Source organism: Chiloscyllium punctatum, chromosome 21 (assembly GCF_047496795.1).
Source record: "Chiloscyllium punctatum isolate Juve2018m chromosome 21, sChiPun1.3, whole genome shotgun sequence".
Classification (NCBI taxonomy): domain Eukaryota; kingdom Metazoa; phylum Chordata; class Chondrichthyes; order Orectolobiformes; family Hemiscylliidae; genus Chiloscyllium; species Chiloscyllium punctatum.
The window spans coordinates 16,114,017-16,186,105 of record NC_092759.1 but is presented as its reverse complement, the minus strand read 5'-3'; the positions used below and the strand labels follow the sequence as shown (position 1 = coordinate 16,186,105).

The following is a 72,089-nucleotide window of genomic DNA, read 5'->3' as shown; positions in this document are numbered from 1 at the left end:
ATGCAATTTGCCTGTATTTGTCCCATATTCTTCGAAACACTTTCTGTTCCTGTACCTGTACGAATGGCTTTTAAATGTTGCTCCTGTACCTGCCTCTACCACTTCCTCTGGAGGTCATTACATATATGCACTGCCCTCTGTGTTAGAAGGTTGCCCTTCAGTTCCCTTTACAAACTTTCTGCTGTCTCCTTAAACATATGCCCTGCATAGAAGGAAAAGCAACATGAGTTCGACTGGGACCGCATTACTATTATAGGACAAGCCAAACAGAGAACAGCCAGGGAATTCCTAGAGGCATGGCACTCATCCACAGATTCTATCAATAAGCACATTGACCTGGACCCAATATACCGACCACTGCAGTGGACAGCTGGAACTGACAACCGGAAATGGCAGAGACAAACCACTATAAATGCCGGAGGAAAGATCACAGAAGCGCTTCACAGGAGGCTCCCAAGCACTGAGGATGTCACCTAGACAGGGGACACCAGAAATTCCCAGCTCGGCGAACAGAACCACAACAACATATGCCCTGCAGTTTCGAACTCACCTTCCCGAGATAAAAGACCTTTGCTGTTTACTTTATCTATGCCCCTCATGATTTAAAAACCCTCGAAGAGCTCATCCCTCAAACGTCTCTGCTCCAGGGAAAGAAATCACAGCCTTCCTGTTTTTTTCTCCTTATAACTCCAATTCTGCAGAACCGCAATAATGAGCTTGTAAATATTTTCCACACCCTCTCCATTTTAATAATATCCTTCCTGTGGCGGGGCGACCAGAACTGTACACAGTACTTCGAAAGTGGCCTCACTAATGTCTGTACAACTGCAACATGATGTCCCAATTCCCATATTCAGTGGTCTGAGCAAAGACAGCAAGTGTGTGAAACAGCTTCTTTACCACCCTGTCTATCTATAAAGCAACTTACAAAGAACTATGCTCCTGGACCCTTAGGTCTTGCTGTTGAACAGCATTCCCCAGGACCCAGCCATTAACTGTGTGAGTCCATAACTTTCCTTGGAGTTGAGAAGGCAGAGGGGTTCTCATTGGGATGTACAAAACAACGAGGGGCGTCTTGAGGCATGACATCGAGATTTCTCCCTAGTAAAGGGGTCAATGACCTGGAGGCACAGACTTAAGTTAACGAGCAGGAAATTTCAACTATTTGCGGAAAGGTGGTTTCACTAATAGGTTTGTGGGTAGCGGGAGATCATTGTCTTAAGAGTGACCCTGTAACAGATTTAAAAAGGACTCAGGTGAGCATTTGAAATGACATAACATGCATGGTTTCAGAGCAGGTGCTGCAAAGGGAGATTCGAGGAGATGTTTGATGACCAGTCCAGACTGGAGGGGATGAGGTGGTCTGGTGGCGTTGTTAGTGAACTCTTATTCCAGAGACTCTGGTAAATTCAGAGGGGGTGTTCTGAATTCAATCTTTAAGAAACGATCAGCGGTTATGCCTCCTGAACGAGCACAATCTGAAATGTCATGCCCTGGCATATCTCACATTCAATCATTATCATCAAATTAGGGGGATCAACTCTGGTTCAAAGGAGAGCACAGCACGGCATGCCAGACGTAGCACCGGCCACACCTGAAACTTAGGTGCCCACACGGTGAATCTACCAAACGAGACTACTTGCCAAACAGCAGCAGACAGGGCAAGGCTAATGAATCAGATCCAATCCTGCCACATTGGCGGAGGAGGCTCCACAAATATCCCCATCCTCAATGATGGAGGATAATAAGGAATGTCTTCACCCTGGGAGAGAGTTGATCACTTTCTCAGGCACAACTGAGGAGGACCAATAAACGCTGCCCAAGCACATCCCACAAATTATTTTTTTCAAAAAAGCCTACTCGGGAGTATTTGCGTGGAATTACTTTCTTCAGGGCTTGGTAAGACTATTCTCAGGAATTATATGCAGTTGTGTGAATCCAACTGAAGCGAGGAAATTACGCCAGAACTTATTTCCTCTTGTATTTAGTTTATGGGAAGAGTCCTGAGTAAAAAGTAAATTTCAAGAGTTTTGTAACTAGGTTACTGCTTGTAGAATTGCACTCTGTGGGCAGAGAGAGTGTCCAAATATTTTTGAAAACTGAGTGAATCTTTAATTCCAGATAATACAATTGGCTAGTCTTGATGGACTGCTCGAAGTTGTATGATCTATGAATGTTTCTTTTGTGGATCTGAGCTCTGGAAAGATAAGGAAAATTGGAACTTTGGAAAGGTAATTCAACTCTGCTAAGATCTGAGAAAAGGCTTTGAAGAGAAGTAAACTCACACAAAGGAAGTAGACTATTTCCTCACCTAGAAAGCAAATATAACACATGGCCCTTATCTCCTCACCAGGAGGAAGAGGGAGGTGCTGACATAATTATGTCCAAAAGACTCTTGCATCAGCTCAGAGCATTTAGATTTTATATGCAATACGTTTTATGAATCAGAGATACATGGACTAATTAACCCATTCTGCTTGAAATGGGATGGATGGATATATTTTCATTTTAAAATTTTGTTATTTTCCGAATTTCTGAATATGTCTGAATGCTTCCTGTATCACAACTGTTCCAAGTGGACGTTAATGTTGGGGCTGATGATGAGATGGACTTCTCCCTTGATTTAACGAATATCAAACAACACACGAGAGAGAAATCCGAGAGCAGCCATCAGCTGGGGCTGTTATCTTGCAAAACAAGGCAAGAGAGTTGTTAGTGTTTCCCCAACTGTTCCACCTCAGTGCAGAGAGGTAAAACCAGTGTGTAATGTCACTCAGGAACTAGAACGGGGGGACAAACAAGTACAATGCTTCAGAACAGCTGAGGAAGAGACCCACAAGTCCCTTTCCCCCAGTGAACTGAAAGAAGCCCTCTGTGAAAATTGCATCATACTCAAAGAGAGTTCTGATGCAGGTTACAATGACAGCACCCTCACCTTCAGCTGAAATCAGTACTAACAATCGCTGCAAAGCTGAAAAATAGTTTTTTTCTTATAAATACTGTAGAAAAGATGTGAACAAAAGAAGTTTAGCTTGTCCTTGGAACACCTTTAAACCTCTATTGCAAGACATCCAGTTTGAACTCAAATTGTCATGAGAAATGTTTTGTCAGTATACTTGTTTCAGTTTGAAAGTGGCGTTGAAAGAAAAATCTGGAACATTTTTTAAGGAAATTGAGATTCAAAATGCCAGTTTGAGATTGTTGAAAGATTTGTTTTGACAGTTTTTGAACAGAGTAGGTGGAAGTATGATATGAACTCACCTGATGACTTGGGTTCTGCTCCCCCCACTCCTCCCCTCAATAGTTAACTCTTCTGTTGACACTTTGAAACCATCTCTCCCAATTCGTACATGGCCAGATGTGTTGTGTGGGTATCCCTAACCCACTGGGTTTCTTTCTGAGCCACCATGGGTATGTTTTTATTTTGATTTTTGTTTGAACAGGTTTCCAGAACAGGATAAGCGAACTGAAAGTGTGGAAGATAAGTCTTTGAAATCAGGTGAACCCTGAGCTGATTACAATCAGTGGAATCTCCAATATAGAACACTGCTCAGAAGGTCTATAAACAGGTCCAGGCAGTGGGCTGTGGAGGGGTCGTAATGATCAATTGCCTCTCCCTTCTCTGTGGCTACGTTTGAGCCCAGTTGTCCCTGGAGAAGGAGCACGCAGTGTCTACCAATACCTTTGAGCTGTTCAGGGAGAGATAGGCACTGCAGGTAGTGGAGTGTTTTATTGCCCTCTCCAACTCTATTTTGATTTCATCCCTGCCCACCCCTTCACTTTTCTGATCACACAGCATTGCCTTTAGATGTGAAGGGCATTATTTGTCACTGGCCACTAAGGTGCTTCCTTTCTTCCTGGTGGTGGAAAGTGAATAAAGGAATATACACCAGCTGTCTTCAGCTGTGTCTCACACCTGCACGTGCACACACGCACACACGCACACACACACACACACACACATACACACACACACACACACGCACACACACACACTCTGCATGCTGGGTAAGATATAAGCACGACTAGTGTGGGGGGTGTGGGGGAAAGAAACAAAAATAAGAGCACTGCTTAAAACCACCAAGCCTGGATGTGTAACTCTTTCTGAAATTTGGATTAATAAAAATATTTGAAACAAGTTGCTTGTTCAATTTTCCAATAGGATATTTAACTGAAGTTTAAATAGCCTATCCAGTTGTATGGCTGGTTTTAAGATATTTACTTTCCTCTTTTTTCTGCCATTAATGTTCCTGGCAATTCATATTTTAAGTATTCCTGATGGTGTGAACTATGTTGCTTAATGTTTATTATTTACCACTGTATAGATTCAATAACAACCCATCCTAGAATTTAAACGTTGCTATTAGATCTTCTCCTTCACTCTTGTAGTGAACCAATTTTACCATTGATGATGACCTATAAGCCTTGTTTGCTTATTTTATTCACTTTTGCTATGGATTCCAAAATATGCTGTTGTAAACTGCGTTTCATACATATATTTGTAGGATAGCACTTAATTATTCAATTTACACCTGTCATGAAACAGTAAACCTGCAAATTGGGCCTATCTTCTATCACATTGTTCTTTGAAACTGGATTTGATCTGTAAATATTACCTTCTATTTCACGCCCTTCCCTCACAGTTAATTTGGTGGCAATTATGATCCCGTCCCGCCAAAAGTGCGTTCTCTCCAAGTGTGTAGCTCATTACTTGATTGGAATAGCAGTGGCTGATCCCTTTGTCGTTGTATTTGATGTCATATTGTGGAACACTGTTCCAATGTATCTACCACATTCGTTTGTGACAATTACTCCTGTGTGTAGTCTTTTTTCCATCCTGGGGTCAGCCGCCACAATGGTTTTGGTTTGGTTTGCAGTTACATTCATGGTAGTTTGGTGCACTAAACTCTACATCGCTGAAGCCAGGCGCCATCTCACGGAGACATCCTTCTACCGCTCCCTCGACCACTACATCACCTCTCATCACTAAAGCATCGTCTCCCAGACCATCCACAACATCATCACCTCAGGGGATTTCCTATCCACAGCCTCCGACCTAATAGTCCAGGAATCCCGCACCGTCTGGTTCTATCTCTAATGGCACGGTGGCACAGTGGTTAGCACTGCTGCCTCACAGCGCCAGAGGTCCCTTGCTCTCGGTGTGGTTTCCTCGACATTGCGGAGACGGGACGCCAACTCTCGGACTATTTCATAGAACATCTCTGGGGCACATGCACCAAACAACCCCACTGCGCTGTGGCTGACTGCTTCAACACCCCCTCCCACTCTGCCAAGCAAATGGAAGTCCTGGGCCTCCTCCACCCCAAATCCAAGCCACCAAACACTTGGAGGAAGAATACCTTGTCTTCTGCCTTGGGATCTTTCAACCACATGGCATCATTGTCAATTTCACCAATTTCCTCATCTCCCCTCCCTCCACCTCACCCCAGATCCAAACCTTCAACTCGGCACTGCCCTCTTGAAGTGTCCTACATGTCCACCTTCCTTCCCACCTATCTGCTCCACCATGCCCTCCAACCTATCACCATCACTCCCAATGTACGTCTACCTGTCACCTTTCCAGATTCCTCACCTACACTCTCACCTTCACCTCCAATTTATCTCTCAGCCCCCTTCATTCCTCTCCCTCCACACCCAACATTCCTGATAAAGGGCTTCTGCCCGAAACGTTGACTCTCCTTCTCCTCGGATGCTGCTATGCTTTTCGACTCTGATCTCCAGCATCTGCAGTCCTCACTTTCTCTCATACTCCTCTCAACCCTTCCCATTCACGTACCTGTCCAAATGTCTTTTAAATGTTGTGGTTGCACCTGCCTCTACCAATTCTACTGTCAGGTCATTTCCACTCATGCACCAGCCCCTGTACAGGTTAGGTGGATTGGCTATGGGATATGTAGCATTGCAGGAATACGGAGGAAGGGGGTGGATCTGCGTGAGATGCTCTTCAGAGTGTCAACATGTGCTCAATGGGCTGATTGGCCTGTTTCTACACCATGGGGTGCTATGATTCAATGATTTTAAAAGCGGAATGATAAACAAATGCAAAATGACATTTTTCCTTTAAAAACTGAAAGGATACCAATGGAAGATGACTTTGCTAACCTCTTCAGGAAGAAACAAGGACAAAGGTTGACAGATCTGAAACCGTAATAACTTGTTAACACCAATAACAGTGAATCTGAGGTAAATACATCTGAATTAACAATGCCATTAATGGCCTGCTAGTATTTTCTGTGCCTTTACGATATTTTCTCAATATTTTGTTCCACGCAGAGTACAGCATTGTGACGTCAACCTCCTCGCATTGGCAAAAACTAATCAAATCATAATGCACATTTGTCAAAGTGAATCTGTTAAATGGGTAGGATGTTGTTGTGGTGCTGTTCGCCGAGCTGGGAATTTGTGTTGCAGACTTTTCATCCCCTGTCTAGGTGACATCCTCAGTGCTTGGGAGCCTCCTGTGAAGCGCTTCTGTGATCTTTCCTCCGGTATTTATAGTGGTTTCAATCTGCCGCTTCCGGTTGTCAGTTCCAGCTGTCCGTTGCAGTGGTTGGTATATTGGGTCCAGGTCGATGTGCTTATTGATTGAATCTGTGGATGAGTGCCATGCCTCTAGGAATTCCCTGGCTGTTCACTGTTTGGCTTGTCCTATAATAGTAGTGTTGTCCCAGTCGAACTCATGTTGCTTGTCATCTGAGTGTGTGGCTACTAAGGATAGCTGGTCATGTCGTTTCGTGGCTAGTTGGTGTTCATGTATACGGATCGTTAGCTGTCTTCCTGTTTGTCCGATGTAGTGTTTTGTGCAGTCCTTGCATGGGATTTTGTACACTACATTGGTTTTGCTCATGCTGGGTATCGGGTCCTTCGTTCTGGTGAGTTGTTGTCTGAGAGTGGCTGTTGGTTTGTGTGCTGTTATGAGTCCTAGTGGTCGCAGGAGTCTGGCTGTCAGTTCGGAAATGCTCCTGATGTATGGTAGTGTGGTTAGTCCTTTGGGTTGCGGCATGTCCTCGTTCCGTTGTCTTTCCCTTAGGCATCTGTTGATGAAATTGCGCAGGTATCCGTTTTTGGTGAATACATTGTATACGTGTTCTTCTTCCTCTTTTTGCAGTTCTGGTGTGCTGCAGTGTGTTGTGGCCCTTTTGAATAGTGTCTTGATGCAACTTCTTTTGTGTGTGTTGGGGTGGTTGCTTTCGTAGGTCAGGACTTGGTCTGTGTGTGTGTCTTTCCTGTAAACCTTTGTGGTGAATTCTCCGTTAGGTGTCCTCTGTACCATCACATCTAGAAATGGGAGTTGGCTGTCCTTTTCTTCCTCTCTAGTGAATCGGATTCCTGTGAGTGTGGCGTTGATGATCCGGTGTGTGTTCTCTATCTCTGTGTTTTTAATGATTACAAAGGTGTCATCCACATATCTGACCCAGAACCTCACAGGAGGCTCCCAAGCACTGAGGATGTCACCTAGACAGGGGACGAAACGTCTGCAACACAAATTCCCAGCTTGGCGAACACAACCACAACAACGAGCACCCGAGCTACAAATCTTCTCACAAACTTTGGGTAGGATGTTTAAAAAGTAACTTATTTTGTGGTTTTGATTCTTTTCCTTCCTTTCCCAAAGCAATCCACAAATGCAAGAAAAATAATCTACATCTTTGTTGCTTAGAGGAAGAATAGCCAAGGTCTTTTCCTCAAGGTAGGGGAGTCCAAAGCTAGAGGGGCTAAGTTTAAGCTGAAAGGGGGGGAAAGATATAAAATGGACCTAAGGGGCGACTTTTTCACACAGAGGGTGGTGCGTGTCTGGAACGAGTTGCCAGAGGAAGTGGTGGAGGCCAGGATCATAACAACATTTAAAAGGCATCTGGATGGATACGCGAATAGAAAGGGTTTGGAGGGAAATGCGCCAAATGCTGATAAAGAGGACTAGATTATTTTATCAGACATGATCGACATGGATGAGTTAGATCAAAGGGTCTGTTTCTGTGGTTTATGATTCTGTAACTGCACTTTTCCACTTCCAGACTTTCTTCCCTGTCTTTTCCTGAATCCTCCTGGGTCCAGATCTTTTATAAACTGGCCTTTGTTCATTGTGGCTCACGGATTAGGAGAGTCAATTGTTTAAAGTAAATGGCTGAAAGACAGAGAGTGGCACACTTGTCATAGAGTCATAGAGTCATAGAGATGTACAGCATGGAAACAGACCCTTCGGTCCAACCCGTCCATGCCGACCAGATATCCCAACCCAATCTAGTCCCACCTGCCAGCACCCGGCCCATATCCCTCCAAACCCTTCCTATTCATATACCCATCCAAATGCCGCTTAAATGTTGCAATTGTACCAGCCTTCACCACATCCCCTGGCAGCTCATTCCAAACACGTATCACCCACTGCATGAAGTCGATTTTTATTTCAGGCTGAGAGATGGGAGAGATGTTCTACAGTAGTCCGTGTTAGATCCACTGGCATTTTTGAAACATATAAAGGACTTAAATATTGGAGAGCAGCATAACATTTGAAAATTTGCCGATGATGCCAAACATGGAGCAATGGTATGCAGTGAGGTTGATAATAATTGGCTGCATTAGGACACCATCAGCAAATATAATGGGACAGGCAAGTGGCAGATGGAATTTAATGTAGAGGAGTGTGCGATGATGCATTTTGGAAGAAGGGCTAAGGATAGGTAAGGTAGAAATAGAGGCACAATTCTAAAGCGTGGCAGATACAGAGGGACCTGGAGCTTCATGTGTGTAGAATGTTGAAGAGGGCAGAACAGAGAGAGAGAGAGAGAGTAGTAGTTAGCAAAGTATGTGAAGTCACAGACTTTTCTAAAAAGAGGTATGGAATGCAAAACATGGAATTTATGCGCTGGTATGACTTCAAATTGGGTTTTGAGGGTCTTTGAGATGGTGCAGAGGGAGCTTTATCAGAATGATTTCAGCAATGAGGGATTCAGCAACAAGGTTGGAGAAGCTGAGCTTGTTCTGCTCAGAGCAAAGGAAGTTGGGTACAAATGTGGTCGAGGTGTACAAGATCGTGACTGGTTGAGATCAGGCAGATACAGAAAAGAAGTTCCAATGAACTTATATGAAAGGATTAATAACTACACATCTAAGGTATGGGGAGGAGATTTTTAAAGCTTATTTTTTTAATTGGAAATTATCATTGTGAGTTGCTCCAGCATTTCTTGCTCATCCCTAATTGTTTTTGAAAAGGTGCTCGTAAGCTGCATCCTTTTTTCAAAATGTATTTCTATTTAAAAATGATTTTTTTTCTTTTCAATATTACAACAAACACAAAACTAATATTAGTTCACACTAACATTAAAAAACAAAGCTGCTAATTACATAAATAAATATCAACTAATAACTAAGCTAAAAAAGAAAAGTCTTAACAATAATAAAAATGATAATAACCACAACACAGCTCAACAAAACAAAACAATAGCCCTTGATCATCGAGTACATACGTTTATACATATTCATATGTTCATAGTTCCTCCCCTCTGGATACCAGATTCATTACATAGAATTGCCATGGCTATATAAAAACTCTTATTGGTATTGGCAGACTATTCTGTACCCCGGTAGTCCAAAAAGGTCTACCATGTCTTATAGAAATTCTCGGTTTGATGGTGCACCATACTCATCAGAGAGTCCAAGGGAATGTGCTCCATGACTAGCTTACACCTGACTGCCCCGGCCTGGAGGAAGTTTTGACACCCACCCTAACAGAATGTTCTTTCTGGCCCAAAACAGTGAGGCTACTGAAAAGCCTTTTGTTGTGTGTGCATCTAACGAATGTGAATTAACAAAGCCAAGCAGAAGAGATACCAGGTCCATCTCTAACTCTACCCTCAATGCCTTCTCTCTTTCGCCTACCACAGCGTTCCAGTATTTCCACAGTCTGTGGCAGGACCAAAGACATTGAGTAAGCGTCCCCATGCTCAGTTTACATTTTGGACACCTTGGAGATGCTCCCAATTTAAAATGAGCAAGGCAGTCTGGGACCAGGTGGACCCGGCGTAGATTCTTCAGTTGCAAGGTGTGGGTCCTGTTGCAAACTGAGATTCTTCTTGCATTTTCCAGATATCCTCCCATATTTCAGAAGAGATCTCAATGTCCAACTCCCTCTCCCATACCTTACGGAGTCCTTCAGTCTCGTCAAAGGAACCCTCTCCCAATAGATAATAAGCGCTGCTAACAGATAATGATTCCTCAGCACTCAACACTCTCTTCTCCATGTCAGACCTATAAGGATCAGTTAGAAGTGTCGTCCCTTTTTGTATGAAGTTTCTAATTTGAAAGAAAGGAAAGAGGTCTCTACTGGGCAATTCATATTCCCGACCAACTGGTCAAAAGACATCAATATGTCCCCTTTGGAATAAATCACTCAAACAACACATGCCCCTAGATGCCCCTAGTTTAAAGCCTGGCATACCATTTGTGGGTGTCAAAAATGATGTTTTGGCAATATTGCCCTCTCTCTGACCCATTGCCCTCCACGCCTTGACAGTAATAATAACTATTGGGCGATGGCAATATTCGTGAGCTGTTCTCATTTTGTCTAAGAACAGCAGGCTAATAAGGGGGCATCTCACCTGAGATGCTTCAATGTCCAGCCAAAGCGAGTGAGCAGCATTCCCCCCCACCTCTTCCCCAGCCCAGTCATTGAAGTAAGACAACAACAAGCTTAACTGATAGTTTTAATATCTGGGAGGCCCACTCCTCGTAGTCTGTAAGGTAGCTGCAATTTAGTCAATTTAATTAGGAACCACTTGCGATATCAAATAAAAGAATTAAACCAGCTGCTCAATCTTCTAAGTATTTTCTTAGTAAAAAGCAGAGGGTGCACTCAAATAGGATACAACAGGCGGGGCAGAATGTTCATCTTAATGAGGGCTAGCCGACCTAATGAAGAGATCGTAAATTGTTTTTAAATAGCGGATCAAAAATGGCAATAATAAATACACCTAAGTAGAGAAAGCCGTCCTGTCACCATCTAAAAAGGAATCAAGATCCGCCCTCAGGATCAGGCACTCTCGGGAGACCACCCATGGGCATGGCCTCTGACTTTCGCGAAATTGATCTTATAACCCAAGAAGCCACAAAATAGATTTATGCATTGTATCAGGTGTGGCACTGAGACTGCTGGGTTGGAGAAAAAGGCAAGAACATCATCCGCATACAGTGCGATCTTATGTGACTTCATCCCCACATCTTGGAATGGCTGTATTGGGATCCCTGCGTATTCCCTCCACCAGCGGTTCAATCACCAATGTGAAAATGGCGACAAGGGACAGCTCTGTCGACTGCGCCTACAAATATTACAATTGCTTCATCATACACCATTTGTGAGGACTGCAGCAAGAGGATCACTACACAAAACTTCCACCCACCTGATGAAGGCCCCTCCCAGGCCAAACCACTTCAAAGTATGAGAAAGATGTGGCCACTCAATCCTGTCAAATGCCTTTACCACCTCGAAGGAGATCACCAATCCCTGCAATGTTGACATACTTAGATCATGTTAAGTAATCTCCTGGCATTATCTGTCTATTTGTGACCTTTTATGAACCCCATCTGGTCCTCCTTAATGATAGAGGGCAGTAGAGTTTCTAGCCTTAATGCCCGAGTCTTGGATAGGATTTTGAAGTCGACATTCAGGAGTGAAATGGGTCCACAGGAAGCACAGTCCTCTGGGACATTCCCTTTTTTAAGAATAAAAGAGATGTTCATCTCTCTCTTAGAGATGGTGGTAGGAGGCCACGACTATATGAGTCATTAAACATACTAAGCATCGGCCCTGACAATATACTTACAAATTCGCTAAAGAACTCATTGGGAAGCCCGTGAAGATCCAGCGCCTTTCCATCCTGCAGCTGCCTCACGACCTCCTGCACCTCTTGCTCTGACAATGGGGCATTGAGGAGAGGCTTTTGTTCAGGGGTCATTCCCAGAAGGTCCAAATTCTTTTTAAAAATGCAGTCTATCTTAACCCACCCACAATCACACCTTTCAAATTGGTATAATTCAGAATAAAATTTCCGGAATGCTACATTAATCCTTTTAGAATCGTGGGTCAAATTTCCAGTGTCCTCTCTGATTGAGGTAATGGCCTGGGTGTGGGGGGCGGGTGGAGGGGTGGGAGGAACACTCTTTTTCCTAGCAAGGTATACTAGGTATTTGCCTGGCTTATCCCCGAGCTCCAACAGCCTTTGACTTGCAAATGTTAACTCCCTCTTGGATGTCCATGTGATCATGAATTTCAGCATCGTCCAAAGTGCTGTGATCCCCTGCGGTTTAACCAGTGAGGGCCTGTCAAAATATGCCTTTTCAGCTACATTCAGGCGCACCTTGAGCAAGTGTTGCTGTTCACGCACCCATCGCTTCTTACTAGCTGAATAGGAAATAACCAACCCCCTAGCACAGGCTTTATTTGTTTCTCAAAGGATCGATGGGCTACTGGCCGAGCCTGAATTAATATCTAAAAAAGCCCTGAACTCAGTTGAAAAGAATTCAATAGCTTGCTATCCTTGAGGAAGGAGGGGTTCAGTCGCCAGTGCCTCGGGCCTACTGAGCTGCATTCTTGAACCACTGCAGTCCACTTTGTAGCTACATCCATAGTGCTGTTAGGAAGAGTTACACACGATTTGGACTTTGTGATAGTGAATGAACTGCAAGATAGCTGCTCGTCTGAATAGGATGTGGGTTAGAAGAGCCTTTGTAAGCAATGGTGTTCCCATATATCAAGTGTCCTTGTCCTATGATCTCAACTAGTAACCATATTAGGCATGTCAGATCCGAGAATGGAAACTGGGTTGACACGTGATGTGTTAACTTTTGCAGTTGGTTAACGTGGTGGTTAGTCGCTGAAACATTTGTGTGAGGTTGCAGATATTATTTAGCAAGAGAACAAAAGTTTAGTATGAAAAGAAGAAAAATCAAACAAATCTACATGCATGTTGAAAACAGTTAGAAAGCTCTGAACACAGACATAAAAACAAAGGCTCATTTCCACATAAACATTATTCTTTTACTCTGACAATGAGGTATCTTCTGAAAAAAAAAGACACTTATGAGGGATCGTTCCCAACGACATCTTTTTGCCCTGTCCTTCACTTTGTTTTAACAAATTTGATGTCACTTTTCCTACGGTGACAGCTCAGATTAACACATGCTTTTCTCTCTTCTGTGTGGTACTGGTGCTGTGACAGCTTCACCAACGAGGAAGTGTTGCAGAGATTCAGCAGCGTGGACGTCAAGGCAGACCGATCATCTCCCAGATGTGGGCAAGTGGCAAATCAGTGGGCACTGCCACACGACCAAAGAAGAAGACTGGGCCAGATAAAGAAGATTCAGACAAATATATTTGGGGAGGACTGTCAGGAATGAGGTGCCGTCTGAGCTGGAGAGAGAGAGAGAGAGAAAGAGAGAGAGAGAGAGAGATTGTGTTGGACGTTAGCTGGCAGCAGAGCCTTCCTCCGGTTATAACCTGGAACAAAAGGATCTACATCTAATTTCTCTGTCTTTCATTGACTGATCTACTCATGCAAGTCTGTCATTTTATGTCTTTATTTCAGATCCCTGACATTTGTACATTTTTCTCTTTAGTGATGATCGATCAATCTCCAAAGACATTAGAGAGCTAAACACCAGGTGTCGATCTGCAGTTAAAGTAGCTTGAGAGGCACAAAGACAATTGTAAGTGCAATTCAGTTCCCATTTTGACTATACCCATACATTCATTGCAGTCAGAGGAGCCCCCACAGAGCCAAGGCTGTGTGGAGTTACAAATACCATTGTCATGCATTATAAAGATAAATGGGAACGTTGAAACAGGATTGACAGGCATTACATTTTTGAATACCACTTACCAAATAACATATTTAAAAATAAGAACCAATGGCTTGTTGATGTGTTAGACATTTGGCAGTCATTTTGCCATGTATTTGAATCTTACCTCCTTTGGAATGTTACTTTGACATTGTCAGTCCTGCAGATGAACTCTTGCCCATTATTCTGCTTCCAGTTAGCTGCTGTATTGCACCTTCAGGCTCAGCATGTAAAATGGCGTCATGGCCATCAGCGATATAAACATTCTAAAATATCAGATATGGAACTTTGAAATCTTGGAACTATTGATGTAACCTTGGAGAGTCGCAGCCTCACTGGCTGGATCTTCCTCTAATGTATCCCTACACTCGTCATATTACTGAGCTGTTCCTGTATGGATGCTCCTGTCCCACGTGGGATAGGAGAGTGCAGGAAATCCAGGTCCATCGCAAAGGAAACTTACCTTAGGACTAAAGCTGGGCCATCCGGGAGAGAAGTCTAAAATTATGTTTTCACTGGAAGGGTGTTCAATAGCTGGCGAAGGCTCCATCAAATAAAATGGTGATTACGACTTCAATGATTGAATGATGTGAAATCTGAGATTGGTGGATTTTTGCTAGACCAGGATATTTAAGGATACAGACCCAGAACCAAGGCAGCTGAACACTTACAGAGGAACAAACTACTCAGTCAAATCCCTCAAATTCAGCACCGCCTTCCTAACCTGCAATCTGCTTCCTGACCTCTCCGCCCCCATCCCACTCCGGCCTATCACCCTCACCTTGACCTCCTTCCACCTATCGCATTTCCAACGCCCCTCCCCCAAGTCCCTCCTCCCTCCCTTTTATCTTAGCCTGCTGGACACACTTTCCTTATTCCTGAAGAAGGGCTGATGCCCGAAACGTCGATGCTCCTGTTCCTTGGATGCTGCCTGACCTGCTGCGCTTTTCCAGCAACACATTTTCAGAGGAACAAATCAGCCAGGATATCATTGAATACTAGAATAGGATCAAGTTACTGAATAATCTACTCCTACTGCTATATTGTTGCTTTTCGGTTTCTTCCTCATATCGCTATTGACTTCCAAAATATGGAAACATTGGCATACAGCACCTTTGTCATGTTCTCTTGGAGACTGTTAAGTGGCAGCTGATCCTTAGTAGCGTAGTTATTTTTGTTTTGTATTTCTGCAAGCCAGAAATCACTAAACTGAGTCGATTTAAAGTGCAGTTCAACATCATGACTAGTATTGCAATTGGCCATGGTGAGAAATGTCTACGGTGTCGGCCAGTCAGGGAGCAACCCGTGAACTACACCATTGAAGTAGCAAGAACTACAAAACATCAGATATAGATCAGAAGGGATCATAAGGCTAGGGGAAGGCAATGGCCTAGTGGTATCATTGCTGGACTGTTAATCCCGCTACCTAACTAATGTTCTGTGAACCTGGGTTCAAATCCTGCCGGAGCATATAATGGATTATAAATTCAATAAATATCTGGAATTAGGAGTCTAAGGGTGATTATGAAATCATTGTCAGTTCTGGGAAAGTCCATAATGTTCTATCGTGAAGGAAACTTACCTGCTCAGACTACATGTGACTCCAGATCCATGGCAGTGCAGTTGACTCTTAACTGCGCTGTGGGCAATTAGGGATGGGAAATAAATGCTGACTCTGTCAGTGATGCCCTCACCCCATAAAGGGACTTATTTTTCGAAATAAAAAAGGCTTGTATCCCGTTCTGGTAACAATGGCACCGAAGCGATAAAGAAAATGAAAGCTGGAGATTGCATCAGAAATTATGGAGGAGTTGGAGCTGCAAGCTATGGTTCATGCAAATAGAGACACCCAGATCGCAACCTTCAAAGTTCAGTGGGACACAGACGAAGAGTGAGTGGAAGAGGCAAAGATCCAATATTCAGGAGAAGGTGGATGGTCAGGAGTTGTGAGGCCGAGACCCATTCTTAGACAGGCTGGTTTTCTTGATTAACTCGATTGACAATCTTCTCCAATCCCTGGTGGATTACTCACTCTACCCTTCCATGCCATTGCAGGTCAAATCCTCTTCATCACTCTCATCAGTGTCCAGGCTGGTCTTAACATCCTTCTATTCCTTTCTATTGATGTGGGTACTGAGGTTTCCCCTCGTTTTTTTTTGAATTTGCTACTCTCACTATCAGTGACTCTTTTATGTTTATATTTTGTACTTATATACCTTCATTTCATGAGAGGTGCCTCATGGGATACAAGCCAGGAAACTCCATCCAATGAAATTGTTTCATCTCCATGAGCTGAATTTTCTCATGAAAAGAACAGATGGTATGAAAATCCTGGTAGTGAAGATGAATCAGGTTTACTTTATTTCTTAATATGATAAAGGTGGCTTGGCCGCCCTTTATTGCTCGTCCCTAATTACCCCTGAGATCAACTGCCTTCTTGATTTGCTGAGGTCTGTGTAGTGGAGAGACAACCAAATAGGGAGGTAGTTCCACGATTTTCACCCAGTGATACTGATCCACCGGCGATTTCCACATCAGGATGGGGACTAAACGAGAAGAAAAGTTGCAGGCGACTGTTATCCAAGTCAATGAGGACTTGAGAGCTCAGAATCATATCAAAATTTCAATTCATGCATTGTAACATTTTAACAGAAGCGATTTTTCTCACGCATTTGCATTGCCCTCATTCTGATGGCTGTGTAAAATAAGCATTGAAGTATTTTTTTCAACAATTTTCTTTAAAGATTAAAATAAGCTATTTTCTGCTTGAGTTTAATTCTCAATTGCTTATACCTTGGCCAAGCTAACCAGCAAAGAATCAGAGATGCCAACTGATTACCTTCATTTTCCATCTTGATTTTTAGGAATCACATTGTTGGACAGAGGATGCTCAAAGATAAACTAGCTCCTCGGCTCAATTAGTGTATTTTAGTGATCATGGTCCAGCCAGTCTCCTCCCATCTCTCATCTAAATGTACCATGTGGTCCTCCATGCTGCGAGGCACCAGTGCTAACCACTGAGCCATCGCCCAAGTTGTCTGTCTACCGTGTCTGTCTCTCTCTCTAATCCCACACTTCATTTGCCACAATAACTCAGAAAATGTACTCAGTCCTGATGGGATGCATGAGCTTTGTTGAGGAAAGGAAACTTGGAAATCACATGGCATCAAATTTAACCTGGATATAGAAACCTCGTTGTGACCATTGCTGCCAACCATGATCTGCCGCCTTTAGATGGGCTTTGCCTCCCACAGCATATTTGTATCTAATGTGGCAATTGTTACAGTTACCATTCTTTAAAATGACAACGAGGCACAAGTGATGTTGTATTGGAATTTTCAGCAGGGATTTATTAATGAGCATGATAATATACAACTTTGCGTTTACGTGCCCATCAGTGTCTGGTCTAACAGCTATTCAGTTACAAAGAGTGGCACGTTCTCAGTAAGTGATTCCTGGATGCACAGATCAGTAATTTTTCTTCCCTCTCAGAAGATAATGACAGTTTGGAATTCCTTTTCTCAAAAGGCAGTGAATGCAGAACCCTTAAATATATTTAAAGCAGAAGTAGACAGATTCATGATTATCAAAGAGATGGCAGATTATTGGGGGTTTGCAGGCATGTTTCAATTTGATTGGGTTGATTGTGGTCACATGTCACCCGCTTGATTGGCACTCAATCCACAAACAGCCACTCCCTCCCCCCCCCCCCCCCCCCCCCCACCGATGCTCAGCAGCAGCAGTGTGTACCATCCTACAAGACACACTGCAGAAATTCACCAAGGGTCGTCAGAAAGCACCTTCCAAAGCCACGACCATTTCGATCTAGGACAAGAGCAGAAGACACATGGGAACAGCACTCCCTGCAAGATCCCCCCTCCCAGCCACTCCTCATCCTGATTTGGGAATATATCGTCGTTCCTTCACTGTAAAAAAATCTTTATGGACACGCTGAATTTCCTCAGCCTCCTACCTAGCAAAGTAGAAGCTTTGTTGTACTTTCTTGATCGTACCATGAACCAGGACAGATTGTAGGTGATCATCACTCCTGGTAACCCGACACTCCCGACCATCTCCAGGATTGAGGATCCAGTTGCAGAAGGTGGAGCAGAGCCCTGGGTCTTGGAGTTTGGAGGTGAGCTTGTTTGGAATTATGGCGTTGAAGGTGGAACTGTAGTCATGCAGGAACCTGATGTGGTATCGATGCTATCCAAATGTTCCAGGGATGAGTGTAAGGTCAGGGGAGGGCAGTTGCTGTGGCCCTGCTGCGACAGTAGGCAAATTGCAAGAGCTCAAGTCAGGATGGGGGCTCGAGTTGATGTAAGCCATGACTAACCTCACAAAGCACGTCTTCATTACGGAAGTCAGTGGTAGACATTAAAGAATGCTGCAAGAGTTTTCTTTGGCACCAGGATGATTATGATCTTCTTGAACAAGAGATGAGGTTAATATCAAACATGATCTTATGGAATAGCAAATCAGACTGGAAGTGCTGAGAGTTCTATTCTTGTTCCTAGTTCATGAGTTCATTTTAGTGGAATGAAGAGCTATTGGACTGGTCCAAAGCATGGACAGTTTAGCGATGACAGATGTTTGATTGAGGGTTTCCATGTCTGAGGACCTTAGTCATAGTGAGAAATGTTTGGATGCTCGAATGTCATGTGTTTGGGAGAGATAATGGGGACCTATGCTTTGGTCAGCGTTGGTCAGTGTCATGGTAATGGGTCACTAGCACAAACTACCATGGACTTTTACAGATATTTTAACTTTTCAAAAGAAGTCAAATGAAAAACAGAAAGTGAGAACAAACGTATATTCAGTCACTATCTGACAAAGTCACACTTATGGGGCCAGTAGAATGTCGCAACAGCAGAGTGCCAGGGAAAGGTGAAACAAAAGCAGAAATGTGACAGGAAGAGATAGCTCTCTCACCAAAAGCTATCTTTCGCGAACATTTGCATTTTAGTTTTCCTGAAATATTTTTTTTAAAACGTGCAGTTAAAGACAGGCAGTGACACTCATCTGTGCATATTACTGGCCTGAGATCCTGGTGTGTAGACTAATGTGTACTGTGAAGGTCACAGTTTTGAAAACTGTGATTTAAGCACCCCTGCGCTGCAGGTTATAAAACGGGAAAAAGGCTTTTGCTCACTCTGAGTGTTGCCGGCCTGCCATTTGTGAAAGGGAACAGGGCGAAAGAATTGGAATCAACTTACGAACCAAGAATCTCAAATTCGGCAGGACTTACTAAAGTCATGTCGACTGGTAACCTCCATTACAAGGCTCATGAACTTTAACTATCTGTCCTTCAAGAAAATTCAGACCACACCCATTTTATTCTAAATTATAAATTTTGTCATGCATTGTCATCCTACTTTTTGTTTCTAATCTGCTCATATGTGAAATGTCACATTATGCTCTAGTTTAGTAATGAATAACCACAATATTTTTGTTGATTCAAGAATACCAGTAAAATTAGGGCCCTTCAAATCCTCAGGTCATTTTGGGTCTGGGAGAAAGGGATAATTTTAAATGAAACTTTTTGCAACCGTTGACATGAGTAGGATTATAATCAAAAGGAGCTAGTTCACTTCATCCCGCACAGGAGTTTAACGGCTTGAAATCTCCCATCCAGAATTATAACAAATGGGGAATCTGGCCTGAAGACTGGTCGTAACTTTTAGAAACGCAGTACCAAAAGTCAGGCAACATCAATGTCATGACCAGACACCAGCTTGAAAAAAGGGATGGAATTACATTTCACCCACCACCAACAGTTACCCCTGACCCCCATTGACAGATATTTCAGTGTGTGGAAGACCAACTATTGCAGTGTGATCAAATATACCCAGTGATGGGTGAGCGAGATATATCAGGGAGAGGGGGAGTCTGTGGGAGCTGACACCTATTCTGTAGATTGGGCAGAAAAGGGGGTCAGGAATCAAAGCGATTACTCTTGGTGTCGAAGTAGAGGTGGGGTGGGGCTCTGGGGAGGCTGGGAGTGAGGGCTGTTGGGAGACTGAGGGTGAGAGTCTGCATGACTGAGAGTCAGAGTACAGGGGAGATTGGAAGTGAGGTTTGTGGGCAGGCTGAGGGTGAGGGGTCTGGGGAAGGTCCGAGTACCAACTCCCGGCAGGCTAAGGGTGAGGGGTCTGGGGAGGTGGGCATGGGTAAGGCAGGAAGTAAGGGCTCTGGGGAGACTGGGAATGAGGGCTGTATGCAGGCTGAGGGGGAGGGGTCTAGGGAGACTGGGAGTAAGAGGTCTGTGGAGGCTGTGGGTGAGGGATCTGGGGATGCTGGGAGTGTCGGTATGGGGGAAACTGGGAGTGAGGGCACTCAGGAGACTGTGATTAAGGGTTTTGTGTTGACTATGGGTGAGGCATCTGAGGTGAGGGAGCTGTGAAGGCTGGGGGTTACATTTTTATGATTTCAGAAATACAGCCTACGAATGTGGGCGGCATGGTGGCACAGTGGCACAGTGGTTAGCACTGCTGCCTCACAGTGCCAGAGACCCGGGTTCAATTCCCGCCTCAGACGACTCTCTGTGTGGAGTTTGCACATTCTCCCCGTGTCTGTGTGGGTTTCCTCCGGGTGCTCCGGTTTCCTCCCACAGTCCAAAGATGTGCAGGTTAGGTGAATTGGCCATGCTAAATTCCCTGTAGTGTTAGGTATAGGGGTAGATGTAGGGGTATGGGTGGGTTGCGCTTCAGCGGGGCGGTGTGGACTTGTTGGGCCAAAGGGCCTGTTTCCACACTGTAAGTAATCTAATCTAATCTAATGGCAGAAAATGTGCTTATTCATCGAGATTTGTGAATGTCAAGTGCCTCAGTGAGAATCTCCCCAAATCTCTCCCAATCTCTCACTGGCAGTGTGAACGTCTGTGCTTGTGTGTGTTATTAAGTGTGTTCTTTAGTGTATTTATGTGTACGTCTCGATCCAGATGCAATTATTTGTCTATTTGTGTGTAGGCTTTTAGGTTTGTGAGTGCAAATGTGTTGTGAGGGAGATAGAGGACGTAAATGGTGAATGTCCATTCACCCATCAGAGAACTTGGAACTTAAAATAGCAAAAGCCTTGGAGTAGTTTAGACTATGTAAGGGAGATCTTAAATTAGAACAGCTGAGGAAAGCATGCACACAGGTAAAAATAAAGGAGAATCCCAATTGTGTTATGGGTACATTAAGCGTAAAATGATAACAAGTGAAGGAACAAGGCCAGTTATAGACCACGGTAGTCATTTGTGCCTGGAGTCAGAGGATATAGGTATTGTTCAAAATGAATATTTTGTGTCAACGTTCACAAGTGAGAGGGATGATATGGATATAATTATTAATGAGAAAATCTGTGATATTCCCCAGAGCCCTCACTCCTAGCTTCCCTGGACTCCTCACCCACAGCCTGCCCAAACTTTTTACTCTCAGTCTCCCTAGACCCCCCTCCCCCTCAGCCTGCACACAGCCCTCATTCCCAGTCTCCCTCAGAGCCCTCACTCCCTGCCTCACCCATACCCACCTCCCCAGACCCCTTACTCCTAGCCTGCCTAGAGCCAGCACTCAGACCCTCCCCAGGCCCCTCACCCTCAGCCTGCCCACAAACGTCCCTTTCAGTCTCCCCTAAATCCTGACTCTCAGTCATGCAGACTCTCATCCTCAGTCTCCCAACAGCCCTCACTCCCAGCCTCCCCAGAGGCACACCCTCTTTCTATTTTGGCGCCAAGAGTAATCACATAAAGAAATCAGTATAAGCAGAGTGGAGTTTGCAACAAGTCCAATCGCGCTCTCCAAAGAGTATCCCCACCCAGACTCAACCTCCTACCATATAACCCTGCATTGCCCATGGCTCATTCACCCCATCTAGGCATCCTTGGATACCAAGGGACAATTTAGCATGGCCAATCCACCCAAACCTGCGCATCTTTGGTCTGTGGGTGGGAATGCACATAGAAACAAGAAGAACGTGAAAACTCCACAGAGCCAGTCGTGCGAGGATGGAATTGATCCCATGTCCCTGGTGCTGTGAAGCAGGAGTGCTAATGACTGAGGTATCATGCCAATGTGCAGGTTCTGAGTGATCTGGCAGGCTTAAAAGTAGATAGATTTCCAGGGCCAGATGAAATGTGCTCCACTCTGCTGAAAGAGGTGAGGGGCGGAATAACATGGGCACTTGCAAAAATTTTCAATTCCTCTCTGGCCATAGAAACGGTGCTGGAGGACTGGAGAACAGCCAATGCGCTGCTGTCGTTCAATAAGGGAGCAAGCGATAAACTAGGAAATGACAGACCAGTCAGTCTAACGTTTGTGGTGGGGAAACTATTGGAAGTAATTCGAAGGGGCAGAATTAATATGCATTTGAAGAGGCAGGGATTAGTCCAAGACAGTGAGTTGAGTTTTGTTAAAGGGAGGTCATGTCTGACCAACTTGATTTAATGTTTCAAAGTACTGACTGGATGGATTGACGATGGCAATACTTTTGATGTAGGTTACTTGGAATCAACAAGGCCTTTGTTAAAATCCCATGTGGGAGGCTGATAGGAAATGTAAGAGCTCAAGGGTTTCAAGGAAGTTTACCAAACTGGACACAGACTTGGCAGAACACAGGGAGTGATGGTGGTCTGGTGTTGCTTTGCCTGGCAATCTGTGTCCAATGGGGTCAGTGCCTGGGCCATTTCTGCTTGTGCTTTCTGTAAAGGATTCAGACTTGAATATGAAACCGACATTGGCAAGCTGCTAAATACAGAGGAGGATTGCCTGAGACGACAACACAGGCTGTTCAAATGAGCCGTTCAACGACAAATGGAATTTATTCAAGGTAAACGTGAGGTGATGCTCTTGGCAAGGCAAGAAAGTACATGACGAACAGTAGGACCCTGGGAAACAACAAGAAACAAAGGGACCTTGGTGTGTATGTCCACCGGTCCCTGAAGGTATCAGATTCCTTGGATCAGCGCATATTGAGAGGTGACAGGATTGAGATGTTTCCAATTATGAGGGAATTAGACAGGATGGACAGGAAGAAACTTTTCTGCTTGATGGAGGGGTCAATGATCGGGGGTGTGTGCATTGATATAATGTAAGGGGGAAGCCGATTCAGTGGAGATGTGGGAATAAAAACGCTTTCGCCCAGAGGGTGCTGGGAATCTGGAACTCATTGCCTGTAGGGATGGTGTAGGCAGAAATCCTCATGTCGTTGAAGAAACATTTCGATGGACACTTGTGACACCAATGCAAGCAAGTCTATGGGCCAATTGCTGGGAAATGGGATGAGAAAGCTGAGGTGGTTGTTTCTATGGACGCGCTGTGATACACCAAGGGCCTTTCTCTGTGCTCTAGCTCTCAATAGCTCTGACTCTAAAGCAGATTGAAAAATATATATGGGAGAGAAAGGGGCCGACTGGGAGAGAGAGGGAATGGGTGGCACAGACAGAGACTGGGTGGGAGAGACAGGGCCTGAGTGAGAGACAGGAGGTACGTGGGAGCAACAGAGTGAGTTGGAGTGACAGGGGTTAAGTGGAAGAGACAGGGAGAATCGGAATGAGAGACCGAATGGAAGAGATGGGAGCTGAGTTGGAGAGAGAGAGAGAGAGAATGAATCTCTGAGCCAGAAAGTGAGTGAGAGGGAGAGAGAGAGAACGAGGTTAATTGACAGAAAATGAGTGGAAAGGACAAGGGCTGATTGGGAGACGCATGGGCTGAGTGGGAGGGACAGGGCTGAGTAGAACTGACAGAGAGTGAGTGGGATAGAGAGGTGGATACTGTAAGGGAGAGTGTGGAAGGGAAAGGAGGTGTAAGTAAAGGGGACAAGAACTGCAATTAGAACATAGAACATAGAACAATACAGCGCAGTACAGGCCCTTCGGCCCTCGATGTTGCGCTGATCAAAGCCCACCTAACCTACACTAACCCACTATCCTCCATATACCTATCCAATGCCCGCTTAAATACCCATAAAGAGGGAGAGTCCACTACTGCTACTGGCAGGGCATTCCATGATCTTACGACTCATAAATTGTCCCTCCTGAATTGATCTTGAAAAGACTGTGGTGAGCTGCCTTATTTACATTCATCTCATTGTTAGATATGCATGTGAGGGGGTATGGGTGGTGCTAATTTTGGATGTTCGCTCAGCGACAGTAAAGGAACAGCAGCATAGTTCCAAGTCAGGATGGTGTGTGCCTTGGAGGGGAACTTGCAAGGGGTATTGTTCCCATGTGTCTGCCACTGTTGATCTTCTAAGTTGCACAGGTTGTGATTTTGGAGCCTGGGACAATTGCTGCAAAGTATGATGTAGATGGCTCCCACTCCTCTCCACAACCCACCCACCAAAACCTAACATACACACACACACACACACACACACACACACACACAACAATCCTGCATCTTCATCTCCACCAACTGTGAATCCAACTCGTATTTCAAATACCCCATTTAATCTAATACTTGCGACCCTATCAGGCTGGTGTGAGATGTCAATGCAACAACAGATTGATAAATTCTTAATCTCAGAAGGAATTAAGAGATTCGGGAGAGTGCGGTAAGGGGTGTTGAAATGCCTATCACCAATGATTGAATGGAGGAGTGGACTTGGTGAACCAAATGGTCTTACTTCCACTTCTGTGACTCCTGGTCTTATGGGCTTATAAGAGTGAGGGATGGGACTGTTGGTGACAGAAAGAACAAGCTCAAGTCATTATTACATTAATATGATTCACACCTCTCCAGCCCTTGGAGGGTCCCAATCACTGATTCTCATAAATGCATCTGTTCAACAACAACATTGACTTCACACGAGGTCACAATCTGTTTGCTCAAGTAAAAAGAAAATTCAATCAGACCAATGTTGCAACCTCAGCATTCCCGTGATATTTCCACAGGGTTTAAATTGAATGAATGGGAGTCTATCGTCTCAGATGTAAGACTGTGAGATTACCAGCAGCAAAACAGGCACTTATCCTCACATTGAAAATGCGTGAAACATTTTCCGGAGTTGCTGAAATATATTACCTGATCCTTGCTGTTATTGGAGTTCCCGGTGAGTGACTGTACCTGTGGAGATTGTTTAAACCGGGCTGTGAACTGTTCTTTGGTATTACTCTGACTGATGCTGATGTGCGCTTATTTAATGCTTGCCACTCTATAGGTGCTCAATCATTCCATGAGGTTCAAAGTCATTACTTTTCCCTTCCCATTGTTAAAATTAATTGTCTCAACAAAAAAATATATCTCTATTTTGCAACTTTTCAATTCCAAGTTATCAGACATTTATGAGGGTGAGGGAAGCTAGTTGTCTAATATGTGAGTGTTCCACACCAAACATCGACGTACACTGTATCAGTGTGTCTGACAGTCAATGGGAAGAGTTGGAACGGCTAGGAATGGGGAGATTTTCCTCGAGTACAAACGATACTCTGAAGTAGCTTATCTTCTCTGGGGACCTCTCTTCATCTCCGTCCAGCCAACATTTTACAAAGGTGTGGAAAACTCAGCAGCCCACTGTGAAAAATGTAAGAAAGGTTAAATCAGAGACATGCAACCTGATTAAGATATTTAAATTGAAAACCTGCCTCAGTGCGAGATGTTTCCAATTACCCTGTGCCCTGAATCTATTAATCCTAATTGTCAGTGAAGCTGGGACTGTGATCAGGTTTGCACATTTTCATTTTTGGTACGTGCGCTGTACTTTGTAAATAATGACTGTTTTTGGAGTTGAACCCCTCTCTGGCTAAGCAGAATGCTAGATTAATTAATTTACAGCCTCTTTTCTCTACTCTTCCTTGCAGTTAATTTGATGGCAATTGTGATCCTATCGAGAAGAACATGTGGCCTCTCAATCTGCACTACTCACTATCTGGTGGCCATGGCAATGGCAGATCTCCTGGTCATTATCACTGAGGTAATACTGCGGAGAATCAAACACTATTATTTCCCGGGCACATTCCTGGACCTAACCGCTGTGTGTAGTGTCACTTATGCCATGCGTCGAGCAGCAATGGACTATTCTGTCTGGTTCACCATCGCTTTCTCCTTTGATCGATTTGTGGCCATTTGTTGCCAGAAGCTGAAAAGAAAATATTGCACTCGAAAAACTGCAACGGTAGTTCTAGCAACAATCTGCATTCTACTCTGTTTAAAAAATGTCCCATTCTACTTTATCCTTCAACCTGGGTGGATAATCAATAATGTGTCCTGGAACTGCTACCCAAAGTCAAGTTATTATACAGACCCTGGGTGGCTGGGTTTTGACTGGTTTGGTACAATTTTAACCCCATTTCTCACATTCGCTTTGATTTTGTTATTCAACTGTTTGACCATCAGATACATATTAGTGACCAGTCGGATCCGTAAGGGACTGAGGGGTCAAAACAAGGCAGAGAAGCAAAGAGACCCAGAGATGGAGAGTAGAAGGAAGTCTATCATTTTACTGTTCACCATATCCGGCAGCTTTATTGTTCTTTGGTTAGTAAATGTCATAGATTTCTTATACTATATTATAACAGGAACTTATCCCGGAGATTACAATGATTCTGAATATATATTTCAACAAGTTGGGTTTATGCTGCGGAATATGAGTTGCTGCACCAACACATTCTTTATACAGTCACACAGTCTAGGTTCAGGGAGCAGCTCGAAAGCACAATGAAATATCCGGTTACTTGGATCATTCAGTTACTAAAGAAGCAAAATAGCTGAGAGGCACATAGCGGTGGGGGCTATTTTAATTTTTTTTCCAGTCCTTCAATGTAATAGCTACACCAGACTCCCAACAGACACAAGTGAAACAGTAGTGTGCCATCAGACAAGAGCTGTTGGCTGGAGGACTAGATGGAAATGGGAGCATGATGTCCCCTGCTGGGGAGGAGAAGGAACAGCAGTCACAATCTCAACCTCGCCTGCACTGTTTCAATTCCCAGATCTGCCCAATAAAGAAGTAAGCTTTCCCATCAGAAATCAAAATCATGCAGAGACTGGAATTGTTCTTGTGCATTTTGATGTTTATCAAAAATGTCTTTGACTCATTTTGAATCGGTCTGCTTTCTACATTTCCCCTGAGGGAGTTGGTGGAGGGGGCAGTGTCAAGAGTCTAAGGCAGGATAATGGGACCCTGAGCGAGAGATAAAGCCTGGCCTCAGCACAGGACACACACAGATTTAGAGCTAAAGCAGACCATCGAGTCCCTATAGTATGGAAACAGACCATTCCACTCAGACTGATCCTCTAACCCAATAAATCCCATGACCTCTGCACCCAAGCTATAGATCCCTGGACACCAAGGGCAATTCGCCAAACCACTCATCATTGGACTGGGGGAGGAAACGCACACTGACACGGGGAGAATGTGCAAACTGCACAGGAATAGTCACCCCCAGGCTGGGATTGAACCTTGGTCTCTGGCCCTCTGAAAGAGCAGTGTTAGTTATTGAATCATTGCGCCACACGCAGTTGCTTGGTGCTCTCGCAAATGGATGCAAACAAATCTCTTCATGATTCCCATCTTTGCAGATTTTGTAAATAAATTTTCCTTGTTGCCTTTCACCACTCTCTCTTGAAATTCTATTAAAATGATTTATTGCCTTTTTTGCCATTCCAAGTGATGACCACATTCCTCAGCATCCCTCAGATTATTTGAAGGCATTTGCCGATTCCCAAACCTTGGCTGGCACGTGTGTTGAAATGCCCCGGGCCTTCAGGTCCGCATCCCACTCATATTAACACAAAAGCTCTTGCGAAAGCTGCAAGTGATATGCAATGTGACTGAGGCAAAGGTAAGTTATCCCGCCATCTTGACTTGTCCCCTTTTCATTCACCAGACTTGCTCATGGGATGGTGAGGATGTCCTACGAAGAGATTTTGTGTAAACCAAGCCTGTGTCGTCTAGAGTTTCATGACTGTGAGATCATTTCAATGCAAGTTCCAAAGTAGTTAAGAAATACATTAGGGGGAGGCTGTTGGGTGAGTGCAGGGAGAAGATGCTTCCCCTGCTTCAGGAGTCTAGAGCCGGGTGAACCTTCTAAAAATAAGGAGGATGCCATTTAGGATTGAGATTATAGAAAATAGATTACAGTAGCCATTAAAAAGCCCTTCAGCCCATCGAGTCTGCACTGGCAAAAATACGTTAGTACCTCCCTGAGCCCCTTGTACTGAATGATGCCCGTAGTCTTGAATGTTATGATATTTCATCAGGTGCTCCCCCCTCTGAGCTCAAAAGCTTAACCTGAATCACGCTGGGACCAGAGCGAATCACATCACTTTGGTTGTGAATAGGTCTTGAAGCTAAATAGTGGTAGGAAGGGGGTTTCTGTTGCATGGAAGATTATGGGAAATTTCAGAGGGTGGAGTGCTCAACAGTGTATAGGAGCATTTACAGAACATGCATTAGGACAGAGAGTAAACTTCAGGGGCAGCAGACATGGGGACAGCTATGAGAAGGGATAGTAGTCAACACAGGAATGAGGCTGTGGTACTGAAATGCATACAGTATACAAAACAAGGTAAATGAGATGGTAGAACAGATTGGAATTATTAAGTGAAATGTGGCTAAAACAGAAATGCGGCTGCAAGTGAATCAAGGCTGGGAATGAAATCTTTCAAGAATATGCATATTATTGATAGGACAGCCTAATAAGTAGAGCGGTCACGATTGCCTTGATAATAAAGGTGATGTTAAATCAGTAACAAGAAGTGATATGGACGTAGGTGGGTTAAAATCTCGGTGGATCGAATTGAGGAAATACAACGGAGAAATAACTCTGATGGGAGTGGGATACCGGTCTCCCAGGAGCAGCCAGGGTGTGGGGAAGAAAATAAATAAGAAGTTAGAAAGGCAGGGAAGAAAGGGAGTAGCACAGTGCTCATGGGGACTTCAGTACACAGGGGGACAGGGAAAATCAGGTTGACAGTGTATCTGAAAAAAAATGAATTTATGGAATGTCTATGACATTTTGTTTGGCGAAGCTTGTGGTAGAGCCAAGAGGTAACAGGGAACTCTGGATTTAGCAGCATGTCATAGCAGACTTGATCAAGGCGTTGAAGGTGAAGGAACACAACTACCCACGCCCACCCACCCTCTGGGGGAGGACGTGGCCAAAATATGACAGAATTCAGTGCAGACTGAGAGGGGCAGTCTTGGAATCAGATGTAATGGTGTTGAAATTGTGTAAAGCTACAGAGAAAGACATGAGGGAGGAGCTGCCAGAGTTAATTGGATGGGGAGCCGAGTAGTGAAGGATGGAGACAGCTCTCCATTCTTTAGTGCAGCCATTTATTATTACCCTTGGTACCCTGTAACTGGGCCAACTTTGGGTCCAAATTGTCCCAATTGAGCTTTGACATTTGTCGCCAGTCTGCCATGTGGGGCCTCTTCAAAATTCTTACTAAAAACATGTGTACATCATCCAGGGCACGACTGTCACCAGTCTCCTTGTCACTGCCTCAATGTTCGCGATCAAAGTTGTAAGGCTTGATCTTCCCTTAACAAGATCAAACTGATGATCCCTGACCATGACCGGGAAAAGCTGGCAAATAATCTGGTGACGGTACAAACCACCATTAGTTGAGGTTTTAAAAAGAAAAGAATAGGATAAGCAGCATCTCCGATCTGAGATGCTCCAATACAACACCGACTTCCACCTGGCAAACTAGAAACTTGCCCAGGTATAAACCATACCCGAAAAAGCAGGGAAATCTGGCCCAACCCATTACTGACACATCAGTTCAATTATAAATAAAGTGTCGGAAGGTGTCATGGCTGTAATATCAATCGGCACCAACTCAGTCATAACCTGCCCAGTTTGGGTTTCACCAGGACCCATCAGCTCCTGAACTCATTACAACCTTGGCTCACAAATGTACAAACATGCAGAACGGATCACTGCAGAAGGAGCTGAGGGTGACTGTTCTTGTTCTCAAGGTCATATTGGAGAGAGTACGGAAACAAGAGCCCGAGGAAAACTAGAATCAATGGGCATCAGGGGGAACACTCTCCACTGGGTGGAATCATATCTGACACTCAGGAAGATGGATTGAGGTTGTGGGAGGGCTGTCATTTCAGCTCCAGAATATCTCTGCAGGAGTTCCTCAGGGGAATGTCCGAGGCTCAACAGTCTTTAGCTGCTTCATCAATGAGTTACCATCGATCATAAGTTCAAAGTAGGGATGCTTGATGATGATAGCAAAATGCTCATCATCATTCACGATTCCTCAGATACTCATGCAGTCGATGTGCAATGCATCAAATTCTGGACAATATCCAGACTTAGGCTAAGAGGTGGAAACTAACCTCTATGCCACAGGCTGGACAATTACCATCTCCAATAGCAGTCAATCTAACCACTGCCCCTTGACATTCGATGGTGCTTCCACACAAAAAGTCATTCCTTCTGTGTTACTGGGTTGAAGTCCGACACATTCTCCCTTAAGACATTATGGGTCTATTTGCAGCACATTGACTGAAGCAGTTCATGAAACCAGCTCACCAGAACCTTCTCAAGTTACATTTAGGGATCATGGTGAATTATTGAGCACCCGTTCAGCGGTGCCCAAGTCCCAAGAGTGAATTCAACAAAATCAAAGTGGCAAAAAACTTGCCTCCCAGGCTACACTGAATCTTAATTTCAATTTGCTAATGAAGGTGCAGAGAAGGAACATGTACGCTCCATGTCTTTGTTAATTGTACAAATCAGACATCAGTGTGAAGTTAGGTTAGGTTAAGGGTTGGGGTTGTATCGGGTATAGGTTCGAGTAGTACCGCAGTAATTGAATAATTGCACACAAATATCATGTGTGGGCACTGAATTTGGGCATCAACAATTTTTCACCTCGCGAATAAATCCTAAATGAGCAAAGACTGATTTCTAAACGTTTCCTTCACCAACTGTCACACATTAAATTCTATAGATCCCACCAAATTGTGGGGTATATTCGTCTACGTAACGAAGCATCTGCAGCTCAGTTCAGTGGGTATTATCCTCAAACAGAGGGACAAGTGTCAATGCTCTCAGAGAATTAGGTTCCGGTTCTAACGGGAATCTTCAGGAAGAGAATTAATCTGTGTCTCTGTATTCAGTTTACCTTGTAGAGTGGCATTGATATTCTGCTGGAGCACTGTTTTAACATTTAATGGCGGGACGGAATTTTGTTTCCTCTGGTGGTTGCGCACACTTGGATCCGATCAGGAGGCAATTGCGCTGTTGAGGGTTAGTCATTGAATATTTTTCGCAAACGTTAGATAGATTTCTTCACAGCAAAGGAAATGAAAGGCAAATTGGGCAGTCAGAAGTTGAAACACAGACCGATAAGCTATGACGTTCCCAAATAGAGACGAATAAACTTCAGGAGCTGGAATCCAAAATCTACAGGCAAGAGGCTGGAAGGCCACAGCAAGCCAGTCAACGTCAGGAGGCGCAGAAGTCGACGTTTGGAGTGTAACCCTTCTTCAGAGTCCTGAAGAATGATCCTACCCAATGGTAGAAAAGGCTTTTGGGGGTGTGGGGGATACTCTTGCTCCAATTTCATGGATGTATATGTTCATCAATGATTATAAGCCTCACAACACTCCAGAGTGGTCACGCACATCTTGGTAAATGTACGCATGCATTTATAGCAAGAAGATCATTAATTGTCCTTCCCGAATTATCATTTAGAGGATACTGAGCCATTTTGTTAAAGGTTTACAGTCCATATTATAGGGATGCCACATTTTCCGTATCATGAGAGACATGGAAAACAATATCAATTATGACTCAGTCGTATGTTGCCCGTTCCAAGCCCCACACCACCCCCAGTAACCCCAGAGGAACCAAGTGAGGGCTGGAATCTGTAGTCTGTGCTGGTTTGCTGTTTGTGATCCTTATGCTGCTCATCCTTACCTTAAAGAACGCAGGAGCAGGAGGAGGACATTCGTCACTTTTTCAACCTGCTGTACCATTCGACGTGGTCTTGGCTGATCATCCATCTTAGTCCCCTGCTTCCACTTCTCCCAATGCCCTTTGACACTTTGGTCTGAAGAAATATATCTCACTTTACTTATCTTGAATACTGTGTGCAGGTCTCCTTTTCTGATGAATGATGATCTTGCTCTCGAGGGAGTGCAGCGCGGGCTGTTTCTGGGGCTGGCAGGACTAACGGATGAGGAGAGATGGAGATTAGGATTCTTTTCGCTAGATTACAGATGAGTCTTGGGATCGCATAGATACTTATAAAAATCGAACAGAACTAGAAAGGGTCCTGCAGGGAGGAGGTTCCCGATGGTGGGTGCGTCCAGAACTTGGGGTCACAGCATGAGGATTCAGGGTGGACCACTTAGGATGGAGAGGAGGAGATATTTCTTCACGCAAAGAGTGGGGAGCCTGTGGAATTCATTACCACAGGAAGGAGTTGGTGCCAAAACATCGAATGTGTTCAAAAGGCAACTAGATATAGCACTTGGGGCAATGGGATCAATGGTGATGCGGAGAAAGCAGGAATAGACTATCGATTTGGACAATTAGCCTCGATCGTGATGAATGTTGAAGGGCCAAATTACCTCCTCCTACTCCTGTCATCGATATTGCAATGTTTCATGAAAAATATTCAACGTTGAGCCCTCATCCACCTTCTGGGGCAGAGACTTCCACGGGCTCCCCATCTCTGGGTGAAATCGTTCCTCCTCAGCCCAGCCCTAAATGGTCTATCCGGTATCTACGAGACAGTGACCCCCCCTCATTTCCGGAATCCTCCATCACCAAGAACATCCTTCCTGCGTTTGTCCTCTCTGGTCCTGGTCGAATTTCCTGGGTTTTTTTTTTGTGAAATCTGTACCAACTCATTCTTTAAAACTCCAGTGGACACAATCCAAACCAATCCAGTCCTTCTTCAGACACCAGTCCTGTCATCCCATGGATGAGTCAGGCAACCATTCATTGCAGTCCCTCTCTCACCAGAACATCCTTCCGATGATAAGGAGACTGAAACTGCAGACAGTATTCCGGGAGCCATCTCACCAAGGCTCTGCCGAATTGCAGCAAGACCAAGACCAAGATCGGAAGAGCAAGTTCCATTTGCCTTCATCAATACCTGCTGCACCTGTATGCTCAGTGTCACCGACTTCTGAACGAGAGACGCTCAGGTCTCGTTCCAGCAGTATGTTCCATCAGCCATTAATAATGGGACCGGGTGAGACAGATTCAACGTTTTGAAGAAAAATGATGTCGTGTGTGACAATGCATGGGGCTTCTTGTCTCCATGGATGGTGAAAGCAGGAATCGTGAAACATTTCTTAAGGGTGTTGCATCGGGACCTGCAGGAAATAACCTGGCCACTCTATGTGTATGGAGTGGGTCATTAACATTGACTGGATTGCTTTCCAGAGAGCCAGTGTGGACTCAATGTGTGGAGTTTCTTCCCTTTATACTGTAATAACTCTGTGGCCTCATTCCAACACCTTGAATAAAAAATTCTCTCAGTTATTCAGGATGGCAAAGAAACCTAACACCTCCAGTCCAGATGACCCAAATGTGGGCATCACTGACTTGAGCCAACATTTATTACCCAGCCTGAGTTGCCTTGTGCATGAGACAATGAGAGGCTCACACGGGCAATTTGAGAAGGCAGTTCAGATTCGACAACACATCACTGGGTGTGGAGTCACGTGGAGCCCAGGCTGGGAAACGGCGGCATATTTCATTTCCTGAAGTGCATTGTGTTTTTATTCCAATGGTGATATGGGCAACATGAAGCTGAAAGTTTGATTCTGGATTTTGCTGAGTTCAAACCTGCATTCATCGAGATTTGAATCTATTTCTGCAAATGGTTACTCTGTTCTTTACATAGTTAAAGGAAGCGCTGTAGATGTCATATATTTGGACTTTAGAATGGCATTTGATAAGGTTCTCCATGGTGAACTAATGGAGAAAGTGATGTCACATGGTGTGTAGGGTATTCTAGCTAGGTGGATAAAGAACTGGTTGAGCAACAGGAGACAGAGAGTAGTTGTTGAAGGGAGTTTCTCGAAATGGAGAAAGGTGACCAGTGGTGTTCCACAGGGATCGGTGCTGAGGCCACTGTTGGTTGTGATATACATAAATGATCTGGAAGAGGGCACTGTTGGTATGATCAGCAAGTTTACAGATGACACAAAGACTGGTGGAGTTGCATAAAGCATAGGGGACTGTCAAAGAATACAAGAGAATATGGATAGACTGGAGGGTTGGGCGGCGAAGTTGCAGATGGAGTTCAATCCAGGCAAATGTGAGGTGATGCATTTTGGGAAGACTAATTCTAGAGCAAACTATACTGTAAACGGAACAGCCTTTGGAAAAGTTGATGAGCAGAGAGATCAGGGAGTTCAGGTCCATTGCACTCCTGAAGGTGGCTGCACAGGTGGAGAGAGAGTGGTCAAGGTGTGCTTGCCTTCATCGGATGGGGTAGTCAGTATAAGAACTGATTAGATTACGTACAGTGTGGAAACAGGCCCTTCGGCCCAACAAGTCCACAACGACCTGCCAAAGCACCACCCACCCATACGCCTACATTTACCCCTTGACCTAACACTACAGGCAATTTAGCAGGGCCAATTCACCTGACCTGCACATCTTTGGATTGTGGGAGGAAACTAGAGCACCCGGAGGAAACCCACGCAGACACGGGGAGAACGTGCAAGCTCCACACAGTCAGTCGCCTGAGGCGGGAATTGAACCTGGGTCTCTGGTGCTGTGAGGCAGCAGTGCTAACCACTGTGCCGCCGTGCCACCCAAAACTCTTAGGTCATGTTAAAATTTTACAAGACTTTGGTTTGTCCGCATTTAGAATATTGCGTGGAGGTCTGGTACCACATTACCAAAATGATGTGGACGCTTTGGAGACGGTACAGAGGGAGTTTATGAGGATGTTGCCTGAAATGGAAGGTGCAAGCTATGAAGCGTGGTTGCGTAGGTTAGGATTGTTTTCATTAGAAAGAAGCAGGTTGAGAGGGTCCTGATCGAGGTCTATAAAATCACAAAGCATATAGACATGGTGGATTGAGCTAAGCTTTTTCTTTTTTTTTATTTCAAAAATATACTTTATTCATAAAATGATTTGATGGTCTGTACATTTGGTCATGCCATACATATGTCCACATTTACAAACACAGATTCGAATTTATCCTTGTCATATACAGATCTGTGCATTTTTCAATCTTATACATATATTTGGCTGAGGCATCAGCAGAGCCCAAAAAACGTCCGCATGGGCCCCCTGTTCTTCTTTAGGCAGGCCGATGTTACACGGTGGTCTTTCCCCACTGCGCCTTGGCGGCAGCTGCCCCAAGCTTCAGCGCATCCCTCAACACGTAGTCTTCGACCTTGGAATGTGCCAGTCTGCAACACTCGGTCGGGGTCAACTCCTTCAGCTGGAAGATCAACAGGTTTCGGACCGCCCAGAGAGCGTCCTTCACCGAGTTGATGATCCTCCAGGCACAGTTAATGTTCGTCTCGGTGTGAGTCCCGGGGAACAGGCCGTAGAGCACGGAGTCCCGCGTCACGGCGCTGCTCGGGACGAACCTCGACAAGCACCACTGCGTTCCTCTCCAGACTTCCTCTGCATAGGCACATTCCAGAAGGAGGTGTGTGACAGTCTCATCCCCCCCGCAGCCACTTCGAGGGCAGCGTGCAGTGCGGCTGAGAGTCCGGGCGTGCATGAAGGATATCACAGGCAGAGCCCTTCTCACCACCAGCCAAGCCATGTCTTGGTGCTTGTTGGAAAGTTCTGGCGATGAGCTAAGCTTTTTCCCAAGGTGAGGGATTTAATAATGAGAGGTTACGTGTTTAAGATTATAGGAAAAACATTTAAGGGGGTTACTCGCAGAAAGTACTTCACACAGAGGGTGATAGGTGCCTGGAATTTGTTACTAACAAAGGTAGGAGAGGCAGGCAGAGTAGATTCATTTAAGGTGTGCCTGGACAGATGCATGAGTCAAAGGGGAACAGAGGAATACAGATGTTTAAGAATTGTGCGATAGGTTCAGACAGTAGATTTGGATTGGCTCAGGCTTGGAGAGCCAAAGGCCTGTTCCTGGGCTGTTAATTTTCTTCGTTCTTCTTTGTTCTTTGTTCTGCATTCCGAACCCAATGACATTATTACTGAGCCACCAGTCGGAACGTGCCAACGCAACGTTAAGGATTGGATATTCCTGAGTGTATTTGTTTTAAATAAGAAACAGTAAAATAAACTTACAAATCATTTGTGGCGATGTTAAGTACTCTGCCACATCAACAGTGTCATTTGACTGGGCGGAACCATGGCACCTTAAAGTCAGGAGTTTAGATCCCACGGTGGCAGTCAGTGAACATGAGATTGGAATTCGGAAGTTACCTTTGTGGTGGAGGTTTCTGAGTTTTTGTCACTGATTTTGATTGTGACTTGAACTGAACTTTACCGTATGTGGGACAGCCAAGACACTGACCTTTGTGAATGGGACAAACACGTACCAGCCTCATTAACATAGCCAGTTGTCAAAGAGAGTGTAGCAGGAAGTGTGCATTAACATCGAGATTATATTGTTAAATAAGGTCCCGAGAACGAGGTATTGAGAGAAAACACCGATTGAAAATGAAATTTTTTAAAGATCCAAGGCATGAAATATTCGAAATCTATGGAGGAACTGCCATTGCACTCCCCAGGTCAATGTACTGGATCCAAACCGAGATACAACTGTGTTTATTGTGTTAAAAGTAGTTGTCAGAAATTTTACTCAGTATTTCTTAGCTTTGCAGCAATGTTAGATTCTGGGGTATGCTAGGCCACGTGGTTACTGAGTAATAGAGTCACAACACGGAAACAGACCCTTCAGTCCAACTCCTCAACGCTGACCATATTTCTAAAAACAAATGAGTCTGATTTAACTGTCATTGGCCCATATCTCGCTAGACCTTTCCATTTCAAGTGCTTCTCGAAATGTCTTTTAAATGTTGCAACTGTTCCTGCCTCTCAACTTTATATTGGCAATTCATTTCACACGTGCACCACACTCTGTGTGCAGACGTTTTTCTCTCATTCCCTTTTAAAATCCCTCCCCTCTAAATCTAAACCTTTTCGCTTAGTTCTGAACGCACGTCTTCTTAGTAAAAGGCCACTGCTCTGCACCTTATCAATGCCCCTCATGACTTTATAGACCTCTGAGTGGTCAACCCTCACTGTTCTTCTCTCCAGGGAGAAAGGTCCTATTCAGCATTCCCTTGTAGCTCAAACCCTGCAGCTCCTGTAATGTCCTTGTAAATATTTTCTGCATCCAGTCCAATTTAATAATGTCCTTCCTATAGCAGGGAAACCAGAACAGGACACAGCATTTCAAAAGTGGCTCACAAACATCCTGTTCAACTATAATATGTCATTCCAAATCCTGTACTTGATGCTCTGAGTCATGGAGGCAAGTTTGCCAAATGCCCTCTTTACCACTCTGCCTATCTGTGATGTAACTTTCAAAGAACTATGTACCTGAACCCTGAGGCCTTTTTGTTTGACAACATCCCCAGGACCCGGCCATTAATTGTGTAAGTCTAAAAATTTTGTTAGAATACAGTGGGCCGAGAGGTCTGATTTGGAGCGACAATGTAATCTACATTATAAACTTTAGCTACGGTTCATAGGGTGAAATATTCCCCTTCAATAGAGTGGTCAATGACCTGAAGGCACAAATTGAAGTTAAAGAGCAGGAGGTTTTGATGATTTGAGGAAAATTGTTTGCACTGAGAACGTTGCGGGTATCTGGAATTCATTGTCTAAAAGAACGAGAGAGGAGGGACACCTCCATCTATTCAAATAAGACTTAGATGAGGATTTGAAGCGACAAGGCATTCAGACTTACAGGACCATGTTAGAGAGTTGAATGAGAATAGATGTTTGATGACCAGTCCAGTCTGGAGGGGAGGTGGTTGTCTTCTGGTGCTGTCACTGGATTATCATTCCAGACAATCAAGTAATATTCTGGGGACTGAACCTTGAATCTTACCATGGCAGGGAGTGAAATTTGAACCAACTCTTTCTAAAAACTTGCTGTTAAGATTCTGATAACCACAAAACTATTGCTGGTTGTTCAAAGAACTTATCCTTTTCCTCCAATGTTAGCAGTGAAGGGGACGACTGTCCTTACCTAGTCTTATTTACATGTGAGTCCAGACGGATATTAATGCAATTGGCTCCCAGCGGTCCCCGGGAAATTAGGGATGGACAATGAACGCTGGCCTCTCCCAGCAACGTCTACAACCTCTGAATGAAGAAACGAAAGGATATGATGGGCTATGCTGTCAAAACTCTATCAGCTCATGCAATCTGGAGTCAATGTTGTGAACTCCCTCCTGTGTAACACACTGCCATGTTCAGCAGTGGTGGGTTTATCAGGCTGGTGTTAAAGGATTTGCCAGGATGCATTATGAAGGAGCCTGTCACATTGTCTCTAAGGCGGGATTCGGACAGTCTGAGTACATCGGGTTGTTGCATGAAGAGTCCAATGGGACAACTCTGCCAGTAATTGTAAAAGGGAGGAGGGCAGTGCAAGGTAAGTGTTCACCATTTCCAGTCTTTGGACTGACACCTGGTGAGGATTTGCTTTTATTCCTGTTTGATGTTTCCATTGCAGATCGAAGGGGGCAGTAAGAAAACGAGTCGATTACTTTGTGGATGGTCTGGAGTCACACACGGTACAAACTGGGAGAGGTGATAGGACATCAGAGAACCAGATTTGATTTTCATGTTAATCCAGCAGTTTCATGCTCTCCCTTCCTATTACTTTTCACTCACCCCAACCAATGACACGCAGCAGCATTACTGTACATTATCCACAAAACGCACTGCAGAACTTCACCAAGGATTCTTGGAAAGCACATTCCAAAGCCACGACTACTACTATCTAGAATGACAAGTGCAGCAGATACATGGGAACACCACTCCCTGCAAGTTCCCCTCTGAGCCACTCACCGTTCTGACTTGGAAATATATGTCTATTACTTCACTGTCGCTGGGTCAAAATCCTGGAATTCCTTCCCTAACAGCATTGTGGGTTTACCAGCAGCAAATGGACTGCAGCGGTTCAAGAAGACAGCTCACCCCCACCTTCTCAAGGGGCAGCTAGTGACGGGTAATAAATGCTGGGCCCAGTCAGTGACACCCACAATCCACAAAATGAATAAATTACGAACATGTACCTGGGCACAGTGAAAAGTTTTGCTTTAGAACATAGAACATTACAGCATAGTACAGGCCATTCGGCCCTTGATGTTGCATTCATCTGTGGAACCAATCTGAAGCCCATCTATCCTACACTACTCCATTAACATCCATATGTTTATCCAATGACCATTTAAATGCCCTTAAAGCTGGTGAGTCAATTACTGTTGCAGGCAGTGCGTTCCACGCCCTACTACTCTCTGAGTAAAGAAGCTACATCTGACATCTGTCCTATATCTATCACCCTCAATTTAAATTTATGTCCCCCACGTGCTAGCCATCACTGTCCAACCTATCTAACGCCCTGATTATCTGGTATGTCTCAATTAACATACCTCTCAAACTTCTTCATTCGAAAGAAAATTTGATTAGATTACTTACAGTGTGGAAACAGGCCCTTCGGCCCAACAAGTCCACACCGACCCTCCGAAGCGCAACCCACCCATACCCCTAACCTAACACTACGGGCAATTTAGCATGGCCAATTCACCTGACCTGCACATCTTTGGACTGTGGGAGGAAACCGGAGCACCCGGAGGGAACCCACGCAGATACGAGGAGAACGTGCAAACTCCACACAGTCAGTCGCCTGAGGTGGGGATTGAACCTGGGTCTCTGGCGCTGTGAGGCAGCAGTGCTAACCACTGTGCCACCGTGCCACCCACAAAACAGCCTCAAGTCCTCAGCTTTTCCTCGTAAGACATTCCCTGCATACCAGGCGACGTCCAAGCAAATCTCCTCTGAACCCTTTCCAAAGCTTCCCCATCATTCCTGTAATGCGGTGAGCAAAACTGTATGCAATACTCCAAGTGCGGCCACACCAGAGTTTTGTACAGCTGCAGCATGACCTCGTGGCTCCTGAAATCAATCCCTCTCCAAATACAAGCTAACATACCGTCTGTGTTCTTAACAATCTTTGCAACATGGGCGGCAACTTTCAGGGATCTCTGCACATGGACATCGAGATCTCTCTGCTCATCTACACTGCCAAGAGTCTTACAATTAATCCAATGCTCTTTATTCCTTTTGCTCCTTCCAAAGTAAATCACTTCACACTCTTCCACATCAAATTCCATTTTCCACCTCTCAGCCCAGCTCCACAGCTTATATATGTCCCTCTGTAACCTCCAACATCCTTCAGCACTATCCACAACACTGTTGACCCTAATGTCATCCACAAACTTACTAACCCATCCTTCTACGCCGTCATCTATGTCATTTATAAAAATGACAAACAGCAGAGGTCCCAAAACAGATCCTTGCGGTGCACCACTAGTAACTGAACTCCAGGATGAATGTGTGGAATAGGCAGACGATATCAGACAAAGTACTTTAGGGTAATAGAATAGAGTGAAGAAAACAATGGCATGACTGCAGAGGAGATGCACAAAGAAGAAGATTAATATTTATATTTAAAATTTGAGAAGTCCATTCAGACATCGGACAACAGCCCTGAAGAAGCTGCCCTTGAATCTGTTGGTGCGTGTGTTTCAGTTGTCGTATGTTCTGTCCGATGGAAGAGTTGGAAAAGAATTATGTTGGTTGCCTTCTTGAGGCAACGATAATCAAAGATGGGGCCAAGCCTGGAAGGCTGGTTTCCATGATAGACTAGTGGTTAGCACTGCTGCCTCACAGTGCCAGAGACCTGGGTTCAATTCCCGACTCAGGCGACTGACTGTGTGGAGTTTGCACGTTCTCCCCGTGTCTGCGTGGGTTTCCTCCGGGTGCTCCGGTTTCCTCCCACACTCCAAAGATGTGCAGGTCAGGTGAATTGGCCATGCTAAATTGCCCGTAGTGCTAGGTAAAGGGATAAATGTAGGGGAATGAGTGGGTTGCGCTTCGGCGGATCGGTGTGGACTTGTTGGGCCGAAGGGAATGTTTCCACACTGTAAGTAATCTAATCTAAATCTAACTAGGCTGTCTTCACAACTCTCTGTAGTTTCCTATGGTCCTGGCCAGAGCAGTTGCCATATGAAACCGTGATGCATCCAGATTGAAGGCTTTCAATGGTGCATCGACAAAGGTTAGTGAGACAGAAAAAACATCAAAGTCATTTCTGACCATTGCAAGGCTCATGTGATTGAGACATCTGTCATTCATGTACATGCAGACCACATCCATATTAGCCTTTGTTATACCTATAATCTCACTTTGACCTACTTTTTATTTCTCATCTGTGCATATGTGCAATGTTGCATTATAGATTCTCGTAATTAGGAATGAATAAACTCAAATCTTTTTGTTGATTCAAGAAATCCTGGTCAAATTAGCGCCTTATAAATCCTAAGGTCAACCTGGGTCTGGGAGGAAGAGGTCATTTTAAATTAAACATTTTGCAACCGTTGAAGTGAGGCTTCTCATCAAAAGGGGCCAGTTCACTCCATCTCACCCCGGAGTTTAAAGCTTGAGATCTTCCATCTGGAATCGTAACAAATGGGGAATCTAGCCTGAAGACAATCAAAACTAATAGTAACAAATACAGTATCAAAAGTCAGGCAACATCAAAGTCATGACCAGGCAGCAGCTTGAAAAACAAGATGGAATTACACTTCACCCACCACCAACCCTTACTCTCGGCACTGATTGGTAGATGGTGCAAACTGTGAGCAAGAACCATAGCAGTGTTATCAAACAGAACCAGTGATGCGTTAGAGAGAGAGAGAGAGAGAGAGAGAGAGAGAGAGAGAGAGAGAGAGAGAGAGAGAGCTGGAACCTCACTATGTAGCATCGGGGATGTGCATGAGCTGACACTTAACCTGTGGATGGAGCAGATAAGGAGACAGGACTCAGAGTGATTACTCATGATGCCAAACTCGACGGGGGGGGCTCTGGGAACGCTGGGAGTGAGGGCTATGAGGTGGCTGAGGGTGAGGTAAATGGGGAGCCCGCAAGTGCAGGCTGTGGTTAGGTTGAGGGTGAGGGTTTTAGGAGACGTAGGGAGGGCATGGAGGAGGCTGGGAGTTGGGTCTCTGAGGAGGTTGGGAGTGAGGGTGTAGGAAGACTGGGAGTGAGGGCTGTAGGCAGGCTGAGGGTAGGTGAGGTGAGGTGTCAGGGCAAGCTGGCAATGAGGACTCTGGGGATGCTGGGAGTGAGGGATTTGAGGAGGCTGTGGGAAGGGGTCTGTGGAGAATCAGGGTGGGAGTATGGGGGTGACTGGGAGTGAGGGCTCTCAGGAGGCTGGATTAGATTAGATTAGATTACTTACAGTGTGGAAACAGGCCCTTCGGCCCAACAAGTCCACACCGCCCCGCCGAAGCGTAATCCACCCATACCCCTACATCTACATTTACCCCTTACCTAACACTACGGGCAATTTAGCATGGCCAATTCACCTGACCTGCACATCTTTGGACTGTGGGAGGAAACCGGAGCACCCGGAGGAAACCCACGCAGACACGGGGAGAACGTGCAAACTCCACACAGTCAGTCGCCTGAGGCGGGAATTGAACCCGGGTCTCTGGCGCTGTGAGGCAGCAGTGCTAACCACTGTGCCACCGTGCCGCCCACGGGTGAGGGATCTGAGGTGAGGGAGCTGTGAAGACTGGGAGTTACATTTTCATACTTATAAAGACACAACCTATAAATTGCATAAAATACGTTTATCCACTGAGATTTGAGAGTGTGGGGTGCCTGAGTATGCCTCAGAATACTAAGGGACAATTTATCACCACCGCTCCACCGTAACCTGAACTCTTTTGGGCTACCGATGGAAACCCACATAAAAACAGACTGATTGTGAAAACTCCACATGGACATTTGCCCAAGGGCGGTTTTGAACTGACGTCCCTGGCGTCCTGAGGCAACAGTGATAACCAGCGTTCCCCCACTCAGGCTCTGAGTGGCCTTGCAGGTGTAAGAGTGATCAATTTCCAGGGTCAGATGAAAGGTATCACACGCTGATGAATGAGGTATGGGAGGAAATAACATGGGCACTTACAAAAATTTTCAGTACCTCTCCGGCTTTATAAATGGCGCTGGCGGACTGGGGAGCAGTGAATGTGTTGCTGTTAATCAAGATGGAAGCAAGGGATAAATCAAAGGTCAATCAGTCTAATCTTACTAGTGGGATAATTATTGGAAGGAATTCTAAGGGACAGAATTAATGTGCATTTGGAGAGGCAGGAATTAGTCAAGAACAGTCAACATGGGTTTGTAAACCATATCTGACCAACTTGATTTAAATTTTCAAAGTGCTGATCAGATGTGTAGATGAGGACAATGCTTTTTATGTAGGTCAATTGGAACCAGGGAATGTAAGACTCCATTGGATACAAATAAATTTTGCAAATTGGAAACAGAATTGTCAGAACACTGAGTGATGGTGTTCTGGTGTTTTTCTGACTGGAAATCTGTATCCAATAGGGTCAATGTTTGGGTCATATCTGTTAATGGTTTCTATAAACGATTCAGACTTGAATATCATACAGACGTTGGCAAGCTGCTAAATAGTGAGGAGGATTGTCTGAGACTACAAGACAGGCTGGTCAAATGAGCTCATCATTGACAAATGGAATTCAGTTAAGGCAAATATGAGGTGATGCACTTGGACAGGGCAAACAAGGCAAGGAAATACATGATGAACAGTAGGTTCCCGGGAAGCCACAAGCATCAAATGGACCTTGCTATGTATGCCCACCGGTCCCTAAAGGTATCAGATTAGGTTTCCTTGGAGCAGAGCGTATTGAGAGGTGACAGGATTGAGATGTTTCAAATTATGAGGGGATTAGACAAAAGGAAATTTTCTGCTTGATGGAGGGATCAATGATCATGTGGGGGGGGGGAGGTGGATGGTATTCATTTAAGGTAATGGGCAGGTTGTTCAGAGGAGATGGGGGAAAAAAAACGTTTTCAGCCAGAAGGTGCTGGGAATCTGCAACTCATTACCTGCAAGGACAGTATAGGCAGAAACTCTCATGTCATTGTAGAAATATTTCGATGTGCACTTGCGATGGAAAGGCAAGCAAGGCTATGGGTCAAGAGCTGGCAAATGGGATAGAAAGCTGAAGTGGTTGTTTCTAATGGGCCTGATGTGATACACCAAGGACCTTCCTCTGTGCTCTAGGTTTCAATAACTCTGACTCTGAAACAGATAGAAAAATACACATGGGAGAGAAAGGGGCTGACTGGGACAGAGAGTGAATGGGTGGCACAGACAGAGAAGGGGTGGGAGAGACAGGGTCTGAATAAGAGACAGGACGTAAGTGGGAATGACAGAGTGAGTTGGAGTGACAGGGGCTGAGTGGAGGAGATGTGGAGAATTGGAGTGAGAGAGTGAATGATAGAGATTGGAGCTAAGTAGGAGAGAGAGAGAGAGAGAGAGAGAGAATGGATCTATGATCCAGACAGTGAGTGGGGAGGGATCCAGAGAGATCGAGGGTAATTGTCAGAAAGTGAGTGGAAAGGACAAGGGCTGATTGGAAGACATCTGGGCTGAGTGGGAATGACAGGGTTGAGTAGAAATGACAGAGAGTGAATGGGAAAGAGGGGAGCTACTGCAAGGGTTAGTGTGGAAGAGAAAGGAGATGTAAGTAATGTTGACAAGAATAGCAACAATCCATCCTGAATTCACCTTGAGAAGATTGTGGTCAGCGTGTGAGGGGCAGGGGTGGTGCAAATCCTGGATGTTCACTCAGCAGCTTATTTCCAAGTCAGGGCTGTGTATGGCTTGGAGGGAAACTTCTGGGGGTGTTGTTCACATGTGTCTGCTGCTGTTGATCTTCAAAATTTGCAGAGGCTGTGAGTTTGGAAGGTGCTGTGTAAGGTGCCTGGGACAGTTACTACAATACATGTACATGACACACACATTGTGAATGCAACCCATATTTCAAGAACCCCACTAAATCTCATTAAAAATCACACACCAGTTTATAGTCCAACAGTTTTATTTGGAACCACTTGCTTTCGGAGTGCTGCTTCTTCATCAGGTAGTTGTGGAGTATAAGATCGTAAGGCACAGAATTTATAGCAACAGTTTACAGTGTGATGTAAGTGAAATTATATGTTGTAAAAGACCTGGTTTGTTCATTAAGTCTCTTGTCTTTTAGAATGAACATGTTGGTTTCGGTTCTTTCATATTTAAATCACAGAAATTTATTAAAAGTTACATTCTCAAGTAAACTTTAACAGTTGGTTCCATGTTGTCCCTGAATGCACTTAAGGTGTGAGCTGGCCTGTGTGAGACTCTGTGTGACAATGGGCAGACTGATTCTAATCCAAAACACGAATTTACAGAATCTTACATGGATTCATGCAGTTTTTGAGCAAAATAAATTGTAATTCTGTGAGTACAAATTCACCCCACAAACTTATATGTGTATGTGTGCATGTGGGTGTGTGGGGGTCGGGGGCTTATGAGTGTCTGTGAGAGTGTGTGTGTATGAGTGTGAGTGGTACAAATCCATGAGAGGTGAGCGTGAGTGTGCGGTTGTGTGTGTGAGCGTATGAGACTGTAGGTGTGTGTGTGTGTGTGTGTCTGTCTGCCTGTGTGTGTGTGTCTGTCTGTCTGTGTGTGTGTTTGCATGTCTGTCTGTGTATATTGTGCAATGGGGGTCACCTGTAGTGTGATATGAACCCAAGGTCCCAGTGGTGGCCATCCCCTTGGGTACCAAACTTGGCTATCATCCACTGAATCTAATACTTGTGATCCTATCAGGTAGGTGTGGGATGTCAGTGTAACAACATAATAGTGAGGGTTAGGACTGTTGGTGACAGGAAGAACTAGCTCAATTCATTATTGCATTAATATGATTCACAACTCTTCAGCCCTCGGAGAGTTCCAATTGCAGATTCTCATAAACGCATCTGTTCAATTACAGCATTGACTTCACTTGTCATAATCTGTTTGCTCAAGTAAAAAGAAAATTGAATTAGACCAAAGCTACAACCTCAGCATTCCCGTGATATTTCCACAGGGTATAAATTGAATGAATGGGAGTCTATCGTCTCAGATGTAAGACTGTGAGATTACCAGCAGCAAAACAGACACTTATCCTCACATTGAAAATGCGTGAAACATTTTCCAGAGTTGCTGAAATATATTACCTGATCCTTGCTGTTATTGGAGTTCCCGGTGAGTGACTGTATCTGTGGAGGTTGTTTAAAGTGGGCTGTGAACTGTTCTTTGGTCTTACTCTGACTGATGCTGATGTGCGCTTATTTAATGCTTGCCACTCTATCGGTGCCCAATTAGCCCATCATTTTTCCCTTCCCATTGTTAAAATCAATTGTCTCAAGGAAAAATATATCTCTATTTTGCAACGTTCCGATTCTACGTTATCTGACTTTTACTTGGGTGAGGGAGGATAGTTGTCTAATTTGTAGGGGTCCCATACCCTACATTGATGTACTCCATATCAGTGTATCTGACAGTCCATGGGAATAGATGGATGGGGGACGAGGTGAAGAGATTTTCCAAGGTTGCAAGCTTTACCCTGGAGTGGCTTATCTTCTCTCTTCATCTCTGTCCAGTGATCTTTTTACAAAGGTCTTGGAAAGCCAGCAGCCCCTGTGTTCAATGGAACAAAGCTTAAATCAGAGACAATCAAACCAATTCAGATATTCAAATTCATAACCGGCCTCAGTGGGGGATGTTGCCAATTACTCTGTGCCCTGACTCTATTGAACCTAACTGTCAGTGAGATGGAGCTGGGAATGTGATCAGGTTTGCACATTTTTACTTTTGGTATATACACTGAACTTGGCACATGCTGATTTCTTTTGTGCTGGACCCCTGTCTGGCTCAGCAGAATGTTGAATCGATTAATTTGCAGTCTCTTTTCCCTACTTTTCCTTGCAGTTAATTTGATTGCAATTGTGATCCTATCCAGGAGAACATGTGGCCTCTCGATCTGCACCACTCGCTATCTGCTGGCCATGGCAATGGCAGATCTCCTAGTCATTATTGCCGAGGTCATACTGTGGCGGATCAATTACTATTACTTCCCAGGAACCTTCCTGGACATCACCCCCGTGTGTAGTGTTAATTATGTCCTGCTTCGAGCAGCAATGGACTGTTCTGTCTGGTTCACCATCGCTTTCTCCTTTGATCGATTTGTGGCCATTTGTTGCCAGAAGCTGAAAAGAAAATATTGCACTCGAAAAACTGCATCGGTAGTTCTAGCAACAATCTGCATTCTACTCTGTTTAAAAAATGTCCCATTCTACTTTACCCTTGGACCTGGGTGGATAATCAATAATGTACCCTGGGACTGCTACCCAAAGTCAAGTTATTATACAGACCCTGGGTGGCTGGGTTTTGACTGGTTTGGTACAATTTTAACCCCATTTCTCACATTCGCTTTGATTTTGTTATTCAACTGTTTGACCATCAGATACATATTAGTGACCAGTCGGATCCGTAAGGGACTGAGGGGTCAAAACAAGGCAGAGAAGCAAAGAGACCCAGAGATGGAGAGTAGAAGGAAGTCTATCATTTTACTGTTCACCATATCCGGAAGCTTCATTGTCCTTTGGTTAGTAAATGTCATAGATTTCTTATACTATATTATAACAGGAACTTATCCCGGAGATTACAATGATTTTGAATATATATTTCAACAAGTTGGGTTTATGCTGCGGAATATGAGTTGCTGCACCAACACATTCATTTATGCAGTCACACAGTCTAGGTTCAGAGAGCAGCTGGAAAGCACAATGAAATATCCGGTTACTTGGATCATTCAGTTACTAAAGAAGCAAAATAGCTGAGAGGCACACAGCGGTGGGGGCTATTTTAATTTTTTTTCCAGTCCTTCAATGTAATAGCTACACCAGACTCCCAACAGACACAAGTGAAACAGTAGTGTGCCATCAGACAAGAGCTGTTGGCTGGAGGACTAGATGGAAATGGGAGCATGATGTCCCCTGCTGGGGAGGAGAAGGAACAGCAGTCACAATCTCAACCTCGCCTGCACTGTTTGAATTTCCAGCACTGGCCAATGAAGAAATAAACTTTCCCAAAAGAAATCAAAATCATGCAGAGACTGGAAACGTTCTTGTGTAATTTGATGTTAATCATAAATACCTTTGATACATTTTGGATCAGTCTGCTTTCTACATTTCCCCTGAGGGAGTTGGGGGATGGTGGTTGATGTCTAGACAGGGTCAAGAGTCTCAGGCAGGATTATGGGACACTGAGTGAGGGATCGAAGCTGTTCTTAGCACAGGAGATACACAGATCCTGAGCTGAAGAAAACCATAGAATCCCTACAGTGTGTAACAGGCCATTTGACCCAAAAGTTCACACCGACTCTCTGAAGAGCATCCCACCCACTTATCCAATAAGCTTATACCTCCCATGACCTCTGAACCCAACCTATCCATCCATGGATACCAAAGTATGGCTAATTCATCATTTGACTGTGGGAAGAAACGCACGTGGACACAGGGAGAACGCGCACACTGCACAGAGACAGTCATCACATGCTGGAATCAAAACTAGGTTTCTGGCCCTCTGAAGCAGCAGTATAAACCAAGCCTGTATTCTCTCGAGTTTCATGAATGGGAGATAATTTCAGGGAAAGTTCCAAAATAGTTCAAGAAATAGACCAGGCGGAGGATGTCGGGTGAATGCAGGGTAATGATGTTTTGCCTGCTTCAGGAGTCTACACCCAGGGAGCACCTTCTAAAAATAAGGAGGTTGCCATTTAGGATTGTGGTTACGTAATCATGCAGCACAAAAGAGACCCTTCAGCCCATCAATTCTGCGCTACCGGAAATACACTACTACCTCCCATGAGGCCTGTAGCCTTGAATGTTGTGACATTTCATCAGGTGCTGACCCATCCGAGCTCAATAGCTTATCCTGAATCATGCTGGAAACAGAGTCCATGCGAATCACACCACTTTATCTGTGGATAGGGCTTGAAGCTAAATAGTAACGGGGAGGGGCCTTCAGTTGCATGGAACATTATGGAAAATGTTAGAGGGTGGAGTGCTCAGCAGAATTTAGGAGCATTTCCAGAACAGGTGTTAGGACACAGAGTAAACTTCAGGGACAGCAGACAAGGGGACAACAAGAGAAGGGGCGGAGTCAACACAGGAATGAGGCTGTTGCCCTTAAATGCATACGGTACACAAAGCAGGGTAAATGAGATTGTAGCACAGATTGGAATTGGGTGGTGCAATGTTGTGGGTATCCCAGAATGTGGCTGCAAGAGAATCAGGGCTGGGAATGAAATTTTCAAGGATATCCATATTGTTGGGAGGACAGGCAGAGGGTGCAGGATTGCTGCGTTATTAAAAGTGGTTGATTAGATTAGATTAGATTCCCTACCGTGTGGAAACAGGTCCTTAGGCCCAGCAAGTCCACACCGACCCGCTGAAGGGCAACCCAAGTTGACCCATTCCCCTATATTAACCTTTGACCAATGCACCTAACACTACGGGCAATTTAGCATGGCCAATTCACCTAACCTGCACATCGTTGGACTGCGGGAGGAAACTGGAGGAAACCCACCCAGACGCGGGGAGAACGTGCAAACTCCATACAGATACTGACCCAAAGCTGGAATCGAACTGGGACCCTGGTGCTGTGAGATAGCAGTGCTAACCGCTGAGCTGCCATGCTGCCCTAAAATAGGTCAATAATTCTTCACCTCGCGAATAAATCCTAAGATGAGCAAAGACTGACTTCTAAACGTTTCCTTCCCGAACTGACTATCAGACGTTTAACTCGATGGTTCCCACCAAATTGAGCAATATCCTGCTCCATATAACCAAACATCTGCAGCTCAGTTCAGTGGACATTGTCCTCAAATGGAAGGACAGATGCCAATGCCCTTAGAGAATCAAAGTTTGCGATTTTAATGGGAATCTCCAGCAAGAGAATTAATCTGTGTCTCTGGATTCAGTTTACCTTGCAAAGTGGCAATAATTCATTTAAGCAGCAAGTTGAAAACAAAGTTTTGCAATGAGAAAACTGCAGCAGTTTTTCTGGGAACTGTGACTACATGGAATCTCTACCCTGGTACTTTATATATGAGCCACGGTACATTATGGACAATATTCCAAGGGGTTGGATCCATAAATCCACTTATTTCACTTCCCCTGCGTGGGCTGCGTTTGAAATGATCAACTACATTTTAACCCCGTGTGTGCCATTCTTTCTTCATGCTATTCAATGTGCTGTCAGGCGTGTTTTAGTGAGCAGTCAAATCTGCAGGGGTCTCCGTGGGCAAAGAATTGGAGGGAAACACAAGGATGCAGAGATGGAGAAGCCATGGAAGTCCATCATTTTGCTCTTCAGTATATCAGGCAGCTTTGTGATGTGTGGGTGACCCGGGTTGCGTGCAATATTTACTCACGGATTACACACATCCGATATGACTCCTCCTACAATGACCCTGGCTTTATCACAGATCACACAGCCAAGATGCTGCAAGTGCTCAGCTCCTGTTCAAGCACACGCGTTTACGTTGTGATCCAGGCTAAGTTTAGAGATGCGCTGAAGAATTCAATGAAGCGAACCATTAAATCTTACAACAGATTTCTGAGAACTAAATACCATTCCATACACTACTATTGCCAGAGGCGAGGAAAGTGCATGCTCAGAATCACAGTCTTCGTCTGATTCAGTGCATTCAAAAAATTGACTTAATTTAATGCTTGCTCTTCTGTTGGGTGTTGTGGTGGGGCACTGTTTTAAAAGTACAGAGAGGGGCCAATTTTTGTTTTCACTGATGGTTGTGCACACTTTGATCTGGTCAGAAGGCGATTCTGTGGCTGAGGGTTTGCCATTGAATATTTTTCGAGCAACAGTGAGAAAGATTTGTTGTCTGCAAAGGAAATGAAAGGTAAACTGGGAAGTTAGAATATAAAAACAGATAAGCTATGATCTTACCAAAGAGAGACAAAAAAAAACCTGCAGATGCTGCAATTCATGAACTGATCTCTAAAAACAAAAAATGTGCAAGTCAAAAGCTCGGTTCAGTTCCAACAAAGCCCAAAGAAAAATAACAATGGAGAAACCTGCCAATCTCTATGGGCGGCACGGTGGCACAGTGGTTAGCATTGCTGCCTCACAGCGCCAGAGACCCGGGTTCAATTCCTGCCTCAGGCGACTCTCTGTGTGGAGTTTGCACATTCTCCCCGTGTCTACGTGGGTTTCCTCCGGGTGCTCTGGTTTCCTCCCACACTCCAAAGATGTGCTGGTCAGGTGAATTGGCCGTGCTAAATTGCCCGTAGTGTTAGGTAAGGGGTAGATGTAGGGGTATGGGTGGGTTGCGCTTTGGCGGGGCGGTGTGGACTTGTTGGGCCAAAGGGCCTGTTTCCACACTGTAAGTAATCTAATCTACGGTGGAACTAATGGGAGTGGGGGCTCTCAATTTGATCAGAGATAAGATTTGTAATAAACTGCGGATGACTGACATCAGTCTGAAAAGCGGACTCTTTTTTTTCCAAATCAATGGTATCTGAAATGGCAGGTATTTCCCAGTTTTCCTGCCTTACCTGTAGATTTTATAGTTGAACTGGATTGCCGCGAGATTAGAATTTCAATTCAGTACAGGGCTTTTTCAGGCAATGGGCAGGCATGTGGCAATGGGATAGAACATCAGCTACGATGCTGATCAATGGCTCTGCAGTTCAGAGAGAAGATATGGTCAGTTGCAGTCCTCACTGTTAAGATGAGAAATACAAAAAACCATCTCTTCATCTTTCCATAAGTAGAATAAGAAACGAATGCTCTCTAATGTACCTTTCAGATGTGGCTCTGAGCAGAAGCAAAATGTGTCAAATCACTCAAAGCACGTCAGATCCAAAATAGTTTAACAAGGTGCACATGGAAAGGACATTTTGTCTTGCGTGTCAGTGCAGAATGAAGAGTTGGGTGTTTAAACAGGGCACTGTTTAAAAATTTAAGAGAGGGGCCAATTTTCGTTTTCACTGATGGTTATGCACACTCCGATCTGGTCAGGAGACGACTGTGTGGCTGAGGGTTTGTCACCGAATATTTTTCGAGCAACAGTTAGAAAGATTTGTTGACTGCAAAGGAAATAAAAGGTAAACTGGGAAGTGAGAACGTGAAGCACAAACAGCTAAGCTATGATCTTACCAAATAGAAACAAAAAAAAAACCCCCTGCAGATGCTGGAATCTAAAGTGGATAGGTAGGAGGCTGGAGGAACACAGCGAGCCAGGCAGCATCAGAAGGGACAGGCAGGAGGCTGGAAAAACACAGCAAGGCAGGCAGCATCAGAAGGTGCACAAGTCCATGTTTCAGGTGTAACCCTTCTTCAGAGTCCTGAAGAATGATTTGACCAAAAGGCAGAACAGACTTTGGGGGTGGGGAGGGATAACTTTGCTTCTGTTTCATAAATGTGTATGTTTGTCGATGATTATAAGCCTAAAATACTCCAAATTTCTCACAGTATAAATTTACACGTGCATTTATAGCAAGGAGACTCCTTTAGAGTACTAAGTCATTTTGTTGAAAGGTTACAGTCCATATCATAGGGACACCACTTTTTCCATGTCATGAGGGAGAGGGGGGGGGGAAACAATGTCAATTATGACTCAATCGTATGCTCCCCCTCCCCCAGCCCCAACCACCCCACACCTACTCGCCAGAGGAAGGAAGTGGAGGCAAGAATCTGTAGTCTGTGCTGGCTGACTGTTCGTGCTCTGCATGCTGCTGGTCCTTAACCTGTAGAGCACAGGAGCATTAGGAGGATATTCGGCCCTTTTTGAACCTGCTGTCCCATTCAAAATGGTCTTGCCTGATCATCCATCTTCGTCCTCTGCTCCCACTTTCGCCCCCATGCCCTTTGACACATTGACCCGAAGTATATCTCACTCTTTCCTACCTTGAATACTGTGTGCAGGTTTGTTCTCCTTTTCCGAGGAAGGATTGTCTTGTTCTTGAGGGAGTGAGGCGAAGGTTTCCCGGGCTGTTTCCGGGCATGGTGGGCCTGACGGATGAGGAGAGATGGACGAGGTTAGGATTGTTTTCGCTGGAGTTCCGATGGGTGAGGGGGGATCTCATAGATGCTTACAGAATTCGAACAAGACTCAAGAGGATAGATGCAGGGAGGGTGTTCTCGATGGTGGGTGTGTCCAGAACCAGGGGTCACAGTATAAAGATTTTGGGTGGACCATTTGGGATGGAGATGAGGAGACCTTTCTTCACCAAGAGTGGGGAGCCTCTGGAATTCATTACCACAGGAAGCGGTTGGTGCCAAAACATTGAATGCGTTCATGAGGTAGCTAATTATAGCACTTGGGGCAATGGGATCAATGGTTATGTGAAGAAAGCAGGATTAGACTATTGAATTGGACAATTAGCCACGATCGTGATGAATGGTGGGGCAGCCTTGAAGGGCCGAATGGACCTCTCTGCTGCTGTCTTCAATGTTTCTCGAAAATATTCAATGTTGAGACCTCATCCACCTTCTGTGGTACAGACTTTCATAGGCACTCCACTACCTGGGTGAAAATATTTCTCCTCATGTCAACCCTAAATGGTCTATCCGTTATTCTTAGACAGTGATACACTTTTCCAGTGATCAAGAACATCTTCCTGTGTTTGTCCCATCTGGTCCTGGTCTGATTTCCTGAGTTTTTAAAAAAAAATGAAATCTGTATCAAATAACTCTTCAATTTTAACCAATTTTAACCAATACAGTCTCTCTTCATACATCAGTCCTGTCATCCCAGGGGTGAGTCTGGTAACCATTCATTGCACTCCCTCCATCACCAGAACGCCCGTCCTGTGATAAGGAGGCTGAGACTGCACACGGTACTCCAGTAGCAGTCTCACCAAAGCCCTGTCCAATGACAGCAAGACATCTCCGCTCCTGTACTCCAATCCGCTCCTGCGGGAGATCAATATCCCAATTGCCTTCCTCACTGCCTGCTGCACCTGCATGCTCAGTGTCAGTGACCTATGTCCGAGAGACACCCAGGTCTCGTTCCAGCAGTGGGAGACGTTGGGTGGAAGGCGCGGTCGAAATGGTTCCAACTATTTCTCTTGAAATGAAAAAGTTCGAGCAGAGATTTGAAAGAGGTGAGCCACATAATGAGGCTAGAGAGACACAGTCATTCGCATCAGCAGATAAGAATAGGACCAAGTGGGACAATTTAAGTGTTTTGAAGAATAATTATGGATGTGTGGTAATGCATGGGTGGTGAAAGCCGCACTCATGAAACATATCCGAATGGCTGTTGCATAGGGACAAGAAGGAAATAAGCTGGCCAATCAAACATATGGAGTGGGTCATGAACGCTGACTGCATTGCTGTCTAGAAAGACAGTGTGGACTCAAGGTGTTGAGTTTCTTCCCTGTATATTAGAATAATCCTGTGCCCTCATCCCAACATCTTGAATAGAGTTTACTCCCATTTATTTGGGATGGCAAATAAATCCAGTCCAGACAACTCGCCTTGACATTCAGTCAATGGCAAGGCGAGGTTTATTTTGTTTATTTTTTTTCTTTTCTTTTGTTTTTCTCTTTTTTGCACGTGTTCAAACACAGAGTCACAGTCACACACTGATTCAATTTTTCCAGAAGGGGGGAAAACACCCGAGTGGGCAGTTACAACTCCAGGGTGTTGGTGGACACCGCGTGCTCCTTCTCCAAGGGCACCCGGGCTCGGTTTATTTTGTACCTGAGTTGTGGGAGTCACTGATTGGTCAGCATATATCACCCATCCTGAATTTCTCTGGGTATGAGACAACTGAGAGGCTCGCACGGGCAATTTCAGACACTGGTTCGTCTGGAGTCACGTGGAACCCAGCCTGGGAAAAGGCGACATATTTCCTTTCCTGAAGGGTATCAGTGAATTAGATGTGTTTCTCATGCCAATAGTGGCATGGGCATCACGAAGCTGGATTTTTCTGAATTCGAATTTCACCACCTGCATTCACTGAGATTTGAACCTTTTTTTCTTCAAATGGTTGATCTGCTCTTTGTTTCCAGCCCAGTGACATTATTACTGTACCACCAGATAGAACGTGTCAATGCAATGTTACGAATTGGATATTCCTGAGTTTACTTGTTTTAAATCGAAGACGACAAAATAAAATTTCAAAGTATCCATGGCAACGTTGTGTTCTGCCATATCAGCGATGTCATTTTATTGGAAGGACCCAGGGCAACTTTAAGGCAGGAGTTTAGATCCCAATGGGGCAGTCAGTGATTGCGAGATTGGAATTCGGAAGTTAGCTTCGGTTTCTGAGCTTTGGTCACTGATTTTGATTGTGACTTGAACTGAACTTGACCCTATGTATGAGAACCAAGATGCTGACCCTTGTGAATAGGACAAACACTTCTCAGCCTCATTAAGACAGCCAGTTGTCAATGAGAGTGTAACATAAGGTGTGCATTAACATCGAGACTATCTTGTTAAATAAGGTACTGTGAACGAATTTTGAGAGGAAAAGACAGATTGAAAAAACATTTTTAAAGATTGAAATTATTTAATATGAGAAATCTATAGTGGAACTACCCTTGCATTCTCCAGGTCAATGTACTAAAGGACTTATATTGAATCTAAACCGAGATACAACTGTGTTTAAGTGTGTGAAAGGAAAGCGTCACAAATTTTACTCAGTATTTCCTGGCTTCGTGGCAATTTTAGGTTCCGGGATATGCTGGACACGTTTTTGCTAAGTCAGAGAGTCATACAGTTTGGAAATTGACCCTTCAGTCCAAATCCTCTACGCTGACCATATTTCTCAAACTAAACTAGTCCGATTTAACTGCCATCGACTCATATCTCTCTAAACCTTTCCATTTCTAGTGCCTATCAAAATGTCTTTTAAATGTTGTGACTAGATCTGCCTCTCATCCTTTCTTTGGCAGTTCATTTCACACATGCACCACCCTCTGTGTGAAGAAGTTGCCCTCTCATTCAATTTTAAATCTCTCCTCCCTAAATTCAAACCTTTTCTCTTTAGTTTTGAACGCTCCCAGTCTCGGGAAAAAAACTTTCGCTCTTTAACTTAACTATGCCCCCCATGACTTCATAGACCTCTGTGGGGTCCACCCCGCACCCTTCTGCTCTTCAAGGAGAAAGGTGAACGCCTATTCAACCTTTCCTTATAGCTCAAACCCTGTGGCCCCTGTAATGTCCTAATAAACCTTTGCTGCATCTTGTCCAATTTAACAATCTCCTTCCTATAGCAGGGTGACCAGAACAGCACACAGTATTTCAAAAGTGGCTCACGAACATCCAAAATGTCATTCCAATTCTGATACTCGATGGTCTGAATCATGAAGACAAGTTTCCTAAACGCCTTCTTTCCCACCCTGTCTACCTGTGATACAACTTTGAAAGAGCTATGTACCTGAAACCTGAGATCTTTCTGCTCAACAACACTCCCAGGACCGGAACATTAATTGTGTAAGTCTCAAGATTTCGTTATAGTAGAGTAGGCTTAGGGGTCTAATTTGGATCTACAATATAAACAGAACTCTAGCCATGGTTCATAGGGAGAAATCTTACCCTTCAATAAAGTGATCAATGATCTGGAGGCACAGATTGAAGATAAAAAGAAAGAAGGTTTGATGATTTGAGGAAAATTGTTTTCACTGAGAATGTTGTGGATATCTAGAACTCATTGTCTAAAAGAATGGTATAAGGGTATCTTAATCCATTCAAATAGGACTTAGATGAGGATTTAAAATAACAAGGTATTCATGGTTACAGGTCAATGCTTCAGAGTTGAATGAGAATAGATGTTTGATGACCCGTCCATTCTGAAGGGAGGTGGTTGTCTTCTGGTGCTGTTACTGGATTATCATTCCAGAGAATCAAATAATATTTTAGAGACTAAACCCTGAATCTTACCATGATAGAGGGTGAAATTTGAATTCAATCTTTTCCAAAAAAGTACCGATAAAATCTGGTAACCATAAAGCTGTTCCTGGTTGTTGGAAGACCCCATCTGGTCCTCCATGTCATCAGCGAAGGAGACAACTGTCCTTACTTGGTCTGACCTACATGTGAGTCCAGACGGATATAAATACAATTGGATCTTAGCTGTTCCCGGGCAATTCAGGATGGGCAATAAACGCTGGCTGGCCTTGGCAAAATCCACATCCTCTGAATGAAGAAAGAAAAGATACAATGGGCCGTGCGGTCAAAACTCTATGACCCCCATGCAATCTGGAGTCAATGTTGTGAACTCCCTCCTGTATAATACACTGCCATGTCCACCAGTGGTGTGTTTATCAGGCTGGTGTTAAAGGATTTGCCAGGATGGGTTATGAAGGAGCTTAGCACATTGCCTGTAAGGTGTGATTCGGACAGTCTGACTACATCAGGCTGTTGCATGAGCAATCGAATGGGCCAATTCAGCCAGTGATTGTACAAGTGAGGAGGGCACTGCCAGGTAAGTGTTCACTGTTTCTGGTATTTGGGTCGACATCGGGTGAGGATTTGGTTTTATTCCTGTTTAATGTTTCCATTGCAGCTTGAAGGGGCAGTAAGAAAATGAGTCGAGAGTCTGGAGTCACACACGGGCCCAAACTGGGAAGGTAACGGGATATACACCTTGAAGGGCAGTGGGAACCAAATTTGCTTTTCACGTCAATCCAGCAGTTTCACGGTCTCGCTTTCCATACTTTTCACTCTCCCCAAACAACGACGCTCAGTAACATCAGTTGCACTATCTCCAAGACGCACTGCAGAACTTCACCAAGGATCCTCAGAAAGCACCTTCTAAAGCCACGACTACTTCGATATAGAAGGACAAGGCCAGCAGACACACGGGAACACCACTCGCTGCAAGCTCCCCTCCAAGCCACTCACCATTCTGACTTGGACACATATCTCCGTTACTTCACTGTCACTGGGTCAAAATCCTGGAATTCCCTCCTTAAAAGCATTGTGGGTCGACCTGCAGCATGTGGACTTCAATTGTTCAAGAAGGGAGCTTCCCCCCTACCTTTTTAAGGACAACTAGGAATGGGTAATAAATGTTGGGCCCAGCCACTGTCATTCACATTTCACAAAACAAATAAATTAAGAACATGTACCTGGACACAGTGAAAAGATTTGTTTTAGAACATAGAATATTACAGCATAGTACAGGCCCTTCAGCCTTTGATGTTGCGTTCACCTGTGGAACCAATCTGAAGACTATCTATCGTACACTATTCCATTAACATCCAAATGTTTAGCCAATGACCATTTAAATGTCCTTAATGTCCTCATATGTCTCAATTAAGTCACCTCTAAAACCCCTTCATCTAACGAAACAACCTCAAGTCTCTCAGCCTTTCCTCTTAAGATCTTCCCTGCATACCAGGCAACATGCCAGTAAATCTCCTCTGAACCCTTTCCAAAGCTTCCATATCCTTCTGATAATGCGGTGGCAAGACTTGCATGCAATACTCCGTGTGCAGCTGCACTAGAGTTTATTACACCTGCAGCATGGCCTTGTGGCTCCGAAATTCCATCCCTCTACCAATAAAAGCTAACACACAAAAATACATTCTTAATAACCCTAACAACCTTGGTGGCAACTTTCAGGGATCTATGTACATGGACACCGAGATCTCTCTGCTCATCTCCCTAAAAGTCTTACCATTTGCCCAATGCTCATTATTCCTGTTGCGCCTTCCAAGGTGAATCACCTCACACTTTTCCACTTTGAATTCTATTTGCCACCTCTCAATCCGGCTCTGCAGATTATGTATGTCCCTCGGTAACCTCCAGCTTCCTTCAGCATGATGCATGACTCCCCCGACCTTTGCATCACCCGCAAACTTACGAAACAACCAGGTCACTTATAAAAAATGACAACAGCAGTGGCCCCAAAAGAAATACATGCGGTACACCACTAACAACTGAACTCCAGGATGAACGTGTGGGACAGGCAGACCATGCCATGCCATACAAAGTGCTTTAGACTAATAGAACAGAGGAATACAATGACACAGCTGCAGAGTGCAGAAAAAGTGAGAACAACATTTAAATTTAAAATTTGAGAAGTCTGTTCGGACGTCGGATAACAGCGGGGATGAAGTTGTTCTTGAATCTGTTGGTGCACGTGGTTATGTTGATGTATGTTCTGCCCAATGGAAAAGTTGGAAGGGATTGTGTTGGCTGCCTTATTGGGGCAGCGATAACTAAAGGTGGAGTCAATGAATGGGAGGCTGGCTTTAATGATAGACTGGGCTGTCTTCAAACTCTCTGTGGTTTCTTATGATCCTGGGAAGAGCGGTTGCCGTACCAAACCGTGATGCATCCAGATGGAAGGCTATCAACAAAAGTTGGTGTAAATCTTTGCAAACACGTTAAATTCCCCTTGCCTCCTGAGAAAGTAGAAGCTTTTTTGTGCTTTATTGGCCATAACATGAACCAGGACAGATTGGTGGTGAGCATCACTCTTAGTAACTGACACCATTGACCATATCCACCTCAACACCACCGATATAGAGAGGAGCATGTCCTCCTCCCCAATTCCTGATTTCAATGACCAGCTCTTTAATTTTGCTCATGTTGTGGAAGAGATTGTTATCCTTCCACCGCACCACCAAGCACTCTAGCCTTTCTTGCGACCTGTCCCGTCATTGTTTGAGATCCAGCCCACAATTGTGGTGTGATCAGCAAGCTTGTAGATGGAGTGAGAACGAAATATGGCCACACAATCCCGGGTGTACAGTCGAGTACAATAAGGGCTGAGTGCACAGCCTTGTGGGATGTGGGTGTTGAGGATTATCGTGAAGGAATTGTTGTTGTCTATTCTCACTGATTGCGGTTTGTGGGTCGGGAAGTCGAGGATCCAGTTGCAAAGGGTAGAGCAGATACCCAGGTCTCGGAGTTTGGAGATTAGTTTGTTTGGAATTATGTGTTAAAGGCGGAACTGTAGTCAAGTAGGAGCCTAACGTTGGTATCCATGCTATCCAAGTGTTCCAGGGATGAGTTAGGGCCAGCAGAATGGCTGTTGCTGTGGACCTGTTGCAAAGGCAGGCAAATTGGAAGAGATCAAGGCAGGCTGTGGGCTTGACTTAAAATTGATAAATCTCCTGGCCCCGATGGGATACATCCTAGAGTTCTGAGAGAGGTGGCTGAGGAAATAGCAGAGGCATTGGTTGAGATCTTTCAAGAGTCATTGGAGTCAGGGAAAGTCCCGGATGATTGGAAGATCACTGTTGTAACCCCATTGTTCAAGAAAGGATCAAGACAAAAGATGGAAAATTATAGGCCAATTAGCCTAACCTCGGTTGTTGGTAAAATCCTAGAATCCATCATTAAAGATAAGGTTTCTAAATTCTTAGAAGAGCAGAGTCTGATTAGAACAAGTCAACATGGATTTGCTAAGGGGAGGTCATGCCTGACAAACCTGTTGGTATTCTTTGAAGAGGTGACAAGTAGGTTAGACCAGGGAAACCCAGTGGATGTGGTCTATCTAGACTTCCAAAAGGCCTTTGATAAGGTGCCACACGGGAGGCTGCTAATCAAGGTGAGGGCCCATGGTGTTCGAGGTGAGCTACTGGCATGGATTGAGGATTGGCTGTCTGACAGAAGGCAGAGAGTTGGGATAAAAGGTTCTTTTTCAGAATGGCAGCCGGTGACGAGCGGTGTCCCACAAGGTTCAGTGTTGGGGCCACAGCTGTTCGCATTATATATTAATGATCTGGATGAAGGGCCTGGGGGCATTCTAGCGAAGTTTGCAGATAATACGAAGTTAGGTGGACAGGCAGGTAGTACTAAGGAAGTGGGGAGACTGCAGAAGGATCTAGACAGTTTGGGAGAGTGGTCCAGGAAATGGCTGATGGAATTCAACGTGAACAAATGCGAGGTCTTGCACTTTGACAAAAAGAATAAAAGCATAGACTACTTTCTAAACGGTGAGAAAATTCGTAAAGCTAAAGTACAAAGGGATGTGGGAGTGCTAGTCAAGGATTCTCTAAAGGTAAACATGCAGGTTGAGTCTGTGATTAAGAAAGCGAATGCAATGTTGTCACTTATCTCAAGAGGGTTGGAATATAAAAGCACCGTTGTGCTACTGAGACTTTATAAATCTCTGGTTAGGCTCCATTTGGAGTACTGTGTCCAGTTTTGGTCCCCACACCTCAGGAAGGACATACTGGCACTGGAACGTGTCCAGCGGAGATTCACACGGATGATTCCTGGAATGTAGGTCTAACATATGAGGAATGGCTGAGGATCTTGGGATTATATTCATTGGAGTTTAGAAGATTAAGGGGAGACTTAATAGAGACATACAAGATCATACATGACTTGGAATGGGTTGACACTAGGAAGTTGTTTCCGTTAGGTGAGGAGACTAGGACCCATGGACACAGCCTTAGAATTAGAGGGGGTAAATTCAGAACAGAAATGCGGAGACAGTTCTTCAGCCAGAGAGTGGTGGGCCTGTGGAATTCATTGCCGCAGAGTGCAGTGGAGGCCGGGATGCTAAATGTCTTCAAGGCAGAGATTGATAGATTCTTGTTGTCTCAAGGAATTAAGGGCTACGGGGAGAATGCGGGTAAGTGGAGTTGAAATGCCCATCAGCCATGATTGAATGGCGGAGTGGACTCAATGGGCCGAATGGCCTTACTTCCACTCCTATGTCTTATGTCTTATGGTCTTATGACTTGCAGTGAGCCATGACTAACTTCACGAAGCACTTCCTCATTACAGGGGTCAGAGCCACTGGGCGGTAGTTGTTGAGGAATGCTGCACGAATTTTCTTTGGCACCAGGATGATTGTGATCTAATTAACTAGAGATGAGGTTAGTATCAACCACGATCTTATGGAATGGCAGATCAAGCTAGAATTGCTGAGAGGCTATTCTTGTTCCTTGTTCATGAATTTCTCTCAGGGGATTGAAGAGCTGTGGGACTGGCCCAAAGGATGGACAGTTTAGAGATGACAGATATTTGATTGAGGGTTGCCATGTCTGAGGACCTGAGACTCAGTGAGAAATGTTTGGATGCTCAAGTTTTGTGTATATGGGAGAGACAATGGAGACCTGTGATTTGGTCAGTGTTAGGCATTGTCATGTTGATGGGTTAATTTTTCAAAAGAAATCTACTGGCAAAACAAAAAGTGACTGCACCTGTACATTTAGTCACTATCCGATAAAACATTTTGTGAGGGCAATAGAATATTGCAGCAAAAGTGTTTCAGGGAAACTTAAAACAAAAGCAGAGATATGACCAAGAAACATCTCGTGTGAACTTTCGTGTTTTAGTTTTCCAGAAATATTAAAAAAATAACATGCATTTAATACAGGCTGCAGCACGATTCTGTGCATATTACTGGCATGAGGTATTCGTGTGTGGACTTGTGCGTACTGCGAAGGTGACAGTTCTGAAAACTGTGATTTAAACACCACTGCGCTGCAAGTTATAAAACAGGAAAAGACATTTGCTCACTGAGTGCTGCCGGTCTGCCACTTGTGAAAGGAAACAGGGCAAAAGAATTGGAATCAAAGCCAAGAATCTCAAAATCGACAGCACACCTGCCAATGTCATTTCTGCTGGTAACCTACATTGCAAGGATCATGAGATTTAACTACCTGTCCTTCGTGAACATTCAGACCACATCTATATTATCCTTAGTTATGACTTTTGTCTTTTTTTTATGGTAAATATGAATACATAACTTCAAAGTAATACATGTTGAGATGTTCCATAAGTGTAAGATCTGGGTTGCAAGTTTGATTCAGTCTTGCGTGACGACAGCCTGTCAGGTGAAAAAAGGTGAATAAAGATGGTCACGGCACAACGTGAGGGTCTGGAGCAATCCAGAAGACCATTGTGGCAGAATCTGATTGTTTAAAGGGGATATAACGTAGGCTTAGTGCGAGTGGTTATGCTAATGTAACAAGGATGGAGTGTGGCTTTTAGAAGAGCATAAACATTAGAGTACGCTCGCTGTTCACAGGTTTTCAGGGTCATCTGCTGTGATGGCCATAGCTTTTGTTTACAAATAAAGGCTTATCATCTTGAGGTATTCTCTGTGTCTCGTGGTCATTCCTAAAACGTGCTGTCCACCACAGCCCTTTGACCTACTTTATATTTCTAAACTGTGCATATGTGCAATATCACATCATACATTCGCGAATTTAGTAATGAATAACCTCAATCCTTTTGCTGATTCAAGGAATCCTGATAGAATTCGCACCTTTCAAATCCTCGGGTCATTTTGGGTCTCGGAGAAAGAGATCATTTTAAAAGACATTCCTTGCCACGGTTGAAGGGAGGAGGCTTACAATCAAAAGTAGCCACTTCATCTCACTCAGCAGTTTAATGGCTTGAAAACTTTAATCTGGAATTGTAACAAATGGGGAAGCTAGGACAGGTCATCACAGTTGAAAAACAGTATCAAAATTCAGACAACATCAAAGCCATGACCAGACACCAGCTTGAAATCTGGGATGGAATTTTACACATCACCCACAGGCAACACTTCTCCCCGATCCTGATTGATAGATATTGCAGCGTGAGGAGCACGAATTATTGCAGTGTGATCAAACATATCCAGTGATGGGTGAGAGATAGCAGGGAGGAAGCTGGAACTTCATCATTGGTGGGAGTAACTATGACTCTCTTTCTTGACTTGGTCAAGGAGGCAGAGTTGCCGACTATGATGTTTTCACATCTTTTTGGTGCATAGCGTGTGTCGCGCCTCCCCGCTGGTAAACCCAGCAATCCTGGATGGTGGGTGACCAAATGACCAGAAAAAGTACGAGACGGCTGTGGTCTAGACTGACCAAGCTCTCAAAAAACCAGTATGAGCCTTCCGTTTTCAATGGAGCAGTCCGGCTGGGAAGTGTCCCGGAAAAACAACCTCCCCGCAGCCTCGTCCACAACCGCGAGCTGTGACAAGTCATTAGGTTGTACATGTATAAAACCCGCAACAAGGTCCACCTCGGTCCAGACCGAGACAGTGACCTTGAGACGTTACCTCCTACCTTACATGGAGCTGAGACCGGTCACCCCCCCGTCAGGGAGCCGGCTCACCCTGAAACGGATGACACAGATAACGTTGAAGAAGGCACCGTAAGGGCAGCCCACCCTGTGGTTGAGATAAGCATAACCACCCAAACCTTCTACAACAAAAGTTATCGAGATATGAAGCAGGGCACAGACACGAAAAAGACTATAAATGAGACTGGCGAGGAAACAGCTGATGCAACTGCCTTCATGGAAGGAGTTGTTATTGAGCCAGTATGTGACACAACATCTGTCTCAGAGGTAATCATCCACTATCCCGTCGATGGGTTGTTCTGCAAGGACTGCAGCACCCCCTTCCCCACGGTGAGCATGGTTAAGACCCATGTGACTAAAGAGCATGGAATAAAGAACATCTGAACAAGATGTTCACGCTGCGATAAGGCAGGAGAATGCCACTCAATAGCCTGCCATTACCCAAAATGCAAAGGAGTGAAACAACCCCTAACTGGGGACTTTGCACACAGCGCGTGTGACCAATGGTTTTCAACACAATCAGGCCTTGGTCAACACGAGAGGCACAGACACCCGGTTCTACGAAACGAGAAACGCCTCAAACCGGCACCCAAAGTCAAGGGCAAACCTGGGAGAAGCGACCGTGTATGGTCACAGGAGGAGGTGGCACTCCTGAGGGAATTAGAGGTGAGATTTGCAGGATGCAAGTTTATAAACAAATCCACCGGTAGCATCCTGAAAACCAAAACACCAAAGCAAATCTCAGACAAGCGCAGGCTCCTGGCAAACATCCCGACGGAGGTCAAGAACATCAGCGAGCCGACGACAGGTATAGACTCGCACGATTCGGAGGCAGAGAGTGTCCAGGAAAGTTCTGACGACCAAGCCCAGCGCCAAAGAGCCAGCCGAAAAACACCGGCTTTGATCCCTAAACATCGGGACCAGCTTACACAAGCTGAGGAGTTTCTGAGCGCGAGGAATGCCCTGGACACGCTTGCCCTCGGAATCGGACTGGTGGACAGTATTACCGACCCACTAATGAATAGTAGGAAAAGACAGGACAAACACAAGAGGCCTCAAAAAGATCGGGCCAAGAAAGACAAAAGGCCCGGTAGCAATACCGGAGCCAAAAAAACGGTGGGCAGCACGTAAGGCGTTGTTTAGAGCGACACAGCAGCTTTACAAATCCAAGCAGCGTCAACGAGCTCGCGAGATCATGGGGGCGCCGACCCCATCCGCTTGTCCTCTATCAAGAGAGGAACTGGAGACATGTTGCCGTGAGAAACTGTCAGCACCAAATAAGAAATCAAACATAAATAAGTGTGCCCCATACACTGGTAAAGTCGATGACGGGTCCTTGATGAAACCCATAGAGGTAGAGGAGGTTGAAGCGGCCATCAAGGGGATAGACGAGAACAGTGCTGCTGGACCAGACGGCCTGAAACTGTAGGACATAAGAACACTCCACGAGCAGGAGGAAGCCTGTCTACCCCGCCTCCTCTCCTTATAGCTAAAGTCAAACACGATCCCTGATTCACTGAAAAAGAGTCGAACGGTCCTGATTCCTAAGTGCGAGGATAAGGAATGCTTGAAAAGCATTGATAACTGCCGACCAATGACCATCAGTCCAATGCTGCTCTGGCTGTTCACGAAAATAATAGCTTAACGCCTGAGTGAGACAGTCGAGATAAACCCCAGGCAAAAAGGGGTTCCGAGCAGCCATTCCCGGATGCAATGAAAACATTGTGGTCCTCGAAAACGTCATCAAGGGAGCAAAGTACAATCATAAGGACCTCGCGGTTGTCTTTGTCGATCTAGCGAAAGCGTTCGACTCGGTTGGGCACAAGCTATTGATCAAATCTTTGCAAAGAGTGAAACTACCCAAAGCCTTTGTAAGTCTCATCGAAGACCTATACACTGGTAACACAACAGTGGTGGAAGGGAACGGAAACTTAACCACCCCAATAACTATCGAGAGGGGCATAAAGCAGGGCAACCCACTCTCACCAATATTATTTAACATCACTTTGGATCCGTTGATGTGCTCTCTGGAGAGGGCCAACTCAGGGGTCTCCATGCCCCTGGGCGGCAGAAGAGTCAACTGCTCGACTTTGGCCTTCGCGGATGACATTGCCCTTCTAAGCGACTCACACATGGCTAGGAATCTGAAGCTGCTCCAGGCTTACTGCGACCATACAGGCCTCAGTATTAACACAGCGAAGATGAAGGGATTCCACTTCACTTTTAAAAGGAAGACCTTTTTTGTACAATCACTTCACAAACTGGAAGCTGTGGGACGAAGTCATAGCCTACATACCCCCAGGCGACACAGAGAAATACCTGGGTGCCCGTATCGACCCATGGGCAGGTGTGGCAGAAGGGGACTGGGAGGAGAAGCTTAAGTCCTGGGTTAAAGGAATACAGGCAGCACCTCTCCGACCACGACAACGGCTGGAGATCCTAAAGATACATGCCATCCCCCGATTGTACTTCCATCTGATCCTGACAGAAGCGTCACAGGCTACTCTCACAAAACTGGACCAAAGAATCCGCAACGCCACCAAAGAATTCCTACACCTACCACCTCATATCGCAGACGGAGTGCTATACGTTAGCAACAGGAACGGCGGTCTAGGCGTCCCAAAACTGGGGGTGCAAATCCCATCTGTGATTGTTCGCAAACGTGAGGTACTAGACATGTCCAGTGATGTAGTCATTCAGGCTTCCTTTCAATATAAAGGAGAGAGCAACACAGAGACAGTTGCGGGACTGCGTGAGCTCAAGGTCCTCAAGGAGATTGAAAACGTCCAACCCAGTAACCGCAGCAGCGGCGAAGGGAAAATCGACCCGATGACCACCATCCAAGACATCATGCCTGCACTCCAGGAGGCAAACGCGGGGTACGCTGGCTGGAGGGAATGGGAATTCGAAAAATGGCAAAAGCTGGAATGTCAAGGGGAAGGCATCCAGTACTTTAGAGATGACAAGATCTCTAATTCTTGGACGAAAGCCGGAGTACAACAAAATTCCTCTAGATTCATAAACAGCGTGCTCTTGTGGTGCAATCTATACCCAACAAGAGCCACACTACCTAGAGGAAGGCCAAACCGAAACAAACTATGCCGAAGGTGTGAGACGGCAAACGAGACCATATCACACATCTCAGGATGCTGCCCATTTGTGAAAAATGCTCGAATAAAACGCCATAACAAGATCGCTGACCAGTTGCAGAAGCAAGTAAGTCAGTAAGTACGGCTGGACATCGTACGTGGAGCCAGGCTATTTGCCAAAAACGGTTCCCTATGGTAGCCCGATCTCATATTTAGAAAAGAGCAGAAGATCGTGGTTGTAGATGTCACAGTGCGGTACGAGAATGATAGTGAAGCACTGGAAACAGCATGGCGAGAGAAACAAGAGAAATATAAACACCTAAATGCCAAGGTCATGGAATTGACAGGAGGCGTGGACCCCAAATACTTTGGCTTCGTGATGGGCGCACGAGGCAAGTGGCTGGGTATAAATAACCGCCTCATTAAATTGCTTGGCATCAAAAGATATGATACGTTCGCCCAAAAGACATCAAGACTCACTCTGTCACTGACACTTGAACTCTTACAACTCTTCAGTGACAAGACAGCAAAAACCGTAAACTGTGCGATAAGATCCTCCACCGAGACAAGGACCAGATGAACCCCACCAAAAAAATATCAAAATAAAAATTTAAAAAACGGGGCGAAGCCGGTCCACAAAATCCTACAACATCAAAGACATCAGTAGGTCCCTGCTAATAATGCCGATAACAACCAGCCTCATATAACATCAGTATCACTTGGTCCTTGGTCTGTGGTGATGCTTGAGAGTATCCAAATATCGACGAGCGTTGTAAAGTCTCAGAAAAGGCACTTCCCCGGGTGTTCCAAAATAGCATTGTGAATGTGTGTGGGCTGACACCTAACCTGTGAATGGGGCAGAAAAGGGGGTCAGGAATCAAAGTGATTACTCATGGTGCCAAAATAGAGGGGGTGGGGGGGTGGGGGTGGAGTGTAGTTCTCTAGGGAGGCTGGGAGAGAGGGCGGTGTGGAGGCTGTGTGTGTGTGCTGTGGGTAGGTTGAGTTTGAGGGGTCTGCGCAGGCTGGGAGTGAGAGGTCTGGGGAGGCTGTGGGTAAGGGGTCTGCACAGAGTGGGAGTGGGGGCTCTGGGGAGTTTGTGGCGAGGAATCTATGGAGAATGGGAGTGCGTGTACAGGGGAGACTGGGAGTGAAGGGGTGGGGGGAGATTTGGAGTGAGAGGTCTGGGCAGGTTGGGAGTGAGGTATCTGGGGAGGTTGGGAGTGAGGGCTCTGGAGATGCTGGGAGTGAGGGCACTTGGGAGGATGTGGGTGTGGAATCTGTGGAGAATGAGGGTGAGGGTACAGGGGAGACTGAGAGTGAGGGGTCTCAGGACACTGGGATTAAGGATTCTGTGTTGACAATGGGTGAGGCATCTGAGGTGAGGGAGTTGTGAAGGCTGGGATGACATTTTATAATGATAGAAACACCACCTATAAATGGCATAAAATGTGTTTGTGAATGTGAGGTACCTCAGTGTGGTTCTCTCCCAAACTGTCTCTGTCATTGTGAATGTCAGTGCTTGTGTGTATTACTAAATGTGTTCTTTCATATATTTACGTGGACATGTTTATGCAGATGCAATTACCTAACTGTGTCTATGTGTAGGCTTGTGTGTTTGTGGCTGCAAAGGTGTTGTGAAGGAGATAGAGGAAATAACTGGCGAATCTCCATTCACCTATTAGAGGACTTCGAACTTAAAACAGCAGAAGCCTTGGAGTACTTCAGTTGGTGCAAGATGGAACTTAAATTCGAAGAGCTGAAGAAAGCATACTGACATGCAAAAATAAAAGAACACCCCAAGTTGTTTTTTGGGTACATTAAGGGTAAAAGGATAACAAGAGGAGGAACAAGGCCCTTTACAAACCATTTGTGCCTAGAGCTAGAGGATATAGTATTGTTCAAAATGAAGATTTTATATCAATGTTCACAAGTGAGAGGGATGATATGGATATAGTTACCATGGAGAAGGTCTGTGATAGAATGAAAGAAATTAGTATAGACAGTGTGGAGTTTATATTGAATCAACAAGTCCACACTGACGCTCCAAAAAGCATCCCACACAGACTCAACCCCCTATCATATCTCCCTGCATTTCCCATGGCTCGTTTACCTAACCAAGACATCCCTGATTACTACGGGACAATTTAGCATGGTCAATCCACCATAGCCTGAACGAAACCCAAATGGAAATAGGGATAATCTGAAAACTCCACACAGACAGTCATGCGAGGGTAGAACTTAACCGAGATCTCCTGGTGCTGTGAGGCAACAGTGCTAACCACCGTACCCCGACTTTAGATTCTGCGTGGTCTGGCTGGGGCAAAAGTTGATAGATTCCCAGGGTCAGATGAAAGGTATCCCACGCTGTTGAATGAGGTATGGGAGGAAATAGCATGGGCACTTGCAACAATTGTCAATTCCTCTCCGGCCAGAGAAGCAATGCTGAAGGAACTGGAGAGCAGCCAATGTGTTGCTGTTATTCAATAAGGGAGCAAGTGATAAACTAGGAAATCAAAGGCAAGTCAGTCCAACCTTAGTGGGCAGCATAATTATTGGAAGGAATTCTAAGGGACAGAATTAATGTGCATTTGGAGAGGCAGGGATTAATCAGGAACAGTCAGCATCGTTTTGTAAAGGCTGGCCAACTTGACGTAAATTTTCAAAGTGCTGACCAGATGTGTAGATGAGAGCGATGTTTTTTGATGTCGGTTACTTGGAAACAGCAAGACTTTTGAAAAAGTTCCCGACTGGGAGACTGATAGGAAACGGAAAAGCACAGGGGATTCAAATTAATTTGGCAAATTGGACACAGAATTGTCACAGGGATGTTGTTCTGGTGTTTTTCTGACTGGAAATCTGTGTCCAATTGGGTCAGTGCTTGGGTCCTTTCTGTCTGTGGTTTCTATAAACGATTCAGACTTGAATATGATCCAGAATTTGGTGAGCTGTGAAATACTGAGGAAGATTGCCGAGACTGCAAGACAGCCTGGTCATATGAGCTCATCAATGGCAAACGGAATTCAGTGAAGGGAAATGTGAGGTGATGCACTTGGACAGCACAAACAAACTAAGGAAACACACGTTGAACAGTAGGACCTTGGCAAGCAACATGGATTAAAGGGACCCTTGGTGTGTATGTCCACCGGTCCCTGAAGATATCAGATTAGAGTTGGTTTTCCCTGGGGCAGAGCATATTGAGAGGTGACAGATTTGGGATGTTTCAAATTACGAGGGGATTTGACATGGTAGACAGGAAGAAACTTTTCTGTTTGCTGGAGGGAGCAGTGATTGGGAAGTGGGGGTTTACAGACTTAAGGTAAGGGGCAGGTGGTTCAGAGGAGATGGGGCAAAAAAATGTTTTCACCCAGAGGGTATTGGGAATCTGGAACTCATTGACTGTAAGGACAGTGTAGGCAGAAAGCCTCAGGTCATTGAAGAAATATTTCTATGGACGCTTGCGATGCCAAAGCAAGAAAGGCAATGGGTCAAATGCTGGGAAATGGGATGAGAAAGCTGAGGTGGTTGTTTCTGATGGGCGTGATGTGATACACCAAGGGCTTTTCTCTTTGCTCTAGCTCTCAATAAGTCTCACTCTTAAACAGATAGAAAAATATACACGGGAGAGAAAGGGGCTGAGTGGGAGAGAGAGTAAATGGGTGGCACAGACAGAGAATGAGAGGCAGAGACAAGGCCTGAGTAAGAGGCAGGAGGTACGTGGGAGCAACAGAGTGAGTTGGAGTGACAGGGGCTGAGTTGAAGACACAGGGAGAATGGGAGTGAGAGAGTGAATGGAAGAGATGGAGAGAGGGAGAGAGAATGCATCTACGAGCCAGAGAGTGAGTGGGAGGGAGAAAGAGATCGAGTGTAATTGACAGATATTGAGTGGAAAGGGCAAGGGCTGTTTGGGAGACGCATGGGCTGATTGGGAGTGACAGGGCTGAGTAGAACTGACAGCGAGTGAGTGGGATAGAGAGGTGGATGCTGCAAGGGAGAGTGTGGAAGGCAAAGGAAATGTAAGTAATGCTGACAGGAACTGCAAGTGCCCACCCTTGAGAAGGTTGTGGTGAGATGTATTATTTACATTCATCTCGTTTTCCTGTGCATGCGAGTGGGAGGAGGTGCTGAAAATCCTGGATCTTCACTCAGCGACAGTAAAGGAACAGCAGCATATTTCCAAGTCAGGATGGTGTGTGGCTTGATGGGAAATTTTAGGGGGCGTTGTTCCCATGTGACTGCCACTGTTGGTCTTCGAAATTGCCGTAATTTTGGAAGGTGATGTGAAAGGTGCCTGGGACAGTTGCTGCAAAGCATGTTGTAGATGGCTCTCATCCCTCTCCACAACCCACCCTCCAAAGCCCAACACGCACACACACACAATCCTGCATTTTCATCTCCATCAATTGTGAATCCAACTCATTTTTCAAGAAGGAAGTGAGGACTACAGATGCTGGAGATCAGAGCTGAAAATGTGTTGCTGGAAAAGCGCAGCAGGTCAGGCAGCATCCAAGGAGCAGGAGAATCGACGTTTCGGGCATCAGCCCTTCTTCAGGAATCAGGAATCAGGAAACGTCGATTCTCCTGTTCCCTGGATGCTGACTGACCTGCCGCGCTTTTCCAGCAACATATTTTCAGCTCATATTTCAAGAGCCCCATTGAATCTTGTCATCCTACCAAGTAAATGTGGGATATGAATGTAACGACACAAGAGTAAGGGATGGGACTGTTGGTGACAGAAATAACACGATCAATTCATATTTGCATTAATATGATTCACACCTCTCCAGCCCTTGGAGGTTTCCAATTGCAGAATCTCATCTGTTCAACAACAACATGGACTTCACTCGATGTCATAATGTGTCTGCTCAAGTAAAAAGAAAATTCAATTAGACCAATGCTGCAACCTCAACATTCCTGTGATATTTCCACAGGGTATAAATTGAATTAATCGGAGTCTATCGTCTCAGATGTAAGACTGTGAGATTACCAGCAGCAAAACAGACACTTATCCTCACACTGAAAAATGCGTGAAACATTTTCCGGAGTTGCTAAAATATATTACCTGATCCTTGCTGTTATTGGAGTTCC

At 44.9% G+C, this 72,089-nt stretch overlaps 2 protein-coding genes across 2 annotated transcripts; both read left to right on the top strand.

Moving 5' to 3' along the window:
- The first annotated feature begins 25,638 nt into the window (after positions 1 to 25,638).
- On the top strand, positions 25,639 to 26,490 carry LOC140492377 (uncharacterized). The gene has a single exon (XM_072591297.1). The coding sequence runs from the start codon at positions 25,639 to 25,641 to the stop codon at positions 26,488 to 26,490; it is 852 nt and encodes a 283-aa protein (XP_072447398.1).
- A 19,538-nt stretch (positions 26,491 to 46,028) lies between these two features.
- LOC140492456 (probable G-protein coupled receptor 139) lies at positions 46,029 to 47,732 on the top strand. The gene is made up of 2 exons (XM_072591345.1): positions 46,029 to 46,095; positions 46,822 to 47,732. The coding sequence occupies exons 1-2, from the start codon at positions 46,029 to 46,031 to the stop codon at positions 47,730 to 47,732; spliced, it is 978 nt and encodes a 325-aa protein (XP_072447446.1).
- Positions 47,733 to 72,089: the final 24,357 nt, after the last annotated feature.

Excerpts from the sequence above, each read along its gene's own strand:
- LOC140492377 (XM_072591297.1), top strand. The coding sequence starts at position 25,639 with ATGGCAATTGTGATCCTATCGAGAAGAACATGTGGCCTCTCAATCTGC.
- LOC140492456 (XM_072591345.1), top strand. The coding sequence starts at position 46,029 with ATGCGTGAAACATTTTCCAGAGTTGCTGAAATATATTACCTGATCCTT. Across the intron at positions 46,096-46,821 it reads TGCTGTTATTGGAGTTCCCG|TTAATTTGATTGCAATTGTG; the intron begins GTGAGTGACTGT and ends TTTTCCTTGCAG.